Genomic DNA, 72,089 nt, shown 5'->3' on the forward strand with positions numbered 1-72,089 from the left:
AAAATGCTAATCTGACCTGTGACAACTGTCGAGGCATTGGCTACGTCCTCTCTGGTGAGTGAGTAGATCCTCGCATTCGCCATAGCTGGAGGGGCTTCTAATCTGCCCTGGCTGACAAGTGGACCTTCTAGAGCGGCCCGCATCTGATATAACTGAGTTGGCTGGCCTGCATACTGAATCTGCTGTGGCTGAGGAAGACCGGTCTTGTTCGGGCACTGCTTGGCCATGTGCCCTTCTTGGCCATGTGCCCTTCTTTTCCACATTCAAAGCATCCTCGTGTGCTCTTGCGACAAACCCCTGGGTGGAATTTCCCACAAGTAGCACACTTTGGGTAATTGGGTCGCTTGCTAGATGGTCCTCCTTTTGGTTCACTCCCTGACTTGCGCTTGCCGTTGGAGTTCCCTTTCCAGTTAGAGCTGTGGCCTTGCTGTTTTTGAGTGTGAGGGTTTCCTTGGCCTTTAGACTTTGAGGAGACTTGCTTCTGCTGCTTTATGCTGTTCTGGTAATGCTCTGTGGTCAAGGCACTGCTCACTAACTCCTCTGTGGTTTGTGGCCTATGTATGCCACCAGCCACGTTCACTACTATCTCTGGCCTCAGCATCTTGAGCATCAACCGGATTCGTTCCTTCTCTGTGCTGACTAGCTCTGGGCATAGACGAGCCAACCTGTTGAATTTCTTCACGGCTTCCTCAACTGAAAGGTTGCCCTGACGAAACTCAGTGAACTCGTCGTAGTGGCGGTTCGTAACCCGTATGTGAAAGAACTCCTCGAAGAATTCTTTCTTGAAGTCAGCCCATGACATCTGGTTCACTGGGCGCTTTGTTCTGATTCTTTCCCACCACATGCGTGCGTCTCTTGTCAGGCAGAAGGAGGCACACTTCACCTTCTCGTGTTCTGGCCAGTCCAGAAGCTCCATCGTGCTCTCCAGTGTTTTGAACCAGGCTTGTGCATCCCATGGTTCACTAGTGCCTGAGAAGTTCTCTGGCTTGACTCGCTGCCACTGGATCAGATAGGATTCCTTTCTTGGCTCAGCTGCTGGTACTGGTGCTGGCGCTGGTGCTGTAGGCTGGGCTGGTGGAACCTCCAAGACTTCTGGAGTCGTCAGGTTTGGTTCCGGGGTGACTGTGGGGGTACTCTGCTGATTAGCCTTTAAGGTGGCTATTTCCTGTTGCTGTTCAGCTAGCTGCTGCTGTAACTGAGCCACTAATGCTATAAGGTCAGGAGGAGGCACTGAACTGCCTGCCTCTTGCTGGGGCTCAGTAGCCAGTGCCCTTCTTGCTGGGCGTCCTCGTGCCATTTCTAAAGACATAGAGGATAGAACATGAATAACTATTACAATCATAATTGTATAACTATCGTTATCATGTTATATACTATCACAAACTATTATGCAGCAGTTTATTTATAAACATGAACTATAGCAAGGAACAGAAAGCATAAATAAAGTAGAGGTATTCTTACTTGGAAGCTGCAGGTTTAATGCGGATGTGTGTGTAGGAAGTATGGAACTTGGCTCTGATACCACTCTGTAACGACCCGCCTTCTACTAGCTGAGCTGTAAGGCCGATCGCTACAGTTATGCTGTGCTAACTGTGTGGAAAACTGATCTAATTTAAATTTTAGTCGCTAACTGATAACCATTCTTGGTTCTACATGTACTGGTGCATGTAATCTAAGGGATACATGGTGTATCCCACATCCCCTATGGCTAGAAGCTGATCTGCTAAGTTTCTTGGTCAAAACTGAACTTCCCAATCGATCCAGACTGACCTGGGTCGATTGCTCTCTGTTGGATCGATCTACTGTGCTCGGGTGGTAATCTGGATCGATCGGCTGATCGATCCAGGCTCACTGATCGATCCAGTGATCGATCCCGCGTGCTTCTGTGCACGGGACTTTATTTGGATCGATCGGCTGATCGATCCAACCTAGTCAATCGATCCCATGATCGATCAAAAACCTTTTTGTTCGCTAGGGATAGCTTGGATCGATCGATCCAGAGGCCTTCTGTTCGCGACAGCGTGTGACTGGATCGATCGGCTGATCGATCCAGAAGCCTTCTGTTCGCGGAATCGGCCCTCAATCAATCCGGGGATCGATTGGGGACCCCCGATCGATCCATGGATCGATCAGAGTTTCTGATTTCGCACTGAAACTCTGACTTTAGCACTGTTTCATGCCTCAATCACTCCTACAAACTCTACAACAACTGGAAAAATATTGTAACACTATCTACCAACATTCTAATGTCATGAAAGAAGTGTTCTAGACATAATAAGGACACGATTAACTAATTCATAACGATGAACAACTAGATTGCAAAATGCTAAATCTCTAAACAGTTCTAATATTTAGATAAAGCTTGTTAAGTTCCCTAAGACCTTCTTCCAGGTTCCATCCACACACATCTTCACCTGCATTGACCTCCAACCTCCACTGCTAGTCCATTTTCCTTTTACCTATATCTGCAGTATAAGGAAAAATAGTATCTGTAAGCCAAACGCTTAGTAAGAAACCATCTACCTCACTAAAACATGCATACGATGCAAATATGTTTTTAAATCATGCTGTTTAAAAGGATATGCTAAGTATACTGAATAAATTAAACATGGCATGGCATATAAGCATACAATCATGGCATATCTAAAGTTGATCATAATATCAATCACATGGTATCAATGAAGAACTAAGCTGATACTAAAACTGAGCTAAGCTAATACTAAGCTACTGCTAGGACTGTACTGAATTCGCGAACTAATTTGTGAAAGGTTGAAAACCATATACATATAGTAAGTAAAAATACTAAACATGCTGCTGATGGGCCCTGGCAATTGTACTTGCTGTGCGCGCATCCCTAACTAGACCCGGGATTGTAAGTTCTGAATCTAGTAGGGTTTACTAGGTTAGCTAAACCTAGGGACGACTATGGGAGCCCAACCCAATGGATATCTAATCCAGTACAGTGCCACTGAAAAGTAAAATACTGAAATAGCTAATACTATTTTGCCGAATCTAGGTTATCTGAACCTAGAACTAGGTTGTCTGAACCTAGAGGCGACTGTGGGAGCCCACCCATTTGGACATCTAGTCTCATAAAAGCTGAAATAGAACTGATCATGCTAATTAACATGTTCTATGGCATTTAACTAAACGATCACTGTATCATGAGGCTATGCTAGGCATTTTGTCGAGCATTTGGCGCTCTCTAACTCTCCTCTCGATCAGGGAGACCACCTCTAGGCACCCAACAGCGTCTAAACCCCCATCTACAGAGGGTACACGCGCTCGGCCCATCTAGATATGCTCACTAATCCCTAAATCTGTGAGAAGAATTAAAATACACCCTATATGCTGACAAAATTCAGTAGAACTAATCTAATGCATACAAGAAAACACGCGAGAGCTACTTATACTGCAGGTGAGGGGTTTCTTACCTTGTATGCTAGATTTCTTACAAATCTAATCGCTAGAAATTCCGGTGGAGACGACTTCTCGACGACTCGCTCGCGTCCACGTGCTCTACTCGCGGAGGGGAAGGTCCTTGTGCCCGAGATGTCACCGGAAGGCACTCCTATGGCCCTAGGGATGAAACCCTAGGCTTGCTTGGGTGTTGGCGCCGAGAGAAAGAGAGGAAGAAGGAGTTGGCGTCGGTGAGGGTTTGGAGAGGGAGAAGTTGCCGAACCAAATAAAAGAAATAACCCAAACCAACTTAAGTTTTTAATTATATTAGGTGGGTAACTAGGCCCAACTCCAATATAAATATAAATGTTTCCCTTCTCTTTCAGCATGGCCCTGCTGGGTTCCCCGGTTACTAAGGCTAACTAAAGGTTTAGCGGACCTGAGAGGTCCCGGGTTCAATTCCTGCTTAAGCCTTTTTATTCTTCTAATTATTTTTGCTACTTCCGCTACTCGGAAAATTCCAGAAAAATATCTAATAATTCCAGAAAAATCATAGAATATTCTTAAAATAGTTTTGAGAATTTTAGGGCGTTACAGGTATGGTTAGAGGAAATCCCTGATACTGTAACCCATGATCTCCTGTAAGAATTTGATGAGCCTAACCTCTACTATCTAACTCAATATCAGTCGGATCACCAGAAGAATTTACCTCTTTGGCAACATATTTAGGTCCCATAGACTCAACACGTTGTTTCCATGGTTGTCCTAGATGACGACCATGAATAGTGGCTGCCCCACCACGTGTCATCCCTGTTATAGATAGCTAAGTAAGTAGTAACATGAGTATAGATATAAACAATTATACTACCTTACATCCTTTAGCTTGAAGATATCCTACCACCACTTGCTCCCAAAACTTAAAAAGTCACATCAAGAAAATAAATCATGAAATCCGAAACACTGAAAATAGGCTTTGCAACCTGTGGCTCTAATACTAATAAATTGTCATGCCCCGGAGGTATACTTGTTCGATAGAATGGACGATACCCCACAGTGATAAGGTACAATACACAATGAAAGATATAAAACATAGAAACAATAGTATAGAGGGATTTACACAATCCTCACACAATATAGAAAACATAAATGATTGTGAGCCGACCCGACTTAATACAACAAATCACATAACAAAATAAAAGTAGCTACAAGGCTAAATCCACAACCAAGTCAAATTATTACATAACTAATTCAAAATCCAAAGTATCAATAAAGCAGATGGAAATAACATAGAAAATCATTTTCAAATGTGGTGTGGGATTGGCAGTCAGGATTCACCAAGTGACTTCATATCATCCACTTGCTACATGAGGAAAATAACGTACAATAGGGTAGTGAGTCCAAATGACTCTGCCGGTAATAGATAAGAGATAGTGCATAATTAACATAATGTAATAGTTCAAGTGGTATACAATCTCAAAGGAAAATACTCATCATCTGAAGATGATATAAATATATATCTGCTAGATAATCAACTTACTCAGCTATAGATAATCCAAAGTGCCAAGTAATGATCAATATGGATACTACATATCCTGAGCATGTACCGGTGCAAGTAATAGTACTAGATCATCGTATATAGGCGTAATGCTCCACCACAAGAAATATCATCATATAGGGGAGCAACGATCCACCATAAGAAAACAAATGACCAAGACATATAGCTATCTAGTTATGGACTGTGGGATATCACTCTACCACAAATACTTGTGGGCAGTCTGAAATGTCAAGGTTCTTGTCTGTGGGAGAACACTCTACCATGGATACTCGTGGGCAGACAGGATGTGGCTATCTAGCTATGGGCTATTGGAGAACGCTCTACCATGGAAACTCATGGGTAGCACAGGGTATAATAATCTAATGATAACAATACAACAAACATATCACAATCACTGATGACTCCCACAACCCGTTGTAGGGGCAATGTTATCAAACTCACGTTTTGACTCGTAAACTTGTACACAATCATGAGTTTACCTATGAAAATTGAGTGCAATCATGATAAAATCGTGTATTAAAGTAAAATCGGATCAAAAATCATAAAATCACATTTAAACTTGTAAAATATGATTTTTGGGATGATTTTATCGATTTTATCTTGTTAATAAAATAGGGCCATTTTGGTGAAGCAGAAAAATTTAAAAAAAAGCAGACAAAATCAAATGGCTTTTTGTGAATAAGGGACCAAATTTAAAAACAATTGCAATTTTATGAAATTATTTTTGCTTCTCCAATCTCCATTGCCAAATAGAAACCCTTGCCATGACGTCGCCAAACTGCTTCTCCATGCCGTATTCTCCACGTCGTCGTCTCCATCGCTAAATATTGTGGGTAGAATATGTAAAATGTCAGTTTTGTCGTGATTCGCTGATCTCAAGTAATTGTTGATTGTTGTTTTTTTATTAAGCAAAATGTTAGGTCTATCATGAGCTAAATGATATTTGATATTCAATTTATTAAGTTTTGGTTTTGATATTCTTTTATGATAGAGATGTCATCTACAACTTCAAAGACTGGAAAAAATTCTTCAGGAAGTAGAACTGATATAGGATGGCAGCATGGAGTCAATGTGGAGAACAACTCAAAAAAAGGTCAGGTGAAAATATTGTGACAAAACATTCAGCGGTGGTATTTTTCAATTCAAGCATCACTTGGCCGACACTCATAGAGATGTGGAGCCTTGTTTAACTATTCTTGATGATGTGAAGAACAAAATGTGGTCAATTATGGATAAACTTGCTGAAGTTGTTGATAAAAGAAAGAGAAAAGTTATGGGATTGATGATTCGGTTGATGATGAGCTTTTACCAAAGACAACGGAGAAGGGGAAAATTAAAATGGATACATTTGCAAGAAGTAAAAAAGGTAGTGTTTTTGGTAGCACTCAAGCTACCATTAACCAAATGATGAAGAAGGAATTGCGAGATGAAGCTTGTCAAGAGATTGCTTTCATATATGGATGCGCTATTCCTTTTAATTGTGTCATGCATCCTTCATTTCAAAAAATGTTTGAGCTTGTTGGGAGATATGGATGTGTATTCAAGGCTCCTACATATCATGAAGTGAGAGAGACGTTGTTGAAGAAGGAAGTGAATCAAACTAAGGAGTTACTTGAGGTGTACAAAGCTGAATGGAGAAAAACGGTATGTTCAGTCATGTCTGATGGATGGACAGATAAAAAAGGCATTCAATTTGCAATTTCTTGGTGAATAGTCCAAGGGGAGCTATGTTTTTGAAATCTATTGATACATCGGACGTTTCAAAAATAGCAAAAAAGGTATTTTAGATGTTAGATGAGATCATAGATGAAGTTGGTGGAGAAAATGTGGTTCAAGTAACATTGATAATGCTGCAAACTGTAAAGCTGCTATCGAGATGATTGGAAAAAAGGAAAAATCTCTATTGGACTATTTGTGCAGCTCATTGCATTGACTTGATTCTTGAAGATTTTGAGAAGAAATTAGAAGTTCAAAAAGAAACTATTACCAAAGCAAGGAGGGTTGCTACTTAACATTTATTCAAGGACTTTACTCATTTCCATGTTGAGACATTTTACAAAGAGTAGAGATTTGATTCGACCAGCCGCTACACGATTTTCAACTACTTACTTAACTTTGAGTTGTTTCAAAGAATTGAAGGTCTTTCTAATGACAATGTTCTCATCCCAATCATGGAAGACAAGTATATTTTTGCTAAAACCAATGAAGGAAAGTGTGTTGAGCAAATTATCTAGGATAGTAAGTTTTGGCATAATGTGGTTGTATGTCTAAAGGCCACTCTCCCTTTAATTAAAGTGCTTCAATTGGTTGACTCAGAAGAGAAACCAGCTATGGGTTTCATTTACAATGCAATGGATTGTGCCAAAGAACAAATACAGGCTAATTTTAATAATGTGAAGAGAAAGTAAGATACATTTTTTACATTTCATTAATTTATTATCTATTATTATCAATAATTTATTTTAGTTTATTGACATATAAAATTATGTTGTCCATTTTAAGTTTCAGCCAATATTGAATATCATAGATGAAAGATGGGAACTTCAGCTACACAGACCATTACATGCTGCTACTTATTTTCTTAATCAACAATACCAATATAGTCCAAATTTTAAAGTAAGTATGGAGTTGAAACTTAATCTCTATCAGTGCTTGGATAGGTTGGTTACTTCTCAAATTGATAGAGATAAGATAGATATGCAAATTGAGGACTTCAAAAGTGCAAAAGGGTTATTTGGTATTAATGCTGCGATAGTAGCAAGGGACAAAAAAACACCTGCAGTATGGTGGGATTCTTATGGTGATGGGTGCCTTGAATTAAAGAAGTTTGCCATTCGAGTTCTTAGTTTGACTTGTAGATCATCTGGATGTGAACGTAATCGGAGTGCATTTGAGATGGTAATAATTTATATATAATATTTAGTTTTTTTTTGTAATATGTGAATATAATTATTTTTATATTTTTAGGTTCATACAAAGAAAAGAAACCGATTGCAGCAAAAGAAGATGAATGACTTGGTTTTTGTTATGTCCAATATGAAGATGATCAACAGGAAGTAAAAGAAAGAAGAGCCATTTACCATTGATGATCTCTCATCAGATGATGAATGGATACCTGAAGAAAATGATCAGATAGATGGAGATGATGGAGAGGATTTGGATCAAATCAATGAAGTTGATGGTCATGATGTGGAGCCAATCCATCTAGTTGATGAAGAAGGGAGTGGAAATGTTGCAGGTGGTGTTGACGATGTTTCTGGTATTGTTCATCATGTTAATGATGATAGTGATGGTGACAATGATAGTGACGGAAGTGATGATTTGCACTTGTCTATAGATGATTTATATTAATTTGTTATCTTGTGTTTTATTTATCTTTGGACCTAAACTTTAGATTTGAATAATATTATGTTTTCATGGCAAGTATTTGGTTGTTTGAAAGTTTAAAACTATGAGTAGTTTATGATTATATGAATTAAAATTTTCTATATGTAGATTTATGTTATAATTTGGATTGCAATATTAAATGATCAATTAAAAAGAATATATCAGGTTTCTTTTAAAACTGATTTAAAGTATGATGTAAAATTTTACGATTTTATGATTTGATTTTACGATCCAATTTTATGACTGCTCCAATGATCTTACTTCAACTATCGATTTTGACAACCTTGCGTACGAGACATGGTCAACAAAATATACTAGTTATTGTCAACTCTCTCAATATTATAGGGGAGACATGAATGTCAACCACTTGTAGGAGACATAGTCGATAGGATATACTGGTCATTGTCAACTCTCTCAACATCGTAGGGGGAGCCATGGACATCAACCACTAGTAGGAGACATGGTTGATAAGATATACTAGTCACTATCAACTCTCTCAACATCGCAAGGGAGACATAGTCGTCAGGAAGCAACTAGTGTAATGTCACTTACATAGTGACCTGCCACATCAACAAGAGTATATAAACTCTATACAATGGTACACAATCATATCTAGCATGATAACTATCATCAACACACGCTACACACGTATGCACAACTACAAGATATGAATAGCTATAATGGCAAACAACCTATTGTACACACCACACACGTGTGTATATTACATGATATATACATAACAAAAGATAAGCATCATCCTATTGTACACATCATACATGTGTGTACACTACATGAGAGGAATGGCAAATATGAGACTGCATGGATACAAATAGATCAACTCAAAGATCAAACAAACAAGTATCGAACTCATGAAGTATTGCGAACAGAGTCAAGGTAAATACAACTATCAAACAAAGTAATAAGTCATGCACTAAGGTCAATGTACTAATGAGAGCAAGAAAAGAAATACCCGCCTCAAATGTAAGTCGCATTGAATATTCTTCAAGTCCAAGAGTCTACTTTAAATTGAATAAAAACCCCGCAACATAGAATACAAATCATAGCTAAGTTCTACCATACATCGAATAACCAAACCTAATCCTAAACCGATTAGGAAAACCTAATTGGATTAACCTAATTATCCTACCATACTTTCACCCTACAAATGATCAAAACTTAACTAAGCTAAATCCACTTAATCCTTGATCCAGATTTCTAACCAATTACTTAGTTAGATCAGAACTTATGTATTAAGTTCTCTACTTCATTAAACAACAATTCTGATTATCTAAAATTTACCCAAATCTATATATCACATTTAAATTCTAATTTCCAATCGAAACTAAAATAAGTCAACCAAGATTAGGTCAAGAAATTCATTACCCTTCGACCTCTTTGCGTTGGTTGTTTGCTGCTCCAGAAATAGCTCACGGTAAGACGACGTCCGACACTCTGCGACGATGGTCTCGGCCAAGACATGATGCTAGGTGGAGGCAGCAATACTGGTAGCCAGAATTGGGCTGTCTGAAGTGACTTCTCAATAAAGGGACCAATAGATGAGGATGGCTCGGCGGAGAGGTGGTTCGGCATTGTGACAGTGGCATCGTCAGGAGGAAACACGTAGTGGGTGACGTAGGCAGCTATCCAACACTCAAGACTAATACAAAAACTTGAGAATTATCCTCAAGCAAGAAGGAAAACTATACGTCCTAGAGCAACCTATTTCCGAACTACCTGCCCCTACTACTACTCGTGCTGATAAGGATGCTTATAAGAAGCATCAAGATGATGCATTATATGTGTCATGTCTTATTCTTGCAACCATGAACTCTGAGCTTTAGAAGCAACATGAGAACATGGATGCTCATGATATGGTTGAACTTCTTAGACAACAATATCAGGGGTAAACAAGGCACGAGAGATTTGAGATATCTAAAGCTTTATTTTAATGCAAGATGCAAGAAGGATGTCCCGTAGGAACTCATGTACTTAAAATAATTGGGTACGTTGAGAACCTTAAAAGATTGAAATTTTCATTGGGCCAAGAATTGACCACTGACCTTGTTCTACAATCGTTGCCTGAAGGTTATAGTCAATTTATCATGAACTATAACATGATGAAATTGACAAGCCGTTTCCTGTGATGTTAAGCATGTTAAGAACTGCTGAACTCAATCTCAAGAAGACAAAGCCTAGTACAATTTTGATAATGCAAAAGGGAAAAAGGCAAACGATAGCCCAAAGGTAAGGGTAAGACTTAAGTCAAAGGCAAGACCATGTCTCATGCATTGAAACCTAAAGGTGGGGTGGCTAAGGAAAGAGCATGCTTCAACTGTGGTGAGACCAGACACTAGAAGAGGAATTGCAAGTTGTACCTAGAGGAAGTAAAAAGGAAGAGAAGTGAGACTTCTGCCTCAGGTATATATATTTTAGAAGTCAATGTATCTATTTCTTCTTCATGGATATAGATATCGACTGTGCATCTCACAATTATATGAATGTAAAGGGCCTAAAAAAAGACTAGATCATTGACAAAGGGCGAAGTGGACCTATGAGTAGGCAATGACGCAAGAGTTGTTGCTATAGCTGTAGGAACATATTCCTTATCTTTGCCCACTGAGCTTATTTTAAAACTTGAAGAGTGCTATTATGTGTCCGCTTTAACTAAGAATATTATCTCCATTTTTTTGTTTTGATAAGAAAATTTTTTTATTTACAATAAAAGACAAATGTTGTTCTATTTATTTAAATAAAATGATTTATTGTAGTGCATATCTTCTAAATGAGCTCTATGTTCTAGACTTTAAAAACCCAATCTATAACATAAATATAAAATGGTTCAAATCTAATGATTTAAATAAAACATATCTCTAGCATTGTTACTTGGGTCACATAAATGAAAATCGTATATCACAACTCCATAAGAATAGACTTTTGGACTCATTTGATATTGAATCATATGAGGTATGTGAATCTTGTCTACTAGACAAGATGACAAAGACTCATTTTAGTGGACACAATGAAAGAGTTGATGATTTGTTAGGACTCATACATATTGATGTTTGCGACCCTTTCAATATAGCAACTAGAGGAGACTATCAATATTTCATTACTTTTACTGATAATTTCAGTAGATATGACTATGTGTATCTCATGAAACACAAATCAGAATCTTTAAAAAGTTTAAAGAATTCAAGAATGAAGTACAAAATCAACTTGGAAAGTGTATTAAGATGATTCGATCAAATCAAGATGGGGAATACCTTAGTCAAAAGTTTTGTGACAATCTCATTATGTTTGAGATCATATCTCAACTTACTCCACCTGGAACACCACAGTAGAATGATATATCAGAGAGGAGAAATCGTACTTTATTAGATATGGTGATATCAATGATGAGTCAAAAAGATCTTCCCTCTTCTTTCTAGGGACATGCTCTATTGATGGTTGTTTTCACACTTAATCGTGTTCCATCTAAAGCCGTCACAAAGACACCATATACGATATGGATTGGGAAGAGTCTCAAGATATCTTTTATAAAGATTTGGGATTGTGAGACTTACGTTCGATGTCAAGCCCCAAAGAAAGTAGGACCTAAATTAGATAAGTGCTATTTTGTAGAATATTCTAAGGAAATGAAGGGATATTACTTTTATAATCCCACATAAGGTAAAGTGTTTGTCACTAAAAATGGTGTTTTATAGAAAGAAAATTTATTTTTAGAAGAGTTAGTGGGAGCAAAGTTGATCTTGAAGAAATTTGAGATACATAAATTAACATTGAGGCCTTAATGGAAATTAAATAGGCACCACAAAGTGTTATAGATCATGAATCTGTCACACCGTAAGAAGTTGTGAAGCAACAACCTGTTCGAGTAGACCAATCTCTATACATATCTAATAAAACACGTCATCATCCTGAGAGATATTGTTTTTCTTGTCTGACCATGGTGATGTAATGATTGTTGATCTCAACGAGCCTGTATCCTATCAAGAAGCTGTAATGAGCCAATATTATGAGAAATGGCTAGAGGCCATGAGGTCCGAAATGGAATTCATGTACATTAACCAAGTATGAATTTTGGTTGACCCACCTAAAGGGATCAAATCCATTGGGTGTAAATGGATCTTCAAGAGGAAGGCTGACATGGATGGTCATATGCATACCTATAAAGGGAGATTGATAGCTAAAAGATTCAAGAAGATTCATGGTATAGATTATGATGAAATATTTTCACCAGTTGCGATGCTTAATTCTATTCGGATCATTCTTGCTATTGTAGCTTACCATGATTATGAAATCTGGTAGATGGATGTCAAAACTATATTTCTGAATGGAAGTCTACTCAAGGATGTGTACATGACACAACCTGAGGGTTTTATAAATCCAAAGGATGCTGGAAAAGTATGTAAGTTGCAAAAGTCCATTTATAGTTTAAAGCAAGCTTCTAGAAGCTGAAATCTTCTATTTGATGATGCAATCAAAGTATTTGGTTTCATTAAGAATGAAGATGAACCTTGTATCTACAAAAGGGTTAGTGGGAGCATAGTCATCTTTCTCATCTTGTATGTAGATGACATACTTCTCATTAAAAATGATATCCCTATACTATACAGTCTGTGAAGACTTAGATTGAGAATTATTTATTAATAAAAGACGTAGATGAAGTAGCCTACATTTTAGGCATCAAGATCTATAGAGATAGATCTAACAGATTGGTTAACCTAAGTCAGAGTACATACATTGACAAGGTGCTCAATCATTTTGCCATGCAGAATTTCAAAAAGGGATTTCTGTCAATGTCACATAGTGTGAGCCTTTCAAAGGCTTAATGCCCATCTTCTAGGGAAGAAAGGGTCTGCATGGATCAGATTCCTTATGCATCTGTTATAGGATCTATCATTTACACCATGTTATGTACTCACCCTGATGTCTCATATGCATTAAGTATGATGAGAAGATACAATCAAATCCAGGTGAAAGTCACTGGACAGTAGCCAAGAATATTCTTAAGTACTTGAGAATAATAAAAGATTATTTCTTGATATCTGGAGGTGATGAGGAGCTCACTATAAAGGGTTACAACAATGCAAGCTTCCAAACTGACAAGGATGATTCCAAATCGTAATTAGAATATGAATTTTGCTTAAATGGTGGTGTTGTGAGTTGGAAGAGTTTAAAGCAAGACACAGTTGCTGATTCTACTATGGAGGCCGAGTATATTACTGCTTATAATATAGTAAAAGAGACTATTTGGATCAAAAAATTTATTACAGAGCTTGGTGTAGTTCCTAGCATAGCAAACCCAATAGACCTCGATTATGATAATAATGGGGATATTGCATAGGCTAAGGAAGCCTGCTCTCATCAACAATTCAAACATATAATACAGTGGTTCCATCTCATTCGAGAGATCATTAATGGAGGAGATGTAAGGATATGCAAAGTACTAACTAATGATAACATTGCAGATCCTTTGACCAAAGCTTTGACATAGACAAAGCGTAATGGTCACACTAGGTCACTGGGTATTAAATATTTCAGTAATTGGCACTAGTGCTAATGGGAAATTGTTAGCATTAACCCTTAGAGCCAATTATGATAAGGGAACTTTTGTATCATATTTCATTAATAAAAGAAAAAGTTTATGGTTATTATATTTACTTTAAATCTGTGCTAGATGAATAAGTATAATAATGTAATAGGATAATAGGTTCTAGTCTACAACATATCAATTGGTTGAATTGATAGTGGGAGGCTGAAGTCACTACAATTCCCTATATAAGGAGTTGTGTACTTTGGTATCAGTAAATGCCACTTGTAACAATGTGGAATATAAAATCAATCATTAGATATGTAATAAGTTATGCGGAGGGATGTGAGTGATGTAGTATATCCCTTCCATATGACGAAAGTGATATATGTGAGCCTCTTGATTAAGTAGGACTACTAAAATACATGGTCATGCTCAAATAAGTCAATATGAGATATTGAGGTCATTTGGTTAAATGAGTCTACTTGGAGATCAAGAAATACAATGATTGATAAGAGGATGACACGGTCTATGCTTCATATTATCAATCTAGATATCGAGGATAGAAGGATTGAGTTGTACAAGATAATATATACAAAAAGGTTAGGCCAGATCTCGACATTCTGGTCACTTGGATAGTAATGATGCATTATTAGATGACACTCATTGCTTATGTATCTAAAATATTATTTTAGAGGCATTGTCAATGTTATGAGAACCAATTGGGTTACACACATAGAGAACATATTAATTTGGATATAGGTTTATTTTAGTTTGACTAAAATACTATAGACCTTAAGATTAGTGGGTTAATCCAAATGAATTCAGATTAGACTCATTGGATTAATAGGTTAGACTCATTAGCTTATTGAGTTAATGACTTATTGGGTTAATGGTTAATCCAATATATTAACAACCAACCCATTAAAGAAGATCAATGGTGATTAATGGAGATTAATGAGCATTGATGGAAGAAGACCAAAAAGGCTTCTCTTTGGTATTTCATGGATGAATACCAAAACCTAAGTAACCTTTTTTGGTAAAGTAACTTTTTTGGTGAAGTAACATTTTGGTAAAGTAACCTTTTTTAGTAAAGTAACTTTTTGGTGATTGTCACCCTTTTTGTTTTTGGCTCTTTTTCCTCTTCTTCTCTTGGCAAAAACAACCTTGTGTAGTCACTAGCATGACGAAGGTTGTTCTTCTCTGAAGACTGAGTTCATTAGATGAATGAAAGATGTGTTCATCTGGATATCGAAGAGGCGTGACCATTCTGATCGTGCTAAGATCTATCGAAGTAAAGTTGCTACTGGGATTGCTCCATTCACGTAATAAAGGTAACAACTCGATCAAACTTTGTATACTATATTCGCATGGATCTCTGGAGGGATCGATTTTTCCAATGCGTTTATTTATTATTTTTCACAAAAGATCCCTACAAGAATGATAGCTAGGGGGTGTTGGTGCTGGAGGCACTAGCTAATCAAACCTATGTTTTGATATTGACAAAGGGTTCAAAGTTAAGTTGTGTTGCGATCTAATAAGCTTACTTGAGTATGCAAGCAAGACTTAGTTGAGGCTAAGAAACAAAGTTCTAGTCAAAGGATTGAACACGAAGTCTTGGTCAAGGGATTGGGCACGAAGTCTTGGTCATGGGATTGGGCACGAAGTTCTTGTTGGGTGGAGTGGGCAGAAGACTTGACTGATCAAGGACATTGAGCGGAAGTCTAGACGGGTCAAGGATCAGATGTCTAGCAAAAGTCCCGGAGGTCAAGATTAGAGCTGAGCAAAAGTTCAACAAGTGTTTAAGAAAGGTAAATTCTCTAGAGAGGAGTAGGTGAGGACACTGATGTGTGCAAATATTATGATCATTTACACATGTTTTAGCGCACATTCACGTACTTTATACATATATATTCATTGCATGATTGCCTCTTTCATCTTGTATTCATTATATATACTCTTTTGTTCAGATATTTTCTCTTTGTTTAGTTTTGTGTTGACAGGGACAACTTTCGGAGCGAAAATGACAATTATCGACGCACCGGAACAAGCCAAAGAACATGGTCATGCGATCTTGCACGGTCGTGTGACCAGACCGAAGAGGGGAAGTGCACGGCCGTGCGACCGAGACCAAGGCAGATCAACACATGGTCGTGCAACCCTGCACGACCGTGCCACCTAGTGACCGAGACCAGGAAGTGCCCGGCCGTGCAAGGCCGGACACCACACGACCGTGCCAATTGGCACGGCCGTGCAGTGCCACCAGAGAAGAGAATGAACACGACTGTGCCATATTGGCACGACCGTGTCGCCGCAGCCGACCCCTAGTCTATATAAGGGTTTTAACCCTTTTTCTCGAGGGGGGAGCGCGAGGGAAGCGAGCTGTCAGTTGGAGAAACATCTTAAAGCCATCTCACGTCGTCTTGGACCTCCGTCCAACAATCTTCCACCACCGTATCGACTCTAGAAGCAGAGGATTGGATCCGAAGGCCACTCGCCGTCATTGGATAAGCATATTCTTTCTTTCTTTCTCCGTATCTGAAGATTGTATGTTTATCTACATTATGTCTTTAGATATTTCTCTGACACTTATAGAGTAGATCCCTTGTTCTATGATTGAGGAGTAGTTGTGGTTCAGTTTGATGTAAAACTCGTATTATGCTTATACTCGTTGGATGAACTTTTATGCTTTGTCTCAATTGCATGTTGCTTGATTGTGTAGAACTTGTTAACCTCGTAGAGGGATTATCCCTAGATCATACACTCGAGGGGCCCTAGTGACAGGGGTGACCCGTTCACGGACATCTGGGATGCCCCCTTGAAAGGAGAGACAAATTCTCCACAAGGAAGCGAGAGACCAACCTTAGCTCTTAAACACTATTCTTGACTTACCAATTAGAGTTGTGCCCTCAAGACTAGCTGAGGTGCCCTAGTGACAGGGGTAAACTGTAACAGGCCTTCTTAGGGTCCCTCTTTATTTTGGCATTTAAGATTAGCCGCTTTAGCTTCCGGCAATTGCATGTTAAAGGACAACGGGTGTAGGATAAAATGTGACACATCAATACCACCACAATGAAACCGACCTCCTAGAACTCCTCATAACCAAGTGAACACTTCGACTCACCAGCTCTCGATTCTCTTTCCCGACCTTTCTTCCCTAGATTATTCGTAACCATTGGTAGTCTAGCTAACCCTTAGTGAATAATTGCTAGTGCTTATAACCAGTCCCTGTGGGATCAATATTTTTATTACTGACAATGAATTCGTGCACTTGTGAAATTGTAACAAGTTTTTGGCGCCGTTGCCGGGGACTACGTCTATAACATTAGCAAAATCATATTGGATTAAACTAGGCTTTCTTTTCCTTTCTTAGTTTTCCGCATTCATTTCTTCTCTTTTAGTATTTTCTATTCCGCTATCATATCTCATATCTTATTATTGCATGCGTAGAGCTAACCTTCCGGGAAAGCTACTATCCTTTGATCCAGAGATTGACAGGACCTTTCTGAGGAGAAGAAATCTACAGAAGGCATTCCAAGCAACACAAGAATCCTCAGAAATAGCCGACAAACTGCTGAAAGATTACGCGGCACCATATGCACGAGGGGTTTGGTCCAGCATCACCCGACTGCCCATTGAAGCCAACAACTTTGAAATCAAGCCTACAGTAATCCACATGGTCCAGCAAAATCAATTCGGAGGAGGACCACATGAGGACCCAAACCACCACGTAGAGCTGTTCTACGAGATCTGTGGCACTATGAAGGTGAACGGGGTCCCTCCAGAATCAGTCAAACTACTTCTCTTCAGGTTTTCCCTAAAAGATAGAGCCAAGTAGTGGCTGAACTCCCTCCCTGTGAACAACATATCATCCTGGGAGCAGTGTGAGCAGAAATGGATAAGTTCTACCCACTTAGCAAAACTGCTCACATGAGGAACCTGATTGCCAGCTTCAAATAGATAGACTCAAAATCATTATTTGAAGCTTGGGATAAATTCAAGAGTATACTAAGACAATGCCCCCATCATGGTCTTGAAAAATGGTTGGTTCTGCACACCTTCTACAATGAGATAAATTATCACATGAAGGTATCTCTTGATTCTGCAGCAGGAGGAGCACTGATCAACAAAAGCCTCGATGAAGTGAAGAGATCATAGAGAATGTGGCGCAGAACCACCATCAATGGGCATTTAAAAGATCCAGTGGCTCTTTTACGAAATCCAATTAAAACATCAGGAAATTGACGTATATGCAGTTACACTCATGTCTGCAAAGTGGATGCTCGACCAAGAAATTTGACGTCATGGGAGGCAACATAGCTAATGCAATAGCATGCTTCTGTGACACCTGTGGAAGTATGGATCACACTCAAGACACCTGCCCTTTGGGCCGATACAGCACAGATGAACCAACTTGAGTAGCGTGGTGCAATAACCAGCTACAATCGAGGCAAAATAATCCGTACTCCAATACATACAACCCTGGATGGAGGAATCACCCCAATTTCTCATACCGGAATAATCAAGATCAAGGACCAGACATCGAATTATCAGCCTAGGCAACAGAACCACCAATCTGGACAATAGACCTACCAACAACAACAACCTTCACAACTGTCCAGGATTGAAAAGATGCGTGAGGAAGCTCTCTCAGAGTAAAAGGAGATGAGAAACAAGATCAAACAACTGACTCAGAGGCTGGAAAACTCTGAAAAAGACCAGAAGATGCAAGACAACCAGATAGCTCAGATAGCTCAGTCCGTCTCAAGAGCACAGGGTACATTCCCAGGGAAGCCAAATTTAAATCCAGTGGAACATTGCAACCGCATTGAGCTGAGGAGCGGGCGTACTATGGGATATCCTCAAATCACTACTCAGAATGAGCTTAACTCGGAGAAAGAGCCCTCTCTCCCACTACCCAATCAGACTCAAAATAGGGATGGAGAAGAGGCTACTAAAAAGGTTGAAGAAACTCTTCAAGCCGCCCCACAGAATCAGACGATCCCTTTTCCTCAGAAGCTTATAGAATCCCAGAAAGACGAAGAGTTCAACCGATTTCTGAAGAAGATCAAAGAAATCTGCATAGAAGTACCACTGATAGATGCGCTACACCAAATGCCGAAGTTCACGAAGTTTTTAAAGAGAATATTATCTAACAGAAGGCAGAAGAGCGACTTCGAGACTGTAGCATTAATAGAGAATTGCAGTGTCCTCCTTATGGTGAATTCTCCACCAAAGCTTCAGGATCCAGGAAGCTTCTCCATACCGTGCAAAATTGGTTCCGAACTCATATCGAGAGCTTTCTGCGACTTGGGGGCCAGTGTCAGCCTACTTCCGTACACTTTATGCAAGAAGCTGGGCCTCCAGAACATTAAATTGACTACTATGGCACTGTAACTAGCTGACCATTCATGCAAATACCCAATGGGGATAGTGAAAGATATACCAGTTGAAGTGAGTGGATGTATGATTCCCACATATTTCATTATCTTGGATATGGAGGAAGACCCTAAGATACCGATTATCCTTGGAAGACCATTCCTTACCACAGCTGGAGCCATCATCGATGTAATAGTCACAAGTTATCCTTAGAGATTGGCGAAGAAAAGATCGAGTTTGATTTATCAGACTCCTCCATCTGCAACCCCTCTTCTCAGGGAAATTCTCGCAAGATCAACATGCACAAAGTCGAGGAGTGCAATTTCCATGAGAGTTCCCCTCTAGCAAGCACCACGAAGTACATTTGTCCTGCGTGAGAGAAACTGAAAGCGCAGGCTGGAGCATTAACCCTAGGAGGAGAGCCGCCCTTCCACGGGTTTAATCCACATTAATTAAAATGGGGTCGAGCTAAAGACCTAAAACAAGCAATTCTTGGGAGGCAACCCAAGGGTTTTTCTTTCATTTTAGTTCATCATTCCTTTTTGTCGTTCTATTTCTCTAGTGAGTTTTGGTCTAGTATTTCATTTTCAGGATGCGCATAGCCTACATGAGCTGGCCATGAGCATTTTCATGGGTGTGGAGGCGATGGAGGAGCTGAAATGATGAAGAGCGAATCACTTTGAGCTTAAGGAAGCAGCCGGCCGTGTGACCTCACATGACCGTGTGAAGCCAACGTGGAGACTAAATCCATGGGCTGTGTAGCTCTGCACGACCGTGTGGCTTGTGCAGAGAAGGAAGAGGCACTGGCCGTGCCAATTGGCATGACCGTGCAGCCATGCCAGAGAGGAAGAAGATCCAGGCCGTGCCAACTGGCACGACTGTGTGACACATTCAGAGGAGAAAAAGACGGGGGTCGTGCCAACTGGCACGGCCATGCCACTTCGGCCGAGGGGAGAAAGGAGGAGACCGTGCCAATCGGCACGGCCGTGCGACATCTCGCTGGACTTGGTAGTGTCTCAACCCGTGTGCACCGCCTCCTCTTCCAAGAAACCCTACTCCCATCTCCCTCTCTCCCAAAAGCCTTCTCCTCTTCACTACACCTTATCCACCCCTAATTTCTCACCTCTAGAGCTCACTTTTGCTTAGATCTACACCTAGATCTAAAACTTCCTCAAGCCACAAATCCGAAAAGAGAGAAGAAACCTCCCTATTCTCCCTTCCTTCTCCTCACTATTCCTACCCTCAAGATCCATTTCAACAAGAAACTCCTCAAAGCCTTGTACCATGTCGCAGATCTTGAAGAGGTTTCGTCGAGGAAGCGGTGGATCAGGCGAGGGAGACGCACCGGGAGGAGACAAGGGCAAGGGGAAGGCTTCATCATCTAAGGGCAAAGGAAAGTGGGTGGCACGCGACGAAGGTAACGAAAACAAGTTCAATATTATTTTTAAGAATCATGAGCAAAAAGCTAGATATGATATTCTTGTCGTTAGAAAAATCTTATGCACTAAATATATGGATCCCACTACTATGGATGTGCTAGGAATTAGAGATGACATAGATTGGATGATTAGGGCTTTAGATTGGAACGGTATAATGTACGCTCATGCACCGACTTACCCCCGCCTAGTTCTTGAATTTTTGAGCTTGATAGATATTAAATTTTCTTCTGAGGACGACTACGCAGGGGTCATAACTTTTAGAATGATGAATAAAGAAGTTAGGTGAACCTTTAGTGATTTTAGTGATTGTTTTGGGTTACCTATGTTGGATCGAAAGCGCTAGAGAGGGGGTTGAATAGCGCTCGTGGCTTTCACTCGTTTCGTATTCGAAAATCGTTCGAGAGTTTAAGCAGCGGAAATAAAACAACAGAAGAACAATCACACAGAGCGACCCAAGAATTTACTTGGTTCTGAGCCTAGGGCGACTCCTACTCCAAGGCCCGCGATCGTTGATCGCTTACTATGGGCAACAACTATATCACACAAAATATTTACAAATATGTATTACAAAAAGTGCAATAATAAAACCTTATACCGACGACAGTAATCGGAATCTCGGAGCTTCGGGTCATCGAGGACTTGCAGCAGCACTTCTGGGCGTATTTTGGAGCAGCACGTTGATGAAAGATCTCATTTTCACTGATGTTTTAAGGAGCTGCTCGAAGTCCTCTTTTATACAGTGCTGGAGGCGCCTCCAATACCATCCAAGGCGCCTCCACGCCTTCGAGTCAACCGCATTGATCACTGCTGAACTCGTCGAATCTTATCAGCTTGAAGGCGCCTCCATGACCGTCCAAGGCGCCTCCAATCCCTGGTCTAAGGCAACTTCAGTCCCCATGAAGGCGCCTCCAACTTATTTAGACAGCTGGCTTCGGCTTGCACCTGAGGCGCCTCCAAGCTCCATGGAGGCGCCTCGGACACTGTTAATCCGAGGTATAAGTTGCTTCTGTGTTCCTGCAAAATGTGTTAGTCCCAAACACATACCCTACAAAACAAAGTTAGCACAGAATAGGTATACTAAATGAAATATCGACAGTCAATGGACTGTCCGGGTCTGACTTCGAATTTCCAATCGGAAACCCTAGGTCGACCCGCCGCCTATTGTTCCCTCTACGGGGAACGCGTCCTCACTTACTCCACTCAGGAGAGTTACCTGATGTCAGTCTAGTCCTCCAGACCAACTGGACTTTCTGCCTAGGGTTACCACCCCCTAAGACCTAGGGTTACCACCCCCTAGGGTTTTTCTCCACCTAGGGTTATCACCCCCTAGGACCTAAGGTTATCTCCCCTTAGGATTTTCACTACCTAGGGTTACCACCCCCTAGGACCTAAGGTTACCCCTCCTTAGGATTTTCACCACCTAGGGTTACCACCCCTTAGGACCTAGGGTTACCACCCCCTAGGGTTTTTCACCTGCCTAACCGCAGTTAGGACATTCCTGCAATCTCATTTAAGCACATTAGATAACAAGAAATCTTAACTTTGAATCCCTTTGCCATTATCAAAATTTAGGTTCGATCGTCAGATGCTTCCCGCACCAACAATCTCCCCCTTTTTTATTATGGCAACAAAGATTCAAAGTTAAGTAAGATAAGATGCACAAAATAAAGATAAGCAAACTATAACCAGTGCAAGCTTGATTTAAGATAAAAACATCATGTATAAGGCTCCCCCTTAATGAGAGCTCTATTTTTCTTATCACTTAATTCAATTTAGTACACTTAATTTGAATTTGTCCTACCCTTAATTTGAATTTGTCCTACTCTCCCCCTTTGCCATATATCAAAAAAGACTTTTGTAGAAAGAAGGAGACAAGTTGAAAGGTTTAAGTTCTAAAACCAATAAATTACGTTTTTAACCAAGCAATATTTCTAGTAGGTGTTACTTTAAAAATTACCTTAGTTTTGAAGAACTTAGTCAAGGTATGTGCAAAAAGGTAGGTTAAATTTTAAAATGATTTTCGAAAGGCAAGTTTCGAAAGTAGTAGGCTAAGTTTGCAAAAGAGAAATTTGGAAAGGCTTTTGTTGAGAAAATATTTTGTTAAATTTTTAAAGCCTTTTAAGAATCATTAATTTTGAATGAGTTTAAAAACTTCTGAAAAGTTGGGTTAACTTGCTACCTTAATTTTTGAAATAAAAGTGAAGAGGTTAATTTTGAAAACGACTATAGAAGTCAAATATTTTTTTTTAATAATTTGAAAATCTTTAAAGGCACGGGGGGAGCAGTAAGATTAAAGCCCTAATGTCCAAGCATGAGTTAAAAATGAATCAATTTCCTTTAGCAAGGTATCAGAGCCTTAAAGTGCAAGCTGAGTCAGTTTGGAATTTTAATATCCTTAACCAACTGTCTAACCTTTAGCTACTGGCTGAATATCTAGAGGGCACCAGTTTTCACTTGGTTAGTCAAGTTAAGTTAGTAATCCAGTTAGATTTGACTAGGACTGGATCATTTAACTTGATTAATGTAGAGTTAGCTTTTAACGCCCAGACTCACTATGATGCACAGAGATAAGCATTCTGGAGTCCAGGTTGTACCCTATGCATCTCACGCCGTTCTAAGTTTCTTTCAAACACAAACAAGTTATGCCTATGGTGTTTGTGAGATGCTTTAGCTGAAGCTAGGGGAGCATGATATCTAAGGGGGAAGATTCTAGGCTAAGTCCAAATTTTGAAAGATTAATAAGATTGGGATTTTGAAAACCTCATTTTTCCTAGAATTTTAACATTAGGTAATTTTTGAGAAAAAATTTAAAATTAGATATAGGAAATTTATTTGAAAGTCAAGATCTATTTTACCTAACACATTCCTACTTGTCTTCTAAGTGTACTGAACTCGAGTTCAGGTAAGGGTTTTGTGAAAATGTCAGCTAGGTTATATTTGGACTCAACATGGTTAAGTACAATTTCACCTCTAGCTACATGATCCCTTATAAAATGGTGTTTTACCTCTATGTGTTTAGTTCTAGAGTGGTGAATTGGATTTTTGGTTAGATTAATTGAACTCATATTATCAATAAAGATTTTTGTATTTTTATATTCTAGTTGATAGTCTTTTAGTGTATGCATCATCCACAAAAGTTGAGAAGCGCATTCTCCTAGGGCTATGTATTCAGCTTCTGTAGTGGATAGAGCAACACAGTGTTGCTTTCTGCTTGACCAACTTACTAGGCACTGACCTAGAATTTGACAGCTACCGCTTGTACTTTTTCTATCTAGTTTGCACCCGGCATAGTCTGAATCAGAATAGCCAAAAAGGTCAAAGGTGCATGCTCTAGGATACCAGAGTCCTACATTTAGGATGCCCTTAATGTATCTAAGTATTCTTTTAGCACATGTTAGATGTGACTCTTTTGCACAGGATTGGTATCTTGCGCACATACCTACTGCAAATAGTATGTCGGGTCGACTTGCAGTTAGGTAGAGTAAGCTGCCTATTACGCTTCTATAGTGTTTTGGATCTACTAGTTTTCCTTCTGGGTCAGCATCAATGTGGATATTAGTTGCCATTGATGTATTTATAATTTTTGAATTTTCCATGCCAAATTTTTTAATTAATTCCTTTGCATATTTGGTTTGGTATATGTAAATTCCATCCTTTGTTTGCTTAATTTGTAGACCTAGGAAGAAGTTAAGTTCCCCTACTAAACTCATTTCAAACTCACTTTCCATTAAGTTTGTAAATTCTTTTAAAAATTTTGAGTTTGCTGATCCAAATATTATATCATCTACATAAATTTGAGCTATAAAAATATCTTTTTCTAAGGTTTTCACAAAAAGGGTTGGATCTACTTGGCCTTGGTGGAATCCTTTTCCTAAAAGATAATTAGACAGTCGTTTATACCAGGCTCTATGTGCTTGTTTTAGTCCATATAGGGCCTTTTTTAGTCTAAGGACATGGTTTGGATGCTCTAAGTCTTCAAATCTAGGGGGTTGACTAACATACACTTCTTCTTTAATAAATCCATTTAGGAAGGCGGATTTTATGTCCATTTGATAGAGCTTGAATCCTTTGTGTGCTGCATAGGCCAGCAACATCCTAATAGATTCAAGTCTAGCTACAGGAGCGTAGGTCTCATCATAGTCTAACCCTTCTACTTGATTAAACCCTTTAGCTACTAATCTTGTTCTGTTTCTAACTATTTCACCATGATCATTTAGTTTGTTTCTGAAAATCCATTTAGTATCAATTATAGTTTTATCAGTGGGTTTCGGTACTAAGTCCCAGACTTAGTTTCTTTCAAATTGGGCTAATTCTTCCTGCATTGCTAGTGTCTAGTCTGGATCGGTAGGGCTTCGTCTACAGTTTTGGGTTCAATTTCAAATATCAAGGCTATTTGGCTACTGTTTCTATAGGATGACCTAGTTTTAACTCCTAGAGATGGATTACCCAAGATTTGATCAGAAGGGTGATTTGTATTTGTTCTTGTTGGTCTTAAGTTTAGGTTAGTGATTGGTTCTTCAGATTCATTGGGTTCAGGTTGAATTTCGTCATTTTCTATATTTAGTGGGTTAATATTTTCTATATTATTTTCATTTGTTATAGTGGTTACTTTATTATCTTCATCAAATATTACATTTATTGTTTCTTCAACTTTTAGGGTATGTTTATTATACACTCTATATGCCCTACTAGTTGTTGAATACCCTAAAAATATTCCTGTGGTTGTTTTTGATGAAAATTTTCCTAAATAGTCTTTAGTGTTTAAAATATATATTTTACATCCAAAAACTTTTAGATAATTTAAATTAGAGATTTTATTATAATATATTGCATAGGGTGTTTTGTTATGAGATTTGTTAACTAAAATTTGATTTTGTATATAACATGTTGTATTTATTGCTTTAGCCCAGAATTGGTTGGATAGCTTGTATTCGTTTAACATAGTCCTAGCGGCTTCTTGTAGGATTAAGTTTTTAAGCTCTACTAGGCCATTTTGTTGGGGGGTCATAAGGCAAGAGTATTCATGTTTATACCCATTAATTTCATAAAATTTCGTAAAGTTGTGATTTTCAAATCCGCCCCCCCCTGTGGTCACTTCTAATTCTTTTTATTTGAGTGTCTTTTTCATTTTCTATTAGTTTGTAGAAGATTTTAAATACTTCAAAGGTTTTATCTTTAGTTTTTATAAATTTTATCCAAGTAAATCTTGAGTAATCATCGATTATTACTAAGCAATATTGATTTTTTACTTAGTGACTTGCCTCCATGCGAATCAAACAAATCTGGGTGAAGGAGCTCAAGTATTGAGGTAGTTCTTGTAATACCCACTAAGCTTGTAAGATAAGTATATGAATGTGGGATTTTTCCTTAGAAAAATAATAGGAAGTGAGTTGAAGCCAAAAAGAAATAAAATGAAATAAAAAGAAGAGGAGGTCAATGATTGAACCTTGAACCTCTTATATTATAATTCATAGAGTTAATTAGTAGAAACCAATTGGGATAGAGAGAAGATATTGATAGCAAAGGAGGGAAACTCATGATAAAGGTAAGAGTAAAAGCTAGCCAAAAGAAAACAAGAAAAGAGCAAGAGAAAGGCAACTTGCCTTCCTCCCTTTCTCTCCCTCTTCCTCTTTGATTTTGCCGAAAACTTAAAGAGGGATTAAGGGGATTCATTCCCCCTTATTTTATCATGAATGGTGAGAATAACTAGAAAATAAAATAAATGTAAGAAAAATAGAAAATGGGTTAAGGGAGAAGGAAAGCAAAAATCAATTTTGCTACTTCTCCCCCCTTAACATAAAAGGGAGCAAGAAAAGAGAAAACTATTTTTCTCTCATTTTCTCTCATTCATCCTCTCCCTCACCGAGAATACCATAGTCCCCTCTCCTCCATCTTCGGCCCCAAAGCCAAGTTTTCTCCTAAGAAAGCTAAAGATACAAGGAGGACTTAGCAAAGGAATCAAGGGAAAGGAACTAGAAGAAGAGGCTACTTCTTCTTCACCATACCTTAGATCCACAAGCGAAAAGGATGTAAGCTTCCCCTCACCTGTGGTACAAGGCTTTTATGTGATTTTCGGATTCTATAAGGATTAGAAAACCTAGAAAAGAATTTAAGAAAATTCGGCTAAAGAAAGGGTTTTCAAATCTAGGATGGTTTAAACAAGTCTTTATTTCATGATATTCTTTCTATGCTATGTAGGAAGGATTTTCTTCATGTTTTTATACTTGAATGATGCTTGATCAGAGGAGTACCTAACCCTAGAATTTCGGCCAAAAATATGTTAAGGAGGTTAGGGAAAAATATTGTTTAACTAAACTAGTACAAAATTTCTCCCATGAACTACTAAGGGTTTTTTATTGGTCTTCTTGCTTGAAAGTTACTTGCAACCAAAGAAATCCACTTATATGTTTCGGCCAAGAAAAGGTCTTAGGGTTAGGAAGATCTTTAAATTTAAATAACCATGTTTGTATGATAGAATATAGAGTTCTCTTAAAGAATTGCATGTTGTACATTGCTAGAAATTCATGAACTCTTATTTTAGATTTTCGGCCATGATAAGATGGATAGTTTAGAAAAACTTGAACAAAATTCTAATATTCTCAAGACCTCTGTGATATTATGATATGAAAGTTGTTTAATGCTCTTATGTTTAAATTGAGTATAGAAAATTAGTTACATGATATATGACATGTAAGATCACAAGGGTCCTAGCTTGTTTATGAACCAACTTTGTATATGATGTTCTTAGTAATTTTTGCCATGAAACTTACTTAGGTTTTCCATGCTTTAGGCCACTTAAAACCTAGTTTAGAGATTGGTAGGTTTCGGCCATAAGGAAAAATAAAAGAAAAAGGGAAAGAAACCTAGGAAGCCTAAGACACAATTCACAAGTATGTTTAATATGCTTGTCTTTATACATGCTATGAAACTTGTATAATTTCTCATGCTTTTAGGCTATTTGAAGCAAGTTTATATTCTGTGAGTTTCGGCCAAGTAGGGTTTAAAAGACCTAGAGACCTTAGAAATGAAACCATATGTGTTAAAAGTGCTTCTTATGAAAATATGATAAGGTGTTGATTGTGTCACATATTTGTATAATTTTTCCATGACCTAAATGGATCATTGTGTGTTTCGGCCATGAAGGGATAAATGCCCTAGAAACCCTAGAACAAAAATTAAATATGCTTATGTCACTCTACATGAAATATGATAAGTAGAAAACCAAGTTCTCATACTATATGTTGTTTAGTGACCTAAATGAGGCTAGGGTAAGTTTCGGCCATACCTATTGTATGATGTCTTGTTATGAATTTATACATGATGTTAGTTCAAGTTCACATGCTTGTATGTTTGTTTTTAGCCCTAATGAATACTTGTTAAAAGATTGACCAAGACATACGTTAAGGGCTTGAAGGACTTAGGAACTAGCTCAATATGCTTACTATGTTACTTGAAAAAAATGCTATAAATATGGTTTAAGGTTTCCATGCTTTCATGACATTTGGGACCTTGTTTATATACTGATAGGGTTCGGCCACATGAGTTTAAGGACTTGGAGAACTTAGAAACCAAGTTAATCATGCTTATAATGCTTCCTATGAAATTTATGTGATGATGATTTAGGGTTCACATGCTTGGAGGTTGTTTTTACCTAAATTGAGACCTAAGGGGGTTCGGCCATGATAGGAACCCAAGGGTTTAGGAAGCTTAGAACCCAAGTTAACTATGTTACCATGTTTCTTATGATAGTATAATCACATGATATACCCTTATGCTTAACCATGTATGCTTATGATTTATACCTTTTTATGAGATGATATGTGGATAGGGATATGCATGTTTTAATGATATGCTATGTGCTTAGAATATGCATGCTTTTATGATATGCTATGTGAGTAGAAATATGCATGCTTTAATGATAGGCTATGTACTTAGAATATGCATGTTTTTATGATGTGCTATGTGTTTAAAATATGCCTACTTTTTCTTATGACATGATGTATGCCTAAGTGATGCATACTTTTTATGATATGATGTATGCCTAAGTGATGCATACTTTCTTATGACATGATGTATGCCTAAGTGATGCATACTTTTTATGATATGATGTATGCCTAAGTGATGCATACTTTCTTATGACATGATGTATGCCTAAGTGATGCATACTTTTTATGATATGATGTATGCCTAAGAGATGCATACTTTTATGACATAATGTATGCCTAAGTGATGCATACTTTTATGCTATGCTATGTGACTAAATGATGCATTTTTATACATGCTATTTTACTTTGTAAGGCTTGTACCAAGGGTGGACTCCTAATCAGTCCCTAGGCCTTGCTTTGTGATCTAGGCTAAGCCTTGCTTTGTGATCTAGGCTAATAAGGGATGGGCTCCTTAGTACACCCCTAGGCCTTGCTTTGTGATCTAGGTCAAGCCTTGCTTTGTGATCTAGGCTAATAAGGGATGGAATCTTCAAATACGCCCCTAGGCCATGCTTTGTGATCTTGACCTAGTTCCTAGTATGATTCAAGACTTGCTACCTTGGATATACTTAGGACGCGCGCATCTATGTTATGTATGTATGGTACAAGCCGGGGCCCTAAATATGTTGATATTATGTTCAAGTATATATATATGTAAGAAGAAAATGGTTTTAAAAGATCATGAGACATACACATGTTTTTCGGATACATGTTTTTAAAATCATGATGCATATAATCTATGATTATGTTGTGTTGAGGCTATGATTTAAGATATGCCATGATATGATTATGTTATGTTTCATGCTATGTTTTAAGAGATGATATGCCATGATATGATTATGTTATGTTTCATGCTATGTTTTAAGAGATGATACGCCATGACATGGTTATGTTATGTTTCATGCTATGCTTTAAGAGATAATATCCCATGACTAGTTATAATGTTTGTTATGTTGCATGATATGCTTAAAGAGTATGATATGTTATGCCATGACTAGTTGAGATCATGTTAAGTTGAGACATTATTTGATTATGTACTGATTGTTGGTTTTAGTGAGTAGGAAAGGAACTTACTGAGCCATGAGTGCTCATAGCTTACTTTCCTTGTACCACAGATAAAGGAAAAAGCTGGATGAGTTAAAGGAGCAGCAGGAGGGGCAACGAAGATGTGTGTGGCGGTGGCTAGGCAACTAATCAAGAACCTGCTTTAAAACCTTTAAGAACTATGCTTTGGTTTTGTGAAATGTAATACAATATAGGTGACTTGATGTTAAGTTTTTATTTATTTTGTTATCACGTTATGAAACCATGTTAGTGTAGTTCGGTTTTAATTAAGTTAAGAAAAATAATTTTAAGTGTTCCGCTGTAATACGTACGTAGAGTATCGTAGCCCCGTCCCTTGTTGATAGCAGGGAGGGCGGGCGTTACAGTTCTGTCTAGGTTGGTTAACTTATGGTTTGACTTGGTTTGTTTACCTTGTTGACAAGCATTACAGGTTGAGTTTTCAATAATTTTTAATTTGGGCAAACCTCTAACTAGACTATTTTGACTCATTTTCGAAATGAGTCTAGTGTGAGTGTGACCTAGTCTTCTGTGCCACAACTCAGTTTCCTTTTGTTATGTTAAAAAACATTTTATTGAAGATATTGGTAGGTTTATGGTGTAGACATTATGTCACGCCCCGGAGGAGTCTCTGTCCGAAGAAATTTCGACAGCATCTCCCCTGTACGGCGGACAATCTGAAACTTTTCTACAAGCACTATATACCTCAGCCACATGCGGCTGGAATAATAATAGAAATAAAACAAACATATACATAATCATCACACGCAGTTAATATAAATTTCAGCCTCTGGCTGACACAACCACGCAGTAATAAGAGGACTCGAAATCAACCCTACTCAACTACACTCGTAAAACTCAAATACGAAGAACTCACCTCTTCTGCCGTCTAGGCAGGCATGTAGTAGAATAAATCCAAATCATACCAAATAAATCCATCAAACGATAAGGATCCATCGACAGGTACAAACCATACAATATCCAAGTATCAAATCAACCAAGTCTAAAACATAGTCAAATGAGAAGCATAAACAAAACCAAAGATAACTATAGCTGGTGGTCTGCTGGGGACTAGCAACTGGAACTCTCTCGTGACAGCATCAACCTGAAAATGACAACAATGGAGGCGGGGTGAGTCCAACACTCAGCAGGTACACATGATATGCAAAGTAAGTAAAAAACACCTAGTACTAATCATGCGTACAGTCTCCTGATAAAAATAAAGGTAAATGCAACTCGAAGTAAACAGGAGAGAAATTGTACTAACCAGGACCTGGGTATAAGGACAAACAGTCCGAAAGGTATAGAAGACCTGTATGCATGTCAAACATAGGTATCCAAACAATATGCAGCATATAAATGCAGCAAACACAAACACAAGCAATAAATGCATCATGCATATGATGCCAATGTCATGGTCACCCCTGATGCCAGTCAGCCAACTCACAACAGAAGTGGGACCGAGTGGGTAGGGCTGTGACGACCGTGCACTCTGCATCACTACTCCTGATGAGTGACCGAGTGGACGGGATGCTGTCGAAGTACACACATACTCCTACCCCAAATCATAAATGGGAGAGCGCAATGCTCTCATCTCCCGGTACACGATGACGGGGAGGGGTCCCTAACGTGCTACACGCTGCGTCACACTACCCATGAGCGGACCAACGGAGCACCGGAAGAGCAAACTGACGTGCTACCACGCTGCGTCACGCTACCCCTGAGCGTCAACAATGGAGCACCGAACAGTGATGAAACTGGCGATGTGCTCGACAATAATGGAGCAATCTATCACACAGCATGCAGTCATGCGTATGGTGCATGATACTAAGCATGGCAATATACTATACCAATCTATGGACATATAATGATGTGCACCATAGTGAACAAATCATATCAAAGTACACTGATCAAATAAGGTATCAAACCTAGGTCCTGAACAGGGTGAAACATGGTTATATCACTACCCCTATGAGCATGTGTAATCAGGTACATAACAACACGAAATGCAAACTAAACAATCAATCAAGCAGGTAACAGGTAATCGGGTAGTGATTAACCGAAACAAATGAGGAACACAATTAATGCAACTTGTTAATTTCATTACTATGCATATCAAAGACAATAAGTCAAAAGTACCCGCCTCCGACAAAAGAAAGGTCCAAATTCCGACTCCGAGATACTCGTCTCGCGTCAAAGTCCTGTATCAATACGACATACAGGTTTAGCTAATTATATACAAATTAATTAGCTAAATCGAATCCCTGAAATCTAACTTAAATACAAACCCAATTTATAAACCTCAATTGGATCATCAATTATCTTATCCAAATGGAATACAACAAATACATTTATCAATCTAATATCAATTAATCAACTGGTACTATCCATTACTATTAATGAAATTCAATGTAGAATGGAATCACCTCTAAACTCACCTAAATCTGAATGTATCACTTTTAAATCCAAGGTCGAAGAATTTCCAATTGACACATTGAAAACCTTGGCCGGAAACCAAAAACAATTAGCACATGATCCAACTACAAGAGATGGTTGCTACTGGAATTAGAACAAGTGACTTCACTGCTAAGGCACGGGTTAGAAGCTTCAGCAGTAGGGAACTAGGGCCCAGGTGAGCAAGCAACGATCTAGGGTTCGGCTGGCCGGCAATAGGGCGAACGACGGCGGCACTATGCAGAGGAGCAGCGACACCCAATCAGGGGCACGAAAGTAGGCTGTGAGAGTTGACTCAGCAGCACAGAGGGAAGGAGGATGGCGCTAGAGAAATGTGAAGGCTTTGCTCGGTTGTGCTCGCACGTCACCGGCGCTTGGACAGGAAGAAGAGGAAAGGCGGCGTCACTGCTCCCTGTGGCGGCTGCGGCAGAAGGAAGGCTAGGGCACAGAGGAGAGACCGGCGTCGCGGGCAGAAGGTCGGCGCTAGGGCTCCTATGGCCGGCGGTATCTCGGGAAGAAGAAGAAGAGAGCAGCGTCGGCTCTGTGAGTTGCAGCCGTCGGTGGATCTAGGGCACAAACGGCGTCACTCGGCTGCGGAGAGGGAGAAAGGAAGTGCCGACTTCCCTTGGTCCGGAAGCCTAAATCGCGAGGTAGGGGAAGCAACCGCCGTGTGCGTCGCCGGTTAGGGCTTCGGCGTTGGGCACGCGGAGAAGAAAAAAAGGAACGGGCACGGGTTCGGCGGATGAGGAAAATAAAAGGAAAAGGAAAAAAGAACTAAATATATAAACTTCTCCTCACTTAAATGGGGTAGCCTAAACAAAGCTCTCCCGCACCCCATTTTTTTATCCCGTTAACTCGTCTGCACGAATCAAAAATTCCCAAAAATTTCGAAAAATTCACTTATTAATATTCGCCTATTTTTGGTATTTTACATTCTCCCCCACTAATAAAAATTTGGTCTCCAAATTTCGTTATCTACCATCAGCAAGTACTAACAACAGATAAATAGTATAAATGCTGAACGGTAAATAAATCACATACCTCATGTGAAAAGATGAGGATATCGAGCTCTGATAGTATCCTCGAACCGTCAAGCAGCCCTCGTCCGAATGATGCCGCCATCCGACTTTAACAAGCCGAATAGTCTTGTTCCGCAACTGACGCTCTTTCCGGTCGAGAATCCGAATGAATTAGGATTAGACGCGTTTGATTAATAGTTGAGACTCATTACCTTAGGTAGTTAAGGACTTATTGGGTTAATGGTTAATCCAATATATTAACAACCAACCCATTAAAGAAGATCAATGGTGATTAATGGAGATTAATGAGCATTGATGGAAGAAGACCAAAAAGGCTTCTCTTTGGTATTTCATGGATGAATACCAAAACCTAAGTAACCTTTTTTGGTAAAGTAACTTTTTTGGTGAAGTAACATTTTGGTAAAGTAACCTTTTTTAGTAAAGTAACTTTTTGGTGATTGTCACCCTTTTTGTTTTTGGCTCTTTTTCCTCTTCTTCTCTTGGCAAAAACAACCTTGTGTAGTCACTAGCATGACGAAGGTTGTTCTTCTCTGAAGACTGAGTTCATTAGATGAATGAAAGATGTGTTCATCTGGATATCGAAGAGGCGTGACCATTCTGATCGTGCTAAGATCTATCGAAGTAAAGTTGCTACTGGGATTGCTCCATTCACGTAATAAAGGTAACAACTCGATCAAACTTTGTATACTATATTCGCATGGATCTCTGGAGGGATCGATTTTTCCAATGCGTTTATTTATTATTTTTCACAAAAGATCCCTACAAGAATGATAGCTAGGGGGTGTTGGTGCTGGAGGCACTAGCTAATCAAACCTATGTTTTGATATTGACAAAGGGTTCAAAGTTAAGTTGTGTTGCGATCTAATAAGCTTACTTGAGTATGCAAGCAAGACTTAGTTGAGGCTAAGAAACAAAGTTCTAGTCAAAGGATTGAACACGAAGTCTTGGTCAAGGGATTGGGCACGAAGTCTTGGTCATGGGATTGGGCACGAAGTTCTTGTTGGGTGGAGTGGGCAGAAGACTTGACTGATCAAGGACATTGAGCGGAAGTCTAGACGGGTCAAGGATCAGATGTCTAGCAAAAGTCCCGGAGGTCAAGATTAGAGCTGAGCAAAAGTTCAACAAGTGTTTAAGAAAGGTAAATTCTCTAGAGAGGAGTAGGTGAGGACACTGATGTGTGCAAATATTATGATCATTTACACATGTTTTAGCGCACATTCACGTACTTTATACATATATATTCATTGCATGATTGCCTCTTTCATCTTGTATTCATTATATATACTCTTTTGTTCAGATATTTTCTCTTTGTTTAGTTTTGTGTTGACAGGGACAACTTTCGGAGCGAAAATGACAATTATCGACGCACCGGAACAAGCCAAAGAACATGGTCATGCGATCTTGCACGGTCGTGTGACCAGACCGAAGAGGGGAAGTGCACGGCCGTGCGACCGAGACCAAGGCAGATCAACACATGGTCGTGCAACCCTGCACGACCGTGCCACCTAGTGACCGAGACCAGGAAGTGCCCGGCCGTGCAAGGCCGGACACCACACGACCGTGCCAATTGGCACGGCCGTGCAGTGCCACCAGAGAAGAGAATGAACACGACTGTGCCATATTGGCACGACCGTGTCGCCGCAGCCGACCCCTAGTCTATATAAGGGTTTTAACCCTTTTTCTCGAGGGGGGAGCGCGAGGGAAGCGAGCTGTCAGTTGGAGAAACATCTTAAAGCCATCTCACGTCGTCTTGGACCTCCGTCCAACAATCTTCCACCACCGTATCGACTCTAGAAGCAGAGGATTGGATCCGAAGGCCACTCGCCGTCATTGGATAAGCATATTCTTTCTTTCTTTCTCCGTATCTGAAGATTGTATGTTTATCTACATTATGTCTTTAGATATTTCTCTGACACTTATAGAGTAGATCCCTTGTTCTATGATTGAGGAGTAGTTGTGGTTCAGTTTGATGTAAAACTCGTATTATGCTTATACTCGTTGGATGAACTTTTATGCTTTGTCTCAATTGCATGTTGCTTGATTGTGTAGAACTTGTTAACCTCGTAGAGGGATTATCCCTAGATCATACACTCGAGGGGCCCTAGTGACAGGGGTGACCCGTTCACGGACATCTGGGATGCCCCCTTGAAAGGAGAGACAAATTCTCCACAAGGAAGCGAGAGACCAACCTTAGCTCTTAAACACTATTCTTGACTTACCAATTAGAGTTGTGCCCTCAAGACTAGCTGAGGTGCCCTAGTGACAGGGGTAAACTGTAACAGGCCTTCTTAGGGTCCCTCTTTATTTTGGCATTTAAGATTAGCCGCTTTAGCTTCCGGCAATTGCATGTTAAAGGACAACGGGTGTAGGATAAAATGTGACACATCAATACCACCACAATGAAACCGACCTCCTAGAACTCCTCATAACCAAGTGAACACTTCGACTCACCAGCTCTCGATTCTCTTTCCCGACCTTTCTTCCCTAGATTATTCAGAACCATTGGTAGTCTAGCTAACCCTTAGTGAATAATTGCTAGTGCTTATAACCAGTCCCTGTGGGATCAATATTTTTATTACTGACAATGAATTCGTGCACTTGTGAAATTGTAACAAGTTTTTGGCGCCGTTGCCGGGGACTACGTCTATAACATTAGCAAAATCATATTGGATTAAACTAGGCTTTCTTTTCCTTTCTTAGTTTTCCGCATTCATTTCTTCTCTTTTAGTATTTTCTATTCCGCTATCATATCTCATATCTTATTATTGCATGCGTAGAGCTAACCTTCCGGGAAAGCTACTATCCTTTGATCCAGAGATTGACAGGACCTTTCTGAGGAGAAGAAATCTACAGAAGGCATTCCAAGCAACACAAGAATCCTCAGAAATAGCCGACAAACTGCTGAAAGATTACGCGGCACCATATGCACGAGGGGTTTGGTCCAGCATCACCCGACTGCCCATTGAAGCCAACAACTTTGAAATCAAGCCTACAGTAATCCACATGGTCCAGCAAAATCAATTCGGAGGAGGACCACATGAGGACCCAAACCACCACGTAGAGCTGTTCTACGAGATCTGTGGCACTATGAAGGTGAACGGGGTCCCTCCAGAATCAGTCAAACTACTTCTCTTCAGGTTTTCCCTAAAAGATAGAGCCAAGTAGTGGCTGAACTCCCTCCCTGTGAACAACATATCATCCTGGGAGCAGTGTGAGCAGAAATGGATAAGTTCTACCCACTTAGCAAAACTGCTCACATGAGGAACCTGATTGCCAGCTTCAAATAGATAGACTCAAAATCATTATTTGAAGCTTGGGATAAATTCAAGAGTATACTAAGACAATGCCCCCATCATGGTCTTGAAAAATGGTTGGTTCTGCACACCTTCTACAATGAGATAAATTATCACATGAAGGTATCTCTTGATTCTGCAGCAGGAGGAGCACTGATCAACAAAAGCCTCGATGAAGCTGAAGAGATCATAGAGAATGTGGCGCAGAACCACCATCAATGGGCATTTAAAAGATCCAGTGGCTCTTTTACGAGAAATCCAATTAAAACATCAGGGAAATTCGACGTATATGCAGTTACACTCATGTCTGCAAAGCTGGATGCTCTGACCAAGAAATTTGACGTCATGGGAGGCAACACAGCTAATGCAATAGCATGCTTCTGTGACACCTGTGGAAGTATGGATCACACTCAAGACACCTGCCCCTTTGGGCCGATACAGGCACAGATGAACCAACTTGAGTAGCGTGGTGCAATAACCAGCTACAATCAGAGGCAAAATAATCCGTACTCCAATACATACAACCCTGGATGGAGGAATCACCCCAATTTCTCATACCGGAATAATCAAGATCAAGGACCAGCACATCAGAATTATCAGCCTAGGCAGCAGAACCACCAATCTGGACAATAGACCTACCAACAACAACAACCTTCACAACTGTCCAGGATTGAAAAGATGCGTGAGGAAGCTCTCACAGAGTAAAAGGAGATGAGAAACAAGATCAAACAACTGACTCAGAGGCTGGAAAACTCTGAAAAAGACCAGAAGATGCAAGACAACCAGATAGCTCAGATAGCTCAGTCCGTCTCAAGAGCACAGGGTACATTCCCAGGGAAGCCAAATTTAAATCCAGTGGAACATTGCAACCGCATTGAGCTGAGGAGCGGGCGTACTATGGGATATCCTCAAATCACTACTCAGAATGAGCTTAACTCGGAGAAAGAGCCCTCTCTCCCACTACCCAATCAGACTCAAAATAGGGATGGAGAAGAGGCTACTAAAAAGGTTGAAGAAACTCTTCAAGCCGCCCCACAGAATCAGACGATCCCTTTTCCTCAGAAGCTTATAGAATCCCAGAAAGACGAAGAGTTCAACCGATTTCTGAAGAAGATCAAAGAAATCTGCATAGAAGTACCACTGATAGATGCGCTACACCAAATGCCGAAGTTCACGAAGTTTTTAAAGAGAATATTATCTAACAGAAGGCAGAAGAGCGACTTCGAGACTGTAGCATTAATAGAGAATTGCAGTGTCCTCCTTATGGTGAATTCTCCACCAAAGCTTCAGGATCCAGGAAGCTTCTCCATACCGTGCAAAATTGGTTCCGAACTCATATCGAGAGCTTTCTGCGACTTGGGGGCCAGTGTCAGCCTACTTCCGTACACTTTATGCAAGAAGCTGGGCCTCCAGAACATTAAATTGACTACTATGGCACTGTAACTAGCTGACCATTCATGCAAATACCCAATGGGGATAGTGAAAGATATACCAGTTGAAGTGAGTGGATGTATGATTCCCACATATTTCATTATCTTGGATATGGAGGAAGACCCTAAGATACCGATTATCCTTGGAAGACCATTCCTTACCACAGCTGGAGCCATCATCGATGTAATAGTCACAAGTTATCCTTAGAGATTGGCGAAGAAAAGATCGAGTTTGATTTATCAGACTCCTCCATCTGCAACCCCTCTTCTCAGGGAAATTCTCGCAAGATCAACATGCACAAAGTCGAGGAGTGCAATTTCCATGAGAGTTCCCCTCTAGCAAGCACCACGAAGTACATTTGTCCTGCGTGAGAGAAACTGAAAGCGCAGGCTGGAGCATTAACCCTAGGAGGAGAGCCGCCCTTCCACGGGTTTAATCCACATTAATTAAAATGGGGTCGAGCTAAAGACCTAAAACAAGCAATTCTTGGGAGGCAACCCAAGGGTTTTTCTTTCATTTTAGTTCATCATTCCTTTTTGTCGTTCTATTTCTCTAGTGAGTTTTGGTCTAGTATTTCATTTTCAGGATGCGCATAGCCTACATGAGCTGGCCATGAGCATTTTCATGGGTGTGGAGGCGATGGAGGAGCTGAAATGATGAAGAGCGAATCACTTTGAGCTTAAGGAAGCAGCCGGCCGTGTGACCTCACATGACCGTGTGAAGCCAACGTGGAGACTAAATCCATGGGCTGTGTAGCTCTGCACGACCGTGTGGCTTGTGCAGAGAAGGAAGAGGCACTGGCCGTGCCAATTGGCATGACCGTGCAGCCATGCCAGAGAGGAAGAAGATCCAGGCCGTGCCAACTGGCACGACTGTGTGACACATTCAGAGGAGAAAAAGACGGGGGTCGTGCCAACTGGCACGGCCATGCCACTTCGGCCGAGGGGAGAAAGGAGGAGACCGTGCCAATCGGCACGGCCGTGCGACATCTCGCTGGACTTGGTAGTGTCTCAACCCGTGTGCACCGCCTCCTCTTCCAAGAAACCCTACTCCCATCTCCCTCTCTCCCAAAAGCCTTCTCCTCTTCACTACACCTTATCCACCCCTAATTTCTCACCTCTAGAGCTCACTTTTGCTTAGATCTACACCTAGATCTAAAACTTCCTCAAGCCACAAATCCGAAAAGAGAGAAGAAACCTCCCTATTCTCCCTTCCTTCTCCTCACTATTCCTACCCTCAAGATCCATTTCAACAAGAAACTCCTCAAAGCCTTGTACCATGTCGCAGATCTTGAAGAGGTTTCGTCGAGGAAGCGGTGGATCAGGCGAGGGAGACGCACCGGGAGGAGACAAGGGCAAGGGGAAGGCTTCATCATCTAAGGGCAAAGGAAAGTGGGTGGCACGCGACGAAGGTAACGAAAACAAGTTCAATATTATTTTTAAGAATCATGAGCAAAAAGCTAGATATGATATTCTTGTCGTTAGAAAAATCTTATGCACTAAATATATGGATCCCACTACTATGGATGTGCTAGGAATTAGAGATGACATAGATTGGATGATTAGGGCTTTAGATTGGAACGGTATAATGTACGCTCATGCACCGACTTACCCCCGCCTAGTTCTTGAATTTTTGAGCTTGATAGATATTAAATTTTCTTACGAGGGCGACTACGCAGGGTCATAACTTTTAGAATGATGAATAAAGAAGTTAGTGAACCTTTAGTGATTTTAGTGATTGTTTTGGGTTACCTATGTTGGATCGAAAGCGCTAGAGAGGGGGTTGAATAGCGCTCGTGGCTTTCACTCGTTTCGTATTCGAAAATCGTTCGAGAGTTTAAGCAGCGGAAATAAAACAACAGAAGAACAATCACACAGAGCGACCCAAGAATTTACTTGGTTCTGAGCCTAGGGCGACTCCTACTCCAAGGCCCGCGATCGTTGATCGCTTACTATGGGCAACAACTATATCACACAAAATATTTACAAATATGTATTACAAAAAGTGCAATAATAAAACCTTATACCGACGACAGTAATCGGAATCTCGGAGCTTCGGGTCATCGAGGACTTGCAGCAGCACTTCTGGGCGTATTTTGGAGCAGCACGTTGATGAAAGATCTCATTTTCACTGATGTTTTAAGGAGCTGCTCGAAGTCCTCTTTTATACAGTGCTGGAGGCGCCTCCAATACCATCCAAGGCGCCTCCACGCCTTCGAGTCAACCGCATTGATCACTGCTGAACTCGTCGAATCTTATCAGCTTGAAGGCGCCTCCATGACCGTCCAAGGCGCCTCCAATCCCTGGTCTAAGGCAACTTCAGTCCCCATGAAGGCGCCTCCAACTTATTTAGACAGCTGGCTTCGGCTTGCACCTGAGGCGCCTCCAAGCTCCATGGAGGCGCCTCGGACACTGTTAATCCGAGGTATAAGTTGCTTCTGTGTTCCCGCAAAATGTGTTAGTCCCAAACACATACCCTACAAAACAAAGTTAGCACAGAAATGATCGTCCGGGTTTGACTTCGAATTTCCAATCGGAAACCCTAGGTCGACCCGCCGCCTATTGTTCCCTCTACGGGGAACGCGTCCTCACTTACTCCACTCAGGAGAGTTACACGATGTCAGTCTAGTCCTCCGGACCAACTGGACTTTCTGCCTAGGGTTACCACCCCCTAAGACCTAGGGGTTACCACCCCTAGGGTTTTTCTCCACCTAGGGTTATCACCCCTAGGACCTAAGGTTATCTCCTTAGGATTTTCACTACCTAGGGTTACCACCCCCTAGGATTTTCACCACCTAGGGTTACCACCCCTTGGGACCTAGGGTTACCACCCCCTAGGGTTTTTCACCTGCCTAACCGCAGTTAGGACATTCCTGCAATCTCATTTAAGCACATTAGATAACAAGAAATCTTAACTTTGAATCCCTTTGCCATTATCAAAATTTAGGTTCGATCGTCAGATGCTTCCCGCACCAACAATCTCCCCCTTTTTTATTATGGCAACAAAGATTCAAAGTTAAGTAAAAGATAAAAACATCATGTATAAGGCTCCCCCTTAATGAGAGCTCTATTTTCTTATCACTTAATTCAATTTAGTACACTTAATTTGAATTTGTCCTACCCTTAATTTGAATTTGTCCTACTCTCCCCCTTTGCCATATATCAAAAAAGACTTTTGTAGAAAGAAGGAGACAAGTTGAAAGGTTTAAGTTCTAAAACCAATAAATTACGTTTTTAACCAAGCAATATTTCTAGTAGGTGTTACTTTAAAAATTACCTTAGTTTTGAAGAACTTAGTCAAGGTATGTGCAAAAAGGTAGGTTAAATTTTAAAATGATTTTCGAAAGGCAAGTTTCGAAAGTAGTAGGCTAAGTTTGCAAAAGAGAAATTTGGAAAGGCTTTTGTTGAGAAAATATTTTGTTAAATTTTTAAAGCCTTTTAAGAATCATTAATTTTGAATGAGTTTAAAAACTTCTGAAAAGTTGGGTTAACTTGCTACCTTAATTTTTGAAATAAAAGTGAAGAGGTTAATTTTGAAAACGACTATAGAAGTCAAATATTTTTTTTTAATAATTTGAAAATCTTTAAAGGCACGGGGGGAGCAGTAAGATTAAAGCCCTAATGTCCAAGCATGAGTTAAAAATGAATCAATTTCCTTTAGCAAGGTATCAGAGCCTTAAAGTGCAAGCTGAGTCGGTTTGGAATTTTAACAGTTTTCACTTGGTTAGTCAAGTTAAGTTAGTAATCCAGTTAGATTTGACTAGGTGGATCATTTAACTTGATTAATGTAGAGTTAGCTTTTAACGCCCAGACTCACTATGATGCACAGAGATAAGCATTCGAGTCCAGGTTGTACCCTATGCATCTCACGCGTTCTAAGTTTCTTTCAAACACAAACAAGTTATGCCTATGGTGTTTGTGAGATGCTTTAGCTGAAGCTAGGGGAGCATGATATCTAAGGGGGAAGATTCTAGGCTAAGTCCAAATTTTGAAAGATTAATAAGATTGGGATTTTGAAAACCTCATTTTTCCTAGAATTTTAACATTAGGTAATTTTTGAGAAAAAATTTAAAATTAGATATAGGAAATTTATTTGAAAGTCAAGATCTATTTTACCTAACACATTCCTACTTGTCTTCTAAGTGTACTGAACTCGAGTTCAGGTAAGGGTTTTGTGAAAATGTCAGCTAGGTTATATTTGGACTCAACATGGTTAAGTACAATTTCACCTCTAGCTACATGATCCCTTATAAAATGGTGTTTTACCTCTATGTGTTTAGTTCTAGAGTGGTGAATTGGATTTTGGTTAGATTAATTGAACTCATATTATCAATAAAGATTTTTGTATTTTTATATTCTAGTTGATAGTCTTTTAGTGTATGCATCATCCACAAATTGAGAAGCGCATTCTCCTAGGGCTATGTATTCAGTCAGTGGATAGAGCAACACAGTGTTGCTTTCTGCTTGACCAACTTACTAGGCAGACCTAGAATTTGACACTACCGCTTGTACTTTTCTATCTAGTTTGCACCCGGCATAGTCCGAATCAGAATAGCCAAAAGGTCAAAGGTGCATGCTCTAGGATACGAGTCCTACATTTAGGGTGCCCTTAATGTATCTAAGTATTCTTTTAGCACATGTTAGATGTAACTCTTTTGCACAGGATTGGTATCTTGCGCACATACCTACTGCAAATAGTATATCGGGTCGACTTGTAATTAGGTAGAGTAAGCTGCCTATTACGCTTCTATAGTGTTTTGGATCTACTGGTTTTCCTTATGGGTCAGCATCAATGTTGATATTAGTTGTCATTGGTGTATTTATAATTTTTGAATTTTCCATGCCAAAATTTTTAATTAATTCCTTGGCATATTTGGTTTGGTATATGCAAATTTCATCCTTTGTTTGCTTAATTTGTAGACCTAGGAAAAAGTTAAGTTCCCCTACTAAACTCATTTCAAACTCACTTTCCATTAAGTTTGTAAATTCTTTTAGAAATTTTGAGTTTGTTGATCCAAATATTATATCATCTACATAAATTTGAGCTATAAAAATATCTTTTTCTAAGGTTTTCACAAAAAGGGTTGGATCTACTTGGCCTTGGTGGAATCCTTTTCCTAAAAGATAATTAGACAGTCGTTTATACCAGGCTCTATGTGCTTGTTTTAGTCCATATAGGGCCTTTTTTAGTCTAAGGACATGGTTTGGATGCTCTAAGTCTTCAAATCTAGGGGGTTGACTAACATACACTTCTTCTTTAATAAATCCATTTAGGAAGGCGGATTTTATGTCCATTTGATAGAGCTTGAATCCTTTGTGTGCTGCATAGGCCAGCAACATCCTAATAGATTCAAGTCTAGCTACAGGAGCGTAGGTCTCATCATAGTCTAACCCTTCTACTTGATTAAACCCTTTAGCTACTAATCTTGTTCTGTTTCTAACTATTTCACCATGATCATTTAGTTTGTTTCTGAAAATCCATTTAGTATCAATTATAGTTTTATCAGTGGGTTTCGGTACTAAGTCCCAGACTTAGTTTCTTTCAAATTAGGCTAATTCTTCCTGCATTGCTAGTGTCTAGTCCGGATCGGTAGGGCTTCGTCTACAGTTTTGGGTTCAATTTCAAATATCAAGGCTATTTGGCTACTGTTTCTATAGGATGACCTAGTTTTAACTCCTAGAGATGGATTACCCAAGATTTGATCAGAAGGGTGATTTGTATTTGTTCTTGTTGGTCTTAAGTTTAGGTTAGTGATTGGTTCTTCGATTCATTGGGTTCGGGTTGAATTTCGTCATTTCTATATTTAGTGGGTTAATATTTTCTATATTATTTTCATTTGTTATAGTGGTTACTTTATTATCTTCATCAAATATTACATTTATTGTTTCTTCAACTTTTAGGGTATGTTTATTATACACTCTATATGCCCTACTAGTTGTTGAATACCCTAAAAATATTCCTGTGGTTGTTTTTGATGAAAATTTTCCTAAATAGTCTTTAGTGTTTAAAATATATATTTTACATCCAAAACTTTTAGATAATTTAAATTAGAGATTTTATTATAATATATTGCATAGGGTGTTTTGTTATGAGATTTGTTAACTAAAATTTGATTTTGTATATAACATGTTGTATTTATTGCTTTAGCCCGGAATTGGTTGGATAGCTTGTATTCGTTTAACATAGTCCTAGCGGCTTCTTGTAGGATTAAGTTTTTAAGCTCTACTAGGCCATTTTGTTGGGGTCATAAGGCAAGAGTATTCATGTTTATACCCATTAATTTCATAAAATTTCGTAAAGTTGTGATTTTCAAATCCCACTGTGGTCACTTCTAATTCTTTTTATTTGAGTGTCTTTTTCATTTTCTATTAGTTCGTAGAAGATTTTAAATACTTCAAAGGTTTTATCTTTAGTTTTTATAAATTTTATCCAAGTAAATCTTGAGTAATCATCGATTATTACTAAGCAATATTGATTTTTACTTAGTGACTTGCCTCCATGCGAATCAAACAACTGGGTGAAGGAGCTCAAGTATTGAGGTAGTTCTTGTAATACCCACTAAGCTTGTAAGATAAGTATATGAATGTGGGATTTTTCCTTAGAAAAATAATAGGAAGTGAGTTGAAGCCAAAAAGAAATAAAATGAAATAAAAAGAAGAGGAGGTCAATGATTGAACCTTGAACCTCTTATATTATAATTCATAGAGTTAATTAGTAGAAACCAATTGGGATAGAGAGAAGATATTGATAGCAAAGGAGGGAAACTCATGATAAAGGTAAGAGTAAAAGCTAGCCAAAAGAAAACAAGAAAAGAGCAAGAGAAAGGCAACTTGCCTTCCTCCCTTTCTCTCCCTCTTCCTCTTTGATTTTGCCGAAAACTTAAAGAGGGATTAAGGGGATTCATTCCCCCTTATTTTATCATGAATGGTGAGAATAAATAGAAAATAAAATAAATGTAAGAAAAATAGAAAATGGGTTAAGGGAGAAGGAAAGCAAAAATCAATTTTGCTACTTCTTCCCCCTTAACATAAAAGGGAGCAAGAAAAGAGAAAACTATTTTTCTCTCATTTTCTCTCATTCATCCTCTCCCTCACCGAGAATACCATAGTCCCCTCTCCTCCATCTTCGGCCCCAAAGCCAAGTTTTCTCCTAAGAAAGCTAAAGATACAAGGAGGACTTAGCAAAGGAATCAAGGGAAAGGAACTAGAAGAAGAGGCTACTTCTTCTTCACCATACCTTAGATCCACAAGCGAAAAGGATGTAAGCTTCCCCTCACCTGTGGTACAAGGCTTTTATGTGATTTTCGGATTCTATAAGGATTAGAAAACCTAGAAAAGAATTTAAGAAAATTCGGCTAAAGAAAGGGTTTTCAAATCTAGGATGGTTTAAACAAGTCTTTATTTCATGATATTCTTTCTATGCTATGTAGGAAGGATTTTCTTCATGTTTTTATACTTGAATGATGCTTGATCAGAGGAGTACCTAACCCTAGAATTTCGGCCAAAAATATGTTAAGGAGGTTAGGGAAAAATATTGTTTAACTAAACTAGTACAAAATTTCTCCCATGAACTACTAAGGGTTTTTATTGGTTTTCTTGCTTGAAAGTTACTTGCAACCAAAGAAATCCACTTATATGTTTCGGCCAAGAAAAGGTCTTAGGGTTAGGAAGATCTTTAAATTTAAATAACCATGTTTGTATGATAGAATATAGAGTTCTCTTAAAGAATTGCATGTTGTACATTGCTAGAAATTCATGAACTCTTATTTTAGATTTTCGGCCATGATAAGATGGATAGTTTAGAAAAACTTGAACAAAATTCTAATATGCTCAAGACCTCTGTGATATTATGATATGAAAGTTGTTTAATGCTCTTATGTTTAAATTGAGTATAGAAAATTAGTTACATGATATATGACATGTAAGATCACAAGGGTCCTAGCTTGTTTATGAACCAACTTTGTATATGATGTTCTTAGTAATTTTTGCCATGAAACTTACTTAGGTTTTCCATGCTTTAGGCCACTTAAAACCTAGTTTAGAGATTGGTAGGTTTCGGCCATAAGGAAAAATAAAAGAAAAAGGGAAAGAAACCTAGGAAGCCTAAGACACAATTCACATGTATGTTTAATATGCTTGTCTTTATACATGCTATGAAACTTGTATAATTTCTCATGCTTTTAGGCTATTTGAAGCAAGTTTATATTCTGTGAGTTTCGGCCAAGTAGGGTTTAAAAGACCTAGAGACCTTAGAAATGAAACCATATGTGTTAAAAGTGCTTCTTATGAAAATATGATAAGGTGTTGATTGTGTCACATATTTGTATAATTTTTCCATGACCTAAATGGATCATTGTGTGTTTCGGCCATGAAGGGATAAATGCCCTAGAAACCCTAGAACAAAAATTAAATATGCTTATGTCACTCTACATGAAATATGATAAGTAGAAAACCAAGTTCTCATACTATATGTTGTTTAGTGACCTAAATGAGGCTAGGGTAAGTTTCGGCCATACCTATTGTATGATGTCTTGTTATAAATTTATACATGATGTTAGTTCAAGTTCACATGCTTGTATGTTTGTTTTTAGCCCTAATGAATACTTGTTAAAAGATTGACCAAGACATACGTTAAGGGCTTGAAGGACTTAGGAACTAGCTCAATATGCTTACTATGTTACTTGAAAAAAATGCTATAAATATGGTTTAAGGTTTCCATGCTTTCATGACATTTGGGACCTTGTTTATATACTGATAGGGTTCGGCCACATGAGTTTAAGGACTTGGAGAACTTAGAAACCAAGTTAATCATGCTTATAATGCTTCCTATGAAATTTATGTGATGATGATTTAGGGTTCACATGCTTGGAGGTTGTTTTTACCTAAATTGAGACCTAAGGGGGTTCGGCCATGATAGGAACCCAAGGGTTTAGGAAGCTTAGAACCCAAGTTAACTATGTTACCATGTTTCTTATGATATTATAATCACATGATATACCCTTATGCTTAACCATGTATGCTTATGATTTATACCTTTTATGAGATGATATGTGGATAGGGATATGCATGTTTTAATGATATGCTATGTGCTTAGAATATGCATGTTTTTATGATATTCTATGTGAGTAGAAATATGCATGCTTTAATGATAGGCTATGTACTTAGAATATGCATGTTTTTATGATGTGCTATGTGTTTAAAATATGCCTACTTTTTCTTATGACATGATGTATGCCTAAGTGATGCATACTTTTTATGATATGATGTATGCCTAAGTGATGCATACTTTCTTATGACATGATGTATGCCTAAGTGATGCATACTTTTTATGATATGATGTATGCCTAAGTGATGCATACTTTCTTATGACATGATGTATGCCTAAGTGATGCATACTTTTTATGATATGATGTATGCCTAAGAGATGCATACTTTTATGACATAATGTATGCCTAAGTGATGCATACTTTTATGCTATGCTATGTGACTAAATGATGCATTTTTATACATGCTATTTTACTTTGTAAGGCTTGTACCAAGGGTGGACTCCTAATCAGTCCCTAGGCCTTGCTTTGTGATCTAGGCTAAGCCTTGCTTTGTGATCTAGGCTAATAAGGGATGGGCTCCTTAGTACACCCCTAGGCCTTGCTTTGTGATCTAGGTCAAGCCTTGCTTTGTGATCTAGGCTAATAAGGGATGGACTCTTCAAATACGCCCCTAGGCCATGCTTTGTGATCTTGACCTAGTTCCTAGTATGATTCAAGACTTGCTACCTTGGATATACTTAGGACGCGCGCATCTATGTTATGTATGTATGGTACAAGCCGGGGCCCTAAATATGTTGATATTATGTTCAAGTATATATATATGTAAGAAGAAAATGGTTTTAAAAGATCATGAGACATACACATGTTTTTCGGATACATGTTTTTAAAATCATGATGCATATAATCTATGATTATGTTGTGTTGAGGCTATGATTTAAGATATGCCATGATATGATTATGTTATGTTTCATGCTATGTTTTAAGAGATGATATGCCATGATATGATTATGTTATGTTTCATGCTATGTTTTAAGAGATGATACGCCATGACATGGTTATGTTATGTTTCATGCTATGCTTTAAGAGATAATATCCCATGACTAGTTATAATGTTTGTTATGTTGCATGATATGCTTAAAGAGTATGATATGTTATGCCATGACTAGTTGAGATCATGTTAAGTTGAGACATTATTTGATTATGTACTGATTGTTGGTTTTAGTGAGTAGGAAAGGAACTTACTGAGCCATGAGTGCTCATAGCTTACTTTCCTTGTACCACAGATAAAGGAAAAAGCTGGATGAGTTAAAGGAGCAGCAGGAGGGGCAACGAAGATGTGTGTGGCGGTGGCTAGGCAACTAATCAAGAACCTGCTTTAAAACCTTTAAGAACTATGCTTTGGTTTTGTGAAATGTAATACAATATGGGTGACTTGATGTTAAGTTTTTATTTATTTTGTTATCATGTTATGAAACCATGTTAGTGTAGTTCGGTTTTAATTAAGTTAAGAAAAATAATTTTAAGTCTTCCGCTGTAATACGTACGTAGAGTATCGTAGCCCCGTCCCTTGTTGATAGCAGGGAGGGCGGGCGTTACAGTTCTGTCTAGGTTGGTTAACTTATGGTTTGACTTGGTTTGTTTACCTTGTTGACAAGCATTACAGGTTGAGTTTTCAATAATTTTTAATTTGGGCAAACCTCTAACTAGACTATTTTGACTCATTTTCGAAATGAGTCTAGTGTGAGTGTGACCTAGTCTTCTGTGCCACAACTCAGTTTCCTTTTGTTATGTTAAAAAACATTTTATTGAAGATATTGGTAGGTTTATGGTGTAGACATTATGTCACGCCCCGGAGGAGTCTCTGTCCGAAGAAATTTCGACAGCATCTCCCCTGTACGGCGGACAATCTGAAACTTTTCTACAAGCACTATATACCTCAGCCACATGCGGCTGGAATAATAATAGAAATAAAACAAACATATACATAATCATCACACGCAGTTAATATAAATTTCAGCCTCTGGCTGACACAACCACGCAGTAATAAGAGGACTCGAAATCAACCCTACTCAACTACACTCGTAAAACTCAAATACGAAGAACTCACCTCTTCTGCCGTCTAGGCAGGCATGTAGTAGAATAAATCCAAATCATACCAAATAAATCCATCAAACGATAAGGATCCATCGACAGGTACAAACCATACAATATCCAAGTATCAAATCAACCAAGTCTAAAACATAGTCAAATGAGAAGCATAAACAAAACCAAAGATAACTATAGCTGGTGGTCTGCAGGGGACTAGCAACTGGAACTCTCTCGTGACAGCATCAACCTGAAAATGACAACAATGGAGGCGAGGTGAGTCCAACACTCAGCAAGTACAACTGATATGCAAAGTAAGGAAATAACATCTAGCACTAATCATGCGTACAGTCTCCTGATAAAAATAAAGGTAAATGCAACTCGAAGTAAACAGGAGAGAAACTGTACTAACCAGGACCTGGGTATAAGGACAAACAGTCCGAAAGGTATAAAAGACCTGTATGCATGTCAAACATAGGTATCCAAACAATATGCAGCATATAAATGCAGCAAACACAAACACAAGCAATAAATGCATCATGCATATGATGCCAATGTCATGGTCACCCCTGACGCCAGTCAGCCAACTCACAACAGAAGTGGGACCGAGTGGGTAGGGCTGTGACGACCGTGCACTCTGCATCACTACTCCTGATGAGTGACCGAGTGGACGGGATGCTGTCGAAGTACACACATACTCCTACCCCAAATCATAAATGGGGGAGCGCAATGCTCTCATCTCCCAGACACGATGACGGGAGGGTCCCTAACGCTACATCAGGCACACTACCCATGAGCGGACCAACGGAGCACCGGAAGAGCAAACTGACGTGCTACCACGCTGCGTCACGCTACCCCTGAGCGTCAACAATGGAGCACCGAACAGTGATGAAACTGGCGATGTGCTCGACAATAATGGAGCAATCTATCACACAGCATGCAGTCATGTGAATGGTGCATGATACTAAGCATGGCAATATACTATACCAATCTATGGACATATAATGATGTGCACCATAGTGAACAAATCATATCAAAGTACACTGATCAAATAAGGTATCAAACCTAGGTCCTGAACAGGGTGAAATATGGTTATATCACTACCTCTATGAGCATGTGTAATCAGGTACATAACAACACGAAATGCAAACCAAACAATCAATCAAGCAGGTAACTGGTAATCGGGTAGTGATTAACCGAAACAAATGAGGAACACAATTAATGCAACTTGTTAATTTCATTGCTATGCATATCAAAGACAATAAGTCAAAAGTACCCGCCTCTGACAAAAGAAAGGTCCAAATTCCGACTCCGAGATACTCATCTCGCGTCAAAGTCCTGTATCAATACGACATACAGGTTTAGCTAAGTATATACAAATTAATTAGCTAAATCGAATCCCTGAAATCTAACTTAAATACAAACCCAATTTATAAACCTCAATTGGATCATCAATTAACTTATCCAAATGGAATACAATAAATACATTTATCAATCTAATATCAATTAATCAACTGGTACTATCCATTACTATTAATGAAATTCAATGTAGAATGGAATCACCTCTAAACTCACCTAAAACTGGATGTATCACTTTTAAATCCAAGGTCGAAGAATTTTCAATTGACACAGCTGAAAACCTTGCTGCCGGAAACTAAAAACAATTAGCACATGATCCAACTACAAGAGATGGTTGCTACTGGAATTAGAACAAGTGACTTCACTGCTAGGGCACGGGTTAGAAGCTTCAGCAGTAGGGAACTAGGGCCCAGGTGAGCAAGCAATGATATAGGGTTCGGCTGGCCGGCAATAGAGCGAACGACGATGACACTGTGCAGAGGAGCAGCGGCGGCAGTACACCCAACTAGGGCACGAAAGTAGGCCGTGAGAGTTGGCTCGGCAGCACAGAGGGAAGGAGGATGGCGCTAGAGAAGTGTGAAGGCTTTGCTCGGTTGTGCTCGCACATCACCGGCGCTTGGACAGGAAGAAGAGGAAAGGCGGCGTCACTGCTCCCTGTGGCGGCTGCGGCAGAAGGAAGGCTAGGGCACAGAGGAGAGACCGGCGTCGCGGGCAGAAGGTCGGCGCTAGGGCTCCTATGGCCGGCGGTATCTCGGGAAGAAGAAGAAGAGAGCAGGGTCGGCTCTGTGAGTTGCAGCCGTCGGCGGATCTAGGGCACAAACGGCGTCACTCGGCTGCGGAGAGGGAGAAAGGAAGTGCCGACTTCCCTTGGTTCGGAAGCCTAAATCGCAAGGTAGGGGAAGCAACCGCCGCGTGCGTTGCCGGTTAGGGCTTCGGCGTTGGGCACGCGGAGAAGAAAAAAAGGAACGGGCACGGGTTCGGCGGATGAGGAAAATAAAAGGAAAAGGAAAAAAAAGAACTAAATATATAAACTTCTCCTCACTTAAATGGGGTAGCCTAAACAGGCTCTCCCAGACCCCATTTTTTTTATCCCCGTTAACTCGTCCGTACGAACTCCGAAAAATTCCCAAAAATTTTGAAAAATTCCCTTATTAATATTCGCCTATTTCCGGTATTTTACATTCTCCCCTACTAATAAAAATTTGGTCCCCAAATTTCGTTATCTACCATCAGCAAGTACTAACAACAGATATAAAGTATAAATGCTGAACGGTAAACTAAATCACATACTTCATGTGAAAAGATGAGGATATCGAGCTCGGATAGTATCCTCGAGCTGTCAAGTAGCCTCCTCGTCCGAATGATGCTGCCATCCGACTTTAACAAGCCGAATAGTCTTGTTCCGCAACTGACGCTCTTTCCGGTCGAGAATCCGTACCGGAACCTCCTCATATGTAATGCTAGGCTGAACTGGAACTGGAATATCTGCCAGCACATGTGTCGGGTCATGTATGTATCTCCTCAACATCGATACGTGGAATACATCGTGAACGCCTGACAGGGACGGTGGTAGTGCCAGTCTGTAAGCTACCGCTCCGATCCTCTCCAAGATCTCGAAAGGGCCAATGTACCGCGGAGCTAGCTTACCTCTGAGGCCAAATCTCTTCACCCCTTTCGTGGGTGAAACTCAAATACATGGTCGCCCAAAGAGAACTCTAGTGGTCTGTCTCCGATCCGAGTAACTCTTCCGCGGTCTCGCGCCCGACATCCTCCGTCTCATAGTACGGACCAACTCGCATCCCGCTGAACTCTATGAGGTCCCAACAACCGGGCCTTCCAACCTCATCCTGAGGGACGGTGTCCGATAAGGTCTACCATACAACGCCTCAAACGGCCATCTGGATAGCCGAATGAAAGTCGTTGTTGTAAGTAACTCTACCAACCAGATGGTCCTCCCAATCGCCCAAATCCATAACACATGACCTCGCAGATCCTCTAAAGTCTGAATGGTCCGCTCTAACTATCCATCCGTCTGCGGATGGAAAGTTGTATCAAAACGAGTTGTGTGCCCAAGGCCTCTGTAGACTCTACCAGAAACGAGACGTGAACCACGGATCTCTATCCGAAATGATACTCAAAGGAACACCATGTAGTCCGATAATCTCCCGACAATACAGATCCGCCAATCGATCCAGGGAATCATCCTCCGGATCGCTAAGAAGTGCGATCAACGATACCCAAATCGCGCCATGGCCTCGTCGTGTCCTCGGCAACCCACCACAAAGTCCATGGTAATGTGATCCCACTTCCACTCGTGAATAGGAATCCGCTGAAGTACTCGAGTGCTCAGCCTTCACCTGCCGACAAACAAGACATCTAGCTACGAAATCCACGATGTCTTTCTTCATACCGCTCCACCAAGAGAACGCCTCAAGTCTCGATACATAGGTCCCACCGATGGATCGGAATCGAGAGCTGTGCCTCCCGGAGTAGCTCCCTGAAGACCGGATGAGACCGAGGTACGCATAATCCTCGGAAGTATATGATACCCTCCTCGTCTCGTGTAAACTCGGTCTGCTATCCGATCGCTAATGAACTGCAAATGCTGATCACCAGCCTGTGCCTCTCGGATCTTCGTCCTGATCGACGACTGAGCAACCATAGTAATAAGAATACCCTGCTCTGTAGATCCCTGCTCCTCAAGGTCTAACTTAGAAAAACTCTGAATCAAGTCCGTGACTGAAGTCCGGTGGCAAGCCAAAGTCCCTCTGGACTTCCTGCTGAGTGCATCTGCAACCACATTAGCTTTCCCCGGGTGGTAGCTAATGGTACAATCGTAGTCCTTCAGGAACTCCATCCATCTCCTCTGTCGGAGATTAAGCTCCTTCTGAGTGAAAATATATTTGAGACTCTTATGATCAGTGAGAATCTCAAATGTAATACCATATAAATGATGCCGCCAAAGCTTCAGAGCAAAGATGATGACAGCTAACTCCAAGTCATGAACTGGGTAGTTCTTCTCATGCTCCTTCAGCTGACGAGAAGCATAAGAGACTACTCTGCCGTGCTGCATCAGAACCCTGAAGAGACGCGTCGGTGTAGAGTACAAATCCGTCCTCTCCAGAAGGTAAAACCAAAACTGGAGCCGACACTAATCTCCGCTTCAGCTCCTGAAAGCTGGTCTCGCAATCCTCGGACCACGTGAACTTCACGCCTTTCTTGGTAAGGCATGTCAGTGGCATAGCAATACGCGAGAAACCCTCGACAAAACGTCGGTAATATCCGGCCAAACCCAGAAAACTACGGATCTCCTGAACTGACTTCGGTTGCTCCCAACCGGTGACAGCCTCGATCTTCTGAGGATCAACTGAAATACCTCTGCTCGAGACTGTTGGTGCAACCTTAGGTTAAGGTTAACCTGGTTGACCCGACTCGAGGTGACTTGACTCGAGTTGTATTTTGATGTTTGACTTGGGAAGATTGTCGGTGCAACCTCAGGTCAAGGTTGACCTAGTTGAGTTGCATGTTGATGTTTGACACTCGTGAGAGAGTTCTATTCTTGATATGGGACAAGAATAGATGTTTGGGAGATTATTGGTGCAACCGTAAGTCAAGGTTGACTTGGTTGACCTGATTCGGGAAAAAGTCCAAGTATGGAGACTTGGCACTGGAGAAGTCCAAGCAGGGAGCTTGACACGAGGGAAAGTCCTAACTGGGATGTTAGGCAGTTGGAAAGTCCTGGTGAGTGAAGTGCAAAGGAAAGTCCTAACTGGATGTTAGGGATGGAAAGTCCGTCAGAAGTTGTAGGGAAAGTCCTAACTGGATGTTAGGCGCTTGAAAGTCCCGTGAGTGAAGCGGGGAAAGTCCTAAGCGATGTTAGGCGCTTAGAAAGTCCCGTGAGTGAAGTCGCAAGGAAAAGTCCTAACGGGATGTTAGGCGGTAGAAAGTCCGTGAGTGGAGCCGGGCAAGCAAAATCCGGATGGATCAAGGGTGATCGGACATCCGGTGGGACTAAGTGGGTCAAAAGGATTGACCGGACACTTAGCGGAGAGTGCTGGTCAAGGGAGTGACCGGATGTTAGATGATGTACCAACAGTCAAGGTTGACCGGATGTTGGTGTGGAAGCCTTAGGTTTAGGGTCGAGAAGTTTGGATCGGGCCAGATCGATCCAATGATACATGGCTCATCCGACGGCCGGTGACCGATCGCTGACCGATCAAGATGTTATCGATGGTTATCTCGACGGCCCGGAGACCGATCGAAGAAGATCGCGGCAAACTAAGAAGCCTCGATCGGTCCACGGACCATCGAGTTTCGATCGGTCCGTGGACCGATCAGAGTTTCGACGGTCCATGGACCGATCGAGACCAATGAAGCGGTTGCTTTTTCGATCGGTCCGCACCGATCAGATGCCTCGATCGGTCCACGCACCGATCGTGGTTCTAGCTGCGGCAACGGCCAGTTTCTTCGCCGCTACGCTTTCTTCGCAGTATAAAGTGGTCGAGGGCCGCCGCCGATGTGTCTCTTCTTCACTTTGCTTGGCCGCTAAGCTTGTCACGAGCTTTGTTGAGCCGCTTGAAGCTCAGTGAGCTTCTTCCTTCTACGGACCACCGAGCCGCCGTGGTTGGCGCCCGGAAGTCGCTGTTCTTCAACAATGACAAGAAGGCAAGGGTTGTTTACATTTGCTATGTATTTACCTCTTGTTTCTCTTGTATTTGTATTCCTTGTATTCTATCTTGTTGTTTGAGTTATTGTGGCGAGGTTTCTCCACCCACAAGGAGTATCTATTAGCGGGTTTCCGGGACTCATCCACCGACGGATTGATTGCTCGTCTTACGGACACGCCGAGGAGTAGGAGCATCATCTCCGAACCTCGTACATAGCCGTGTTAAGGTTTGATATTCTTCCTTCGCTTTCTAGTTTATTTTTCCGCTGCGCTAACAAGGAAGAAAGCGAGCATTTGGGGCGGCTATTCACACCCCCTCTAGCCTCTAAGGATCCTAACAAGTGGTATCAGAGCGAGGTCGCTCTTCGCCGGATTAACACCCGAGGGAGCACAAGCTAGAGATGGATCAACTCGGAGATGACATCACCATTCCACCCTTCTACGATCGCGACGACTTCGCGTTTTGGAAGGTAAGAATGAAATATTTTCTTATGACTAATCTTGAGAATTGGAGTTGTGTCTAATTAGGTTTCAAGCCTCCGACGGACAAGAAAGGAGAAACCCTAGAGAAGAAGGAGTGGACCAAGGAACAAGTCCACAAATCCCTAGTCAACGATGAGGTATTGAAGATTTTTGAATTTTCTTTACCTAATGATGTTTTGTGTAAGATAGGTGGATACAACAATGCCAAGGAGTTGTGGAACAACTTGGCTAAGTTCCATGAGGGGAACTCCACTTCAAGCCATGAAGAGGAGTCAAGTGAGCCAAGTAGCTCACTTCATGGAGATGTGGATTTAGAAGTTGAGGGACACTCAACATCTAAAGAAGAAGAGGAGGAGAGTTCTTCTTCAAGTTCGGAGCAAGAAGAAGCTTCTACCTCCGGAAGGGATGAAGGAGAGAGCGTTCATCCATCCTCACCTCTAGGTAACTCAAGCCATTTAGTTTCTAGCAAATTACACATAATGTGCTTTGAGTGTAGGGAATTTGGGCACTACAAGAGTAAGTGTCCAAAGAGGATTAGAAAGACTCCACCGGCGCCAAAGGTCAAGAAAGTCGGAGTCCCGATACGCAAAGGCAAAGAGCACGTGGTGTGCTTTCAATGCAATCAAAGGGGACACTATAGGAGTCAATGTCCGAGGGGGAGACAATCTCACAAGGACAAGAGACCGAGCACGTCCATAGGGGGAGCTAAGGTAAACCCTAAGGTAATCTCTAAGGCTCATTTTTGCAATTCAAATAGAACACATGCTAGTAGTTTGATTGCAATTGTCAAGAATGATAAGCATGTTAACCTTGGAAATCAATACATGTGTTTAGGTGCTAAACATGTTAACTTAGATAAGGATAATACTAGGAAGGCCAACTCTAGGATTAACTCATCTAAGGCTAAGGAAAACCTAGGTAGAAATCCCAAGAAGACTAGACACATGCCTAGGAATATCTCAAGAGAAAATGACAAATTAACACTTGAGGTATTAGAGAGGGAAAATCAAGTCTTGAGGTCAAGACTTGATAATTTAGAAAAGGCTCTTAAAAACATGGAGAAGTCATCTCTAGGGTTTAAGAGTCGAAAACCCAAGTCCAAGGACAAGAAAGGTTTGGGTCACAAACCTAAGTCCCAAGTGGTCAAGCCCACTTATTATAGTGTTCCATTCGATTATGGAACAAAGCCTAGGGCTAGGAAGACCACCACCAAGGTCACAAGGGGAGTCACCCCTAGAGTTGATCTTGATGAGTCCCAAATGACCAAGGCTTCAAAGCCTAAGAGGGTCATTAGGAGGGTTGCTAGGGAAGTCATCCCTAGTGAATATTTAGTGAACCCAATGAGCTCACATAGATATTGGGTTCCTAGGAGCATTCTCTCTACCTCATAGATGGATTAGAGAGTGTCAACTCCGATTAGAAGGGTAGTTAGCCCAACTTTGAGGAAATTGACACTCAAGGAGCATTTTCAAGGTTTTGTTAACCTTTGAAAATGAAATAGAATTACTAGTTACTCCTTGAAGAGCTAAATGTGCCTAATGGTGGAAATATCATTTTTAATCTTAAGTGGCACAATTTGAGGAAAACCTAGAGAAATACCATAATTGGGATTTTGGTTTCTCTTAGGGATATAAGGGCAATCTAGGATTAGATGTTAAATTAGCTAAGTGATTAAGGATACTTAGATAGGTAATCTAGGTATTTCATTTGTGCTAACTTACCATGATTGTTTGCCATATGCCATGTCATGACATCATATTTAATTTATGATCATTTGAAATGTCATGATAATGATTAGGTTATTTATATGTCATGCTTTATTTAAGTTTTCAAACTTTATGCCATGACATCATGACATTGGCACATGTTTTTACTTATGATATCATTTTATGTCATGTCATCATCTCTTGCATTATAATCAATGAAATTGATTTGAGGACAAACACAATTTGATATTGAGATCAAATTGGTGTTTAGAAAATGCATGAGAACTTAGCCTAAGATGACCTAAACCCATATCTCACATCAAAATTGACTTGGATGTGTTTGATACACTTTAGATGTGTGTGAGATATTAGGATCATGAGTTAGGATCAAGGTGCATAGTTCTTGTACCTAGATGAGCCTAATTCAAGAAATTGGGGATCATAGGGAAAGCTTATGTACAAGTCATATAGCCCAAAGATTGTGGTCCCAAATTAAAGGGTTTAAAATCATTTCAAAATTGATTTGAAAAACCTTGATGAAGCTTTTCTAGTGATAGCATTCATCATTGAGCGAATTGATACAAAGTTGAGGTAAACTTGAACTATTTCAAAGTTTTTGAACTTTGTATCAAGATTTGAAAATGGAAGTTATTTTCAGATAAAACTATTTTTCCATGATAGTATGTGGTATGAGGAATGTATCCTCAAATTTTCATAATTTTTCGAATTTTCTGTGATTTTCTAGAGGTTTCTGAATTTCGGAAGGAGAAAAATCAGAAACTTCTGATATGTGGACCGATCAGAAGGGAGTCCGATCGGTCCAGGTATGTGTGGATCGGTCACCGTGACCGATCCAGAGGGGTCCTGATCGGTCCGGTGACCGATCAGGGCGTGCCGAATTTCTGATTTTTCAGCTGTTGTCTGAAATTTCAGTTATGGAAATGGTGTTTTTGGATTTCTAAAGGTTTGGAACTCACAAAGACATTGTTGGTGCAATGGTCAAGGGGGAGTTGACCTTTAGGGGGAGTTTTACCTAATTGTCAAGGGGGAGTTGACTTTTAGGGGGAGTTTTTACTCCTTAAGACTTTTGAGGATTAGTGATATGGGATTATCACTAAGTTGATTGTTGAGTTTAGTATCAAGGGGGAAATTAAGAGTTTCAATGAAAGGTATGGGACTTTCATTAGGAAGAAACTCTTGACCTTGATACCCTCCTTTTCTTTTTGATGTGTGTCAAAAAGGGGAGAGTGTTCATTGGAGAATTATTGGAGAACCCAAGTTAGGTTATCGGGTTAACCTAAGCTAGGGGAAGAATGTCAAGGAATGTTCAAGGAAGAACATTGGAATTCTTTTTGATGTATGTCAAAAAGGGGGAGAATTATTGGAGAACCCAAGTTAGGTTATCGGGTTAACCTAAGGGGAGAATGTCAAGAAATGTTCAAGGAAAGAACATTGGACATTGGAAGATGGTTGGAAAACCTAAGTTAGGTTATCGGGTTAACCTAACTTGATTATGGGTTTTGTCAAACATCAAAAAGGGGGAGATTGTTGGTGCAACCTTAGGTCAAGGTTGACCTGGTTGACCCGACTCGAGGTGACTTGACTCGAGTTGTATTTTGATGTTTGACTTGGGAAGATTGTCGGTGCAACCTCAGGTCAAGGTTGACCTAGTTGAGTTGCATGTTGATGTTTGACACTCGTGAGAGAGTTCTATTCTTGATATGGGACAAGAATAGATGTTTGGGAGATTATTGGTGCAACCGTAAGTCAAGGTTGACTTGGTTGACCTGATTCGGGAAAAAGTCCAAGTATGGAGACTTGGCACTGGAGAAGTCCAAGCAGGGAGCTTGGCACGAGGGAAAGTCCTAACTGGGATGTTAGGCAGTTGGAAAGTCCTGGTGAGTGAAGCCAGGCAGTGGAAAGTCCTAACTGGGATGTTAGGCAGTTGGAAAGTCCTGGTGAGGTAAGCAAGGGAAAGTCCTAACTGGATGTTAGGCGTTGGAAAGTCCGGTGAGTGAAGCCAGTGGGAAAGTCCTAACTGGATGTTAGGCGGTTGGAAAGTCCTGGTGAGCCAGGAAGTGGAAAAGTCCTAACGGGATGTTAGGCGTAGAAAGTCCTGAGTGGAGGCCAGGCAAAAATCCGGATGGATCAAGGGTGATCGGACATCCGGTGGAAAAGTCTAAGTGGGTCAAAGGATTGACCGGACACTTGGGAGTGCTAGCAGTCAAGGGAGTGACCGGATGCTAGATGATGTACCAACAGTCAAGGTTGACCGGATGTTGGTGTGGAAGCCTTAGGTTTAGGGTTGAGAAGTTTGGATCGGGCCGCAGACCGATCCAATGATACATGGCTCATCCGATCGGTCCGTGACCGATCGTGACCGATCAAGATGTTATCGATGGTTATCGATCGGTCCGGAGACCGATCAAAAGATCGGTGGCAAACTAACAAGAAGCCTGATCGGTCTACGGACCGATCGAAGGTTTCCGATCGGTCTGCGGACCGATTAGGAGTTCTGATCGGTCCATGGACCGATCGGGGACGAACGAGCTTCTTTCCGATCGGTCCGCATCGATCAGATGTTACTGATCGGTCCACGCATCGATCAGGTTCTAGCCGCCAGACGCAACGCCAGTTTCTTCGCTTTACTGCTTTTCTTCGCAGTATAAAGGGGTCGAGGGCCGCCGATGTGTCTCTTCTTCATCGTGCTTGGTGCCGCTAAGCTTGCCGCCGAGCTTTGTTGAGCCGCTTTGAAGCTTCGTGAGCTTCTTCCTTCTACGGACTCAATCGAGCCGCCGTGGTTGGCGCCCCGAAGTCGCTTCTTCAACAATGACAAGAAGGCAAGGGTTGTTTACATTTGCTATGTATTTACCTCTTGTTTCTCTTGTATTTGTATTCCTTGTATTCTATCTTGCTGTTGCGAGTTATTGTGGCGAGGTTTCTCCACCCACAAGGAGTATCTATTAGCCGGGTTTCCGGGGACTCATCCACCGACGGATTGATTGGGTTCGTCCACCTTACGGACACGCCGAGGAGTAGGAGCATCATCTCCGAACCTCGTACATAGCTGTGTTAAGGTTTGATATTCTTCCTTTCGTTTCTAGTTTATTTTTCCGCTGCGCTAACGAATTGTAGGAAGAAACGAGCGATTTGGGGCGGCTATTCACACCCCCCCCCCTCTCTAGCCTCCGTACGAAGGATCCTAACAGAGACCACATGTCCCAGAAAACCGACTGAGGATAGCCAGAACGTACACTTGTTGAACTTCGCGTACAGCTGATGTCGTCGAAGAATCTCCAAAACTGTGCAAAGATGCTGTGCGTGCTCCTCCTCGGAACGAGAGTAGACCAATATGTCATCAATGAAGACGATAACAAACTGATCCAAATACTCCAGAAAGATGCGGTTCATCAAGTCCATAAACACCGCTGGAGCATTGGTAAGCCCAAATGGCATTACCAAAAACTCATAATGACCTTATCTGATACGAAAAGCTGTCTTCTGAATATCTGAGTCTCTGACTCTCAGATGATGATATCCGGATCGCAGATCAATCTTAGAATACACTGAAGTACCTCTGAGCTGATCAAACAATTTCTCGATCCGTGGTAAAGGATATTTATTTCTGACGGTCACTGCATTCAGCTGTCTGTAGTCAATACATAACCTCATGGTGCCGTCCTTTTTCTTGACAAATAATACCGGAGAACCCCATGGAGAAACACTAGGGCGAATAAATCCCCTATCCAAAAGCTCCTGGAGTTGAACCTTCAGCTCGTTCAACTCTTTTGGTGTCATACGATAAGGAGCTTTCGATGTCGGCGTGGTCCCCGGAATCAACTCAATAGCGAACTCGACTTGCCTTCTGGGAGGCAAACCAGGTAGCTCCTCTGGAAACACATCCAGGTACTCACAGACTACAGGAACGTCGGAGAGCTGCGAACTACTGCTGTCCTCAGTACTAATCAAAGATAACAGAAAACCCTGACAGCGATGTGACAGCAGCTTCTGAGCCTGAATTGCCGAAATAATCGATATGCCGTCATCTCTGATGCTAGTGAAATCCCACGAGGGTTGGTTCGGAGGTCGGAAGTTGACCACCCTCGTCTGGCAATCAACGGTAGCATGATATACTGACAGCCAATCCATGCCAAGTATGATATCAAACTCGACCATCTCCAATACTAGAAGATCTATCGTAAGTATCATGTTGCCAAAGTCTAACGGGCAACCTCTGACCTCCTGGGTGACGTCTAAAGTATCACCGGACGGTAGGGAGACAGTCAATCGCTGCAGTCTAACAGTAGGTAATCTACCAATCTCCCGCATAAAGGTACGGGATATAAAAGAATGCGAGCTACCAGTATCAATCAATATATCAGCGGTAAATGCATAAATGGAAATCATACCGCGGAAAACGGATCTGTCGGCTCGCTGCGCATCCTCTCTAGTAATCGCATGAACACGTCCAGTCTCTGGCGGAGGAGGAGGTGGTAACGCTACCAGCGGCTGCTACGGCTGGGCATAAGCCTGCCACTGAGGCGCTGCTGGATAATGTGCCACAGAAGACTGAGAAGGCGGCGACTGATACTGTGCCGTTGGCTGAACTGAGTCTGGTACTGGCCTAGAGGCTGAGGCTACATCTGATACTGCCCCTGCGTCGCATAATAAGGTTCCGGAACGGAACTCTAGGGTGCTATGGAAGCACTGGAGTACTCCTGTCCATGCATGCCAAATGCTGCTGCAGGAGAAGCTGTCCCCTGCTGATGATGTGAGGGCTGGAATCTCCACCCTCCTCGTCGAGACCCTGACTGACTGTGCTGTCCTCCCTCAGCAGTAACTTCCGGAGCAGTATGCTGAGCCTTCAGCCGGCAATCTCGACTCTGATTCCCAGGCAGTTTGTAATAAAAGCAAACTGGCTGTCCCATAGTGCAGGCTGTGGTGATGTGATCTCGGGACCCACATCTGAAACACCGAACGTCGCTAGCGGGATGTTTCCGGTTCTGCTGTGGAGACCGGAAACGTCCTGCAGAAGACTGTCCTGATTTCTGAGGTCTATGAGATACCCCAGAAGTACCCTGATCTGACTGACTGCGCCTGCTTTGCTGTGGTGTAGCCTGTGACTGCTGGATCTGTCCAGATGTCTGACTCGGCTGCTTCCTTTTCCTATCCGAAAAAACTCTCTGCTGAGCTGACTCAATAATGAGGGCTCTATCCAACATCTCCGCACAAGACGTGATACCAAGACCGACAAGTCTTAGTTGCAAATGTCCATCCAGCCCCTGAATGAACTACTGCATACGTGAACTGTCCTCAGCAACTAGCTCTGGACAAAATCTGGCCAATCTGTCAAACTCTGTACTATACTCTGTCACCGATCGATTGTTCTGTCGCAAACTCAGAAAATCCTGCCGGCGAGCCATCTGATAAGCTCGTGGAAAGAAACGGCTCTCGAAAGCCTTTCTGAATCTGGCCCAGGTGATGTTCTGCTCACCGATGATGGTACGCTGAGTAATCCACCAGGTGTCGGTCACGTCCCGTAAATGAAAAGCAGCCAACTATGCCTTCTCCCACTCGGAGCAAGCCATATAGAAGAAAGTCCGCTCCATAGTCTCAATCCAAGACAGGGCCACACTCGGATCACGGTCTCCTCGGAAGAGTGTAAATCAACTCTTCATCGACTCTGCCAATACTGGAATCCTGGCTCGTGCCGCAAAAATGTCAGTGAGATGTGTCGGAACAACTGTCGGGACTGGCGGAAACACTGGAGCTGGTGCTTCAGGTGGTACTGGTACATAAACCGGAGGAGGTACTCCCGGTGCTGCTGGGTAACCTGGAGCATATGTCGTCGGTGGCACTGTCGGGTGAACTAAAGTGGTCGCGGCTGGATGTACGGTAGGCAATGGTACCGGATGTGGAGTAGCCGGTATCCCTAATACAGGTGTTGTGGGGTACACTGTATGTACTGGGGGCACAGGTGCTGCTGGTGCCGGATACACGGTGGGTCCAGGTGGCGGTGGTGCTGGGTACACCGTAGGCTTGCACTGGAGCAGATGTCGGGTATGCCAATGGTACCCCTGGTGGTACCGGAAATACAGTAGAAGTAGATACTGTCGGTACAACTGAGGTAGGTACCTCTAAAGGAGCCATCGGGGTCTGAGAGCCCGACGCGCCCGCAGCATGCTGAGTCTGTCCCTGACTGACAGGCTCATCAACAGAAGGCATCTCTGGTGTATCCAGAGATCCCGCGGTCCTCGTACGTGGTCGTCCAGCACCACGTCTCGCAGCAATACGTGTAGATCGCCTCATATCTGTTAAATTATAATACAAATATTACTACATGTGTCAACAATTATTAAAATAATTTCATACCTAATTGCTGTCTGGAGATGTTCCATCGCTGTTCAGTCCCCAAATTGACCTCAAAATTCCGAACATGAAAATCACCGAAAATCCATATAAATCCGAAACGAAAGTCCAAAATATATACATAATAGAAAATCCGTGCAATCCAAATAACTACCCAGTTTGCTTCACAAACTTGGTCTAATCCAAAAATCCAAAATACTAAAAGCAGGTATCATAACCCACTCTGATACCAATAAATTGGTATAAGCCAAATCTCGAAAATCCGTAACACAAAAATCAAACAAGTATCGCCAAACTTTGGCACTCTTATACCAAATAAATTGGTATCAGGTTATGCCAAATATCCAAAATACGAAAACAAAGATTGTAAAACTTGAGCTCTGATACCACTAAATTGTCACGCCCCGGAGGAATCCCTGTCCGAAGAAATTTCGACAGCATCTCCCCTGTACGGTGGACAATCTGAAACTTTTCTACAAGCACTATATACCTCAGCCACATGCAGCTGGAATAATAACAGAAATAAAACAAACATATACATAATCATCACACGCAGTTAATATAAATTTCAGCCTCTAACTGATACAACTACGCAGTAATAAGAGGACTCGAAATCAACCCTACTCAACTACACTCGTAAAACTCAAATCCGAAGAACTCACCTCTTCTGCCGTCCAGGCAGGCATGTAGTAGAATAAATCCAAATCATACCAAATAAATCCATCAAACGATAAGGATCCATCGACAGGTACAAACCATACAATATCCAAGTATCAAATCAACCAAGTCTAAAACATAGTCAAATGAGAAGCATAAACAAAACCAAAGATAACTATAGCTGGTGGTCTGCAGGGGACTAGCAACTGGAACTCTCTCGTGACAGCATCAACCTGAAAATGACAACAATGGAGGCGAGGTGAGTCCAACACTCAGCAAGTACAACTGATATGCAAAGTAAGGAAATAACATCTAGCACTAATCATGCGTACAGTCTCCTGATAAAAATAAAGGTAAATGCAACTCGAAGTAAACAGGAGAGAAACTGTACTAACCAGGACCTGGGTATAAGGACAAACAGTCCGAAAGGTATAAAAGACCTGTATGCATGTCAAACATAGGTATCCAAACAATATGCAGCATATAAATGCAGTAAACACAAACACAAGCAATAAATGCATCATGCATATGATGCCAATGTCATGGTCACCCCTGACGCCAACTCATAACACAAGTGGGACCGAGTGGGTAGGGTTATGACTGCACTCTGCATCACTACTCCCGATGAGTGACCGAGTGGACGGATGTGCACACATACTCCTACCCCAAATCATAAATGGGGAGCGCAATGCTCTCATCTCCCAGAGACGATCGGGAGGGCTACCACGCTGCGCCACACTACCCATGAGCGGACCAACGGAGCACCGAAGAGCAAACCGACGCGTATACCACTGCCACGCTACCCCGAAGGCCAACAATGGAGCACCGAATGGTGATGAAACCGGCGTGTGCTCGACAATAATGGAGCAATCTATCACAAAGCATGCGTATGGTGCATGATACTAAGCATGGCAATATACTATACCAATCTATGGACATATAATGATGTGCACCATAGTGAACAAATCATATCAAAGTACACTGATCAAATAAGGTATCAAACCTAGGTCCTGAACAGGGTGAAACATGGTTATATCACTACCCCTATGAGCATGTGTAATCAGGTACATAACAACACGAAATGCAAACTAAACAATCAATCAAGCAGGTAACAGGTAATCGGGTAGTGATTAACCGAAACAAATGAGGAACACAATTAATGCAACTTGTTAATTTCATTACTATGCATATCAAAGACAATAAGTCAAAAGTACCCGCCTCCGACAAAAGAAAGGTCCAAATTCCGACTCTGAGATACTCATCTTGCGTCAAAGTCCTGTATCAATACGACATACAAGTTTAGCTAAGTATATACAAATTAATTAGCTAAATCGAATCCCTGAAATCTAACTTAAATACAAACCCAATTTATAAACCTCAATTGGATCATCAATTAACTTATCCAAATGGAATACAACAAATACATTTATCAATCTAATATCAATTAATCAACTGGTACTATCCATTACTATTAATGAAATTCAATATAGAATGGAATCACCTCTAAACTCACCTAAAACTGGATGTATCACTTTTAAATCCAAGGTCGAAGAATTTCCAATTGACACAGCTGAAAACCTTGCTGCCGGAAACCAAAAACAATTAGCACATGATCTAACTACAAGAGATGGTTGCTACTGGAATTAGAACAAGTGACTTCACTGCTAGGGCACGGGTTAGAAGCTTCAGCAGTAGGGAACTAGGGCCCAGGTGAGCAAGCAACGATCTAGGGTTCGGCTGGCCGGCAATAGAGCGAACGACGGCGGCACTGTGCAGAGGAGCAGCGGCGGCAGTACACCCAACTAGGGCACGAAAGTAGGCTGTGAGAGTTGGCTCGGCAGCACAGAGGGAAGGAGGATGGTGCTAGAGAAGTGTGAAGGCTTTGCTCGGTTGTGCTCGCACGTCACCGGCGCTTGGACAGGAAGAAGAGGAAAGGCGGCGTCACTGCTCCCTATGGCGGCTGCGGCAGAAGGAAGGCTAGGGCACAGAGGAGAGACCGGCGTCACGGGCAGAAGGTCGGCGCTAGGGCTCCTATGGCCGGCGGTATCTCGGGAAGAAGAAGAAGAGAGCAGCGTCGGCTCTGTGAGTTGCAGCCGTCGGCGGATCTAGGGCACAAACAGCGTCACTCGCCTGCGGAGAGGGAGAAAGGAAGTGCCGACTTCCCTTGGTCCGGAAGCCTAAATCGCGAGGTAGGGGAAGCAACCGCCACATGCGTCGCCGATTAGGGCTTCGGCGTTGGGCGCGCGGAAAAGAAAAAAAGGAACGGGCACGGGTTCGGCGGATGAGGAAAATAAAAGGAAAAGGAAAAAAAAAGAACTAAATATATAAACTTCTCCTCACTTAAATGGGGTAGCCTAAACAGACTCTCCCTGGCCCCGTTTTTTTTATCCCCGTTAACTCGTCCGTACGAACTCCGAAAAATTCCCGAAAAATTTCCAAAAATTTCAAAAAATTCCCTTATTAATATTCGCCTATTTCCGATATTTTACACATTATCTTTCCTAGTGCACTTAAGTATGATTTTAGGATTATCAGTACTTTTAACTATGCATTCAGATTTGGTAAAGTTGACTGAATAACCACTGTCACATAATTGACTTATACTGAGTAAATTAAAGTTAAAGTTTTCAACTAATAATACTTTTCGAATGATAAAGTCGGAATTGAGTTCGATGTTACCTCTTCCGATTACCTTAAGTTTGACGTCGTTGCCGAATGCAACAGATCCTAGATTCTTTAATTTGAGTTTTGTGAACTTCAATTTATCTCCAGTTATATGTCTAGAGCAGCCACTATCCAACATCTATTGATCCAATTCTTTATGTTCCTACACATAAAGTGATTGAATTGGAATCTCTTTAATGAAAAGATAGTGAAGTTATTGGCTCATTTAGTTATTAGTAGGATAATTAGGTATTAAGAAAATAAAGTTTAAATACATTTTGAAAAATATTAAGTTAATTAAAATTTGAGACGTTAATTAAATTTTGAGAATTTTTAAGTTAATTAAAAATTGAAATGTTAAGTTAATTAAATTTTGAAAAATCTTAAGTTAATTAAAATTTGAAAAGTTAATTAAGTTTTGAAAAATCTGAAGTTAATTAAATTTTGAAAAATCTTAAGTTAATTAAAATTTGAGAAATCTTAAGTTAATTAAAATTTGAAAAGTTAATTTTGAATTTTGAAAAAGTATTAAGTTAATTTTGAATTTTGAAAAAACTTAAGTTAATTAAAATTTGAAAAGTCAATTAAATTTTGAAAAATATTAAGTTAATTAAATTTTGAAAAAGTCTTAAGTTAATTAAAATTTGAAATCTTAAGTTAATTAAACTTTGAAAAGTTAATTTAAATTTGAAAAGTTAATTAAATTTTGAAAAAGTATTAAGTTAATTTTGAATTTTGAAAAAGTATTAAGTTAATTTTGAATTTTGAAAAATCTTAAATTAATTAAAATTTGAAAAGTTAATTAAAATTTAAAATTGAGAAGTTAATTAGATTTTTAAAAATATCAAGTTTTAAAAAGCTATTTAATTTAATTAAATTTTAAAAATCATTTAAATTTTAATTAAATTTTAATGTACGTTAATTTTAATTTTAATTTTAATTTGAACTTGATTTAATTTTAATTTTAACTTGATTTAATTTTAATTTTAATTTTGTCCTTTGTCATCTCACCCAATCAGGATTTTTCAATCAGGAGACCCTATAATTTTGTGAGATGAATTAGTTTTATTATAGGGTTTGGTTTAACTTTATGTTAAATTCAGGTTTAGCTTTGGGCTCAACAAATAGGCATTTTTTGAATAAACTTCTGGGGTATGGTGAGTCACTTGGACATCATTAAAGTAACCATGCCTTCGAGGTTTTCCAAATAGTCCTATCCACTGAACTTAGTACAAAACCTTGGTCTAACTAGTTAGGATCAATAAAGGGTAGCTTCAGTCAGTTCCACTTAGCCAAATGCACCAGGTCGAAGCCATATCTTCCAAGACATGCATAGACTAAGCTTCCCTAACGTACTATTAGGGGTGTAATCGAGCCGAGCCGAACCAAACTCTTGAATGTTTGAGCTTGGCTCGTTTATAATCGAGCCGAGCTCGAGCTTTATTTAACGAATATATTCATGACTCACGAGCTTATTCGAGCTTTTATCAAGCCTAAACGAACTTAATGAATATAAATCATAAATTTAAATATTCATTAAAAACTAAATTATATATTTAGATAAAATTATAATAATATTATTAAAATTTATAATTTTATTCTGATAAATAAATTTAATATATTTGTCTATATTTTTCATAAGTAGAGTGTAAAATCTATAAATTCAATATCAAAACTATTATTTTTTTTATTTAAAAGTTGCTTAATGAGTTTAACGAACGTGTTCACGAGCTAACGAGCCGAATATTGTGAAGCTTGAGCTTGGTTTGTTTATCTTAACGAGCCTCATTAAACGAGCTCAAACGAGCTTTTATCGAATCGAGCTTCGAATAGCTCGCGAGCGGCTTGGTTCATTTACACCCCTACGTACTATCATCCAATACTTCACCAGTACCGTGGATCAAGTTAAACTTAGCCCTATTTATTCTAGTCCTAATTACCCTGCCGGGTTGGTTGTGTTCGGTTACTCTGTCGGGTAGATTCCTTTTTGGAGGTGCCAGCTATTCTGGAGCCTCCATTAATGATTATTTATTTGTTAAGATTATTTTTATTTATTTATTTATTTATTATTTATTTGTTAAGATTATTTTTATTTATTTATTATTTATTTATTTGTTAAGATTATTTTTATTTATTTATTAAAATAGTTTTTCTTTTTGCTCCCCCTGGATCATAGCCTCGATAAGGTTTTTCAAGGTAATGTACTTGATCCTTGGGGACCCAATATTTACCAAGTCCAACTTGATTGACCAAGTTGGACTTGGGTACCCATGCTTGGACTAGTTTACTATTTGGTCTGTTGACTAAGGATAGATAGGATCTATATTTCTTTTTGGATTTAAATCCTAGTCTAGTTCTATTGTAAACGGCTCTTTGAGTCCCAAGAATTAGGTCAAAGTTCTTAGACCCCAAAGAACACCGTTCTAGGGTCTTCTCCAAATCCTTGACCTGAGTTTTCAGACTAGAGTTTTCTTCCTCAAGCTTTTGGACTTGAGTTGAATTTCCAGTCTGAACTGGGTCAGGCAAGGTTGTGGGGTTAGTCACTTCTTTAAGGGAAGTTACTTCCTTTAGAAGTGACTTGATTAGAACTTTGGACTTAGCTACTTTATGCATTAAATAATTTATTAAACTGTATAATCGACATTTACTTACAGAGGGGTTTGGCCCTTCAGAAACGGATGTGGATCCGTGGCTTCTCTCGGACTCGGCTTCCGATTCGTTCTCGCTTTTGGTGTCGTCCCGGGCTGTCAATGCGAGGAGGCTTGCCTGCTCGACTTCTTCGTCGTCGGATTCCTCGGAAGAAGATTCGTCCCAAGTTGCCTTCAGAGCCTTCTTCCTTCTTGGTTTCTGTAAAGCCCGAAAAATTCCCGAATTTATTTTAGAATTATTCTACGATTTTTCTGGAATTTTTAGATATTTTTCCAGAATTTTCCGAGTAGCGGAAGCAGCAAAAATAAATAGAACCGCAAAATAGCTTAGGCGGGAATCGAACCCGAGACCTATGGTTTGCGGATAATGTTAGGAACCAGTGAACCCAGCAGGGCCGTGCTGAAAGAAAGGAGAACCAAATATATTTATATTAGAGTTGGGTTCATTAAACCACTTAATATAAATTAAGAACTTAAAGAGGGTTTGGTTTATTTTAGAGTTTGGTTCGGCACCTCCTCACCTCACGCCACTTTTCTTCTCCAAAACCCTCACCGACGCCAACCTCTCTTCCTCCCCTTTCTCTCGGCGCACCAAGGCTAGGCCCCAAAGACACCTTCCGGCGACGACTCCAACACGAAAGAGGTTCTTCTCCGCGAGAGGAACGCGAAGACGTGATCGGATCGTCGAGGAGGTCATCTCCACCGGAATTCTAGCGAATAGAATCGTAAGAAATTACGAACAAGAGGTAAGAAACCCCTCACCTGCAGTATAATAGCTTCCGATTGAGTTTTTATGATTTAGTTAGGATGTATGCAGATTTTTATCGATATCTAGGGTGTATTTAATTCTCTTTCAGATTAGGGATTTAGTTGAACACCTCTAGATGGGCCGGACACGCTTTCTCTCTTCAGATAGGAGGTTAGACGTTGTCGGGTGCCTAGAGGTGGTCTCCCTAATAGAGAGGAGAGTTAGGGCACACTAAGTGTTCGATAAAATAGCTAGTTTAGTAAAATGCACCATATGCATCTCCAACAGCTTAGTTAGATACATTAGAAGTATCTATTCAGTATTCTCAGTTTATTACAGCTTATATGGATCAGATATCCAATGGGTGGGCTCCCACAGTCGCCTCTAGGTTTAGATAACCTAGCTCTAGGTTCAGATAACCTAGAAACAATAGAATAAGCAAGTATTAGCTATTTCAGTATTTTATTTTCGGTGGCACTGTACTGGATCAGATATCCAATGGGTTGGACTCCCACAGTCGTCCCTAGGTTTAGATAACCTAGTTAACCCTACTAAATTCGGGACTTGCAAACCCGGGTCTAGTACAGTTGCCGGGCCCAAACAGCATGATTATGTATTTTCACTTACTATGTATTAGTTTTCAAAACTCATATAAATCAGTTATGTTAGTTGAGTTTGAATTCAGTACCAGTTTAGCTTCAGTTTAGCTTCAGTTTAGCTCTTCCTTGCTTACACATTATGATAGCTCATGTTCAGTTCTTGATTGCTATGCTTGTATGATCACATGCCATGTTTATATGTTTTAGCCTAGTCAGATTATTTCAAATAGCATGCTTTAAAAATCATCTTGCATCGTCGCATGTTTTTGTGAAGTAGATGGTTTCTTACTAAGCTTGTTAGCTTACAGATACTACTTTTCTTATACTGCAGATAAAGGTAAAGGAAAAGTGGACTAGCAGTGGAGGCTGGAGGTCAATGCAGATGAGGATGTGTGTGTATGGAACTGGAATCAAAGGTCCTTAGGGACGTAGCAAATTGAGCATTAGACTCTTTAGCATTTACTTTAGCATTTTATTTATTGGTTTTGGTTTTCATGTTCTAGGCACTTTTAGTTGTGTGTTGCCATGAATTCCTAAACTATGCCATATGTTAAGTTAGATTACTAGTTTATGTCGTTAGAATGTTATTACATGTTGTTAGAATAGTTTATGATGCATTAGTTAAATGTTATGTGGGGTTTTGGCACGCGAAAGTGCTGAAATCAGAGTTCCCCGGGTGAAATCAGACTCTGATCGGTCTCCTGACCGATCAGTATGCTCCTGTATCTTCCTGGATCGGTCAGCCGACCGATCCAGTACAATACAGTAGCGAGTCCCCGGATTTCCAGGTACCTGGATCGGTCAGCCGACCGATCCAGTACAACACAGTAGCGAGTCCCCGAGTTCCAAGTGCCTGGATCGGTCAGCCGACCGATCCAGATGTACCTGGATCGGTCGGTAGACCGATCCAGCTGAGGACAGAAGCGATGTAGCTTCGGGATCGGACAGCCGACCGATCCAGGGTCTTGTGACCGTACCAGTATCAGCAGATCGGTCTGTGGATCGATCCGGAGGGTGTTACCAGTTGTAAATACCTCCCCTAGCATGTGTACAACTCCAAGGTAGACCCGGAATGTTAGTGTCAGAGTTAACATTAATCAGA

At 40.5% G+C, this 72,089-nt stretch overlaps 2 protein-coding genes and 2 pseudogenes across 2 annotated transcripts; 2 read left to right on the forward strand and 2 right to left on the reverse strand.

Moving 5' to 3' along the window:
- Positions 1-17,836: 17,836 nt before the first annotated feature.
- LOC122039228 lies at positions 17,837-17,908 on the reverse strand (annotated as a pseudogene).
- A 631-nt stretch (positions 17,909-18,539) lies between these two features.
- Positions 18,540-19,271, forward strand: LOC122002212. The gene has a single exon (XM_042557305.1). It carries the CDS (start codon positions 18,540-18,542, stop codon positions 19,269-19,271), a length of 732 nt encoding a protein of 243 aa, XP_042413239.1.
- Positions 19,272-36,522: 17,251 nt separating this feature from the next.
- Positions 36,523-36,594, reverse strand: LOC122039229 (annotated as a pseudogene).
- Positions 36,595-37,237: 643 nt separating this feature from the next.
- On the forward strand, positions 37,238-37,969 carry LOC122002218. Its single transcript, XM_042557319.1, has one exon. The coding sequence runs from the start codon at positions 37,238-37,240 to the stop codon at positions 37,967-37,969; it is 732 nt and encodes a 243-aa protein (XP_042413253.1).
- Positions 37,970-72,089: the final 34,120 nt, after the last annotated feature.

This window comes from Zingiber officinale, chromosome 1A (genome assembly GCF_018446385.1).
Source record: "Zingiber officinale cultivar Zhangliang chromosome 1A, Zo_v1.1, whole genome shotgun sequence".
NCBI classification, from domain to species: Eukaryota; Viridiplantae; Streptophyta; class Magnoliopsida; order Zingiberales; family Zingiberaceae; genus Zingiber; species Zingiber officinale.

What these genes read in the sequence shown, in the direction of transcription:
- LOC122002212 (XM_042557305.1), top strand. Translation starts at nt 18,540, where the DNA reads ATGAGAAACAAGATCAAACAACTGACTCAGAGGCTGGAAAACTCTGAA.
- LOC122002218 (XM_042557319.1), top strand. Translation starts at nt 37,238, where the DNA reads ATGAGAAACAAGATCAAACAACTGACTCAGAGGCTGGAAAACTCTGAA.